General features: G+C 38.0%; 1 pseudogene; it reads right to left on the bottom strand.

The window, feature by feature from the left end:
• Positions 1-36,042: 36,042 nt before the first annotated feature.
• Positions 36,043-36,442, bottom strand: LOC123815203 (annotated as a pseudogene).
• Between the last annotated feature and the right edge of the window lie 35,647 nt (positions 36,443-72,089).

The following is a 72,089-nucleotide window of genomic DNA, read 5'->3' as shown; positions in this document are numbered from 1 at the left end:
CTTTCAATTTTGAAAGATAGTGATTTAGAATCTCAGCAGATCTCTGCAATGTTCGTGTTCACCCAAGCCTCTCTACCCTTGATTGCACAGAAGCAGTCCCACACCTTTAGATACTCCAGATCCCTGTACTCTTCCTCCACCCTAAAAGTAGGGCAGCTAATTATACCATAGAATAGGACCATCCCCTGTCTATATGCTAAAGGTTTCTGGATTAGCATTATGCAAGCAGAAAAAAACTCAGACTCAGAATTTAGTTCTACCATTCTACTGGTGAACAGCTTAAGAATTATATATAGCATCACTGTTTTAAAAAAGCTAGAAAATGACTTAAAATAATTTTTTCTTTAATCTCTAAGTCCACAAATGAAGAAGCTACACCACAAAAAGATGATAAGATAAGTAAAGGTCAAATGTCTAGGTTAGTGGTAAGTCAGGAACTAGAATCCACAGTTCTTTTTACTGTGGCATGGTGCTCTCTGTATCTTTACTGTATAACATTTAAAAAAACAAAACTGTAAGGAGTAGGGAAAAACGTAGACCATGAGAAAATAGGAACCTAGCTAGCTAGAGCCAGGAGATTACTAGGTTACTGAACAAACATCCTGCCTTCCCGCCTTATGCAAGAATGCTTGGTTTGATTCCCGCACTTGGTCTTTGTAAGCGAATTGCTAACTGCCACGTCTGCTTCTGTATAAGGCTTGCTTGCCCACCCCTATATAAGGACTTAGGTGTCAGTGCTTGGGGCGTCTCTCGTTTGCAGCCCCTTGTGGATTCCGTGTCTCTGGGCACTTTGAGAGTTCGCCCCTGCGCAGGTTAAACTTGGCCAATAAAGTAACATCCTTGATTCCCTGAAAGTCTCCGACATTTGTTCTCGCGTTTGCTGGATGCAACAAAAACATTGTTTTATTTAAGAAGCAGGAAGATTGGTTGAAAACTTCTTTACTATTTTTAGGCAGGTTCAAGTGGTAGCCATAATGCTTTTGGTTACTTTCTTCTGACAATGCAGTCTAAGCACTTAGGTGGCTCACTGATAAACTTCTCTAAGCCGAGATAGAAAGCAATAAACCTTTTCCCCCCTAATTTAATGCTTACAACTTTTTCCCCTACTAAAAATCCTGCTGCTATTAGAAAACACAAAAGTTAGACACCAGTGCCTAACTTTGAAAGTTTGATAAAATTGTAAAGGTTAATATTATATTCATCATTTATAGCTTCCTGCTGGTAGGAAATACATTCAGGAGATAAGAAATAAAAAAAGAATCTCAAAGGGAAAAAATAGTACAATTAATGTGATCTGAAACCAAAATAAGAAAATCTTGGATAAACAACATCACAAGATATAGAAATTATTTCTTTGGCTAAAGACACACTTTTTTTGCATCTGATTCCTCTACCAATAAAGTTTTCAAGTTGAAAAATGCAAAGGGTTAAGAGATAAAGCTTGCTTCTCAGAGCCTTATGTTTATGTATGTTTTAAGATATTTTTAGGAATCTCAAGGTAGACAAAGATTGTGAGGAACAAATTTAGATGTTTTGTTTCACACAAGGAATAAAGTGATTAGAACTGAAATAATTAGTATGGAGGTGGAAGAGGGGGTGTTTATCTAGCCATAGAAATTTCCCAATAGGTTTCACCATAATCTATTAGCTTTAGGAAAATGATGAATATGCAGGCAACACTGAGCTGACAAGATACAAAGACTAAAGTTAGAATTCACTAGGGTAAGACTGGTTCAAAGAAGTCTGCCTCAGACATGAAGAACAGACACCAAAAATGTTGTTAGAATAGTAACTGTGTTTTCACTGTACCTGAGAAAAAGATCTCTCTAAAAGGAATCACATGTACTGTCTCTCTAAATGTGTATATTCTCAGGGAGCTGTATGTATGCGAGTGAAGGGAATGCAAAATGTTGAACACTATGCAGTGGATTTAACCAAACTATTTTGTTTTGCCTCCACCCCTATCCCTTGCCAGCTTTCTTGGATAGTACCAGTTAAGATAAATGCCTTTTTCCTCTCTACATGTTACTGTATATATTATATCCATGGTTCCAAGGAATAAGTTTGACTCAGGGTTGTGACATCTTTTACAATACATGGCACCACACAGAGCCTTAGAGAAGTGAGTTCTTACTGTAAGTTCTGCCAAGTGAACACAAATCTGTGAATGGGTTCAAATTGTTATAGTTGGTTCAATTTATAAGGCAGGATTCTGTACCTTTTGCTAACTGCATATTATCACATCAGCAGAGTTCAAGGAAGACTGGCTTTATGCTATTTCATATTGGAGCAGATTTTTTTTTTATCAAAAGACCCTACTATAATTAAGAGATCAAAGGATGGCTAAATCACAAAACAAAAGAGTATTCTAGTTACAGGATCTTCTATGGATATTGTTAGATCTAGGCAGGCCTAGGAGGAATGAAAATCACCAGGCGAGAAAATGGCACCCTGGGAAGCTGCCTGCAGACACTACCCAGAAAGATTAGGGTCTGGGGTCAGCTTATCCAGCATAATACGATGCAGCTTTCACCCAGCAACCAGCTCTAGCCAATCAGACTGTAATACCCCAACCGCAGGTTTTTGCGTTTAAAAATACAGATCTAAGAACAAACAAGTGAGTCCCAACCTCCCTCTGTTGGCTCCACTTTCCCTCTTATTCCCCACTAATAAACCCTGCTCTCCTTACCTCGCTGCATCCATCCTGCTTCTTGAGCAACTGTGACCTAACAGATATGTTTTACAAAATAGTTAAAATAGAAAAATATTGCATAGCAGATGCTTCCAAAGCTCTGAATAGAACCACAGCATTGGTAGAACGTTGATTTTCAATTTTCTTTATCTCATGTAGATGTTTACATTTCATTATTGATCATTAGTTCTTATAAGTGAATTTGAAATAGACAAGTTTTGCAAGAAATGCACAATCAACACAAATACTCTGCCATCCTTAGGTGCTTCTTGGAATAATTTCAGTGCTCATTTCTGCCAATTAGTGTTTTTCTCCTCAAGGGTTAACTCCTCTCTTCTCAAGAACACGTTAGGCCCAACAAGAAAGTCCCAGCTGGTTTGGCTCAGTAGATTGAATGCAGGCCTGAGAACCAATTTGCAATACAATACTGGTTGTATTCCTGGTTAGGGCACATGACTGAGTTTTGGGCTAGGTCCCCAGTGGGAGCCATGCAAGAGGCAACCACACATTATTGTTTCTCTCCCACTCTTTCTCCCTCCCTTCCACTCTCTCTAAAAATAAATAAATAAAATATTTAAACATTAAAAAAAAAGAAACTTTCTGAGCTCTGAGGTCCTGCAGATTACCCTTCAGGAACTGATTGTTCAAAGGGTGGGCTTGTGGCTTTTTGCAATTTTGTCTTGCAGAACTATTTAACCTTCCTTATCTCCTTATCTCATCTTCCCAGCTAAAAACTAGGTCAAGTTCTCTACCAAAGAGGAGTAGTTAGTTCCCCCCATCTTTTAGCCATTTTTGACACACATGCTTAGTTAATTTATATATTTAAAAAACACACCAACAGAAAGCTATGCATGCAGAAAACTTTCCACACTGTTTAAGCTTGATCCTACCCACAGCTCAATGAGTCCACAAGGAGAAAAACACCCTAAATTGACATCATTCATGGGGTTCATACAGCAGGAAAATATATTCTTTATAGTTTTTTCAAAAGAACTTGCTGAAGGTAGGTGTTACATAAATCTTAGAGATTTCTGATATTGCAATGTGGCCTAATGTAATTCTTAACTGTTAAGTACCTTTATTGATTCCAAAGAATTCTTCAGAGAGAAATGGAATAATAAGGTACATTAACACCTTCACGATGCATAATCCTTTTAAGGAAGCCTTGATGCCCTAAAGGACCCAGAGCTGAAAAAAATAATTTGCTCTTCAGTCTCCTGTGACTCTTCTCTGAGCAGGAAGGCAATTTCTCTTAGTAAGGTTTGCATTTTACTGACTGCTTTTCATATCCAAGATGTTATTATTGTATTAATCTTCTTATTGCAAATGAATGTGTGATATTTACAAGGGTTTCATTTTGTTGTTGCTCTTTAAATAATGCATGCTGTTTCTTCACAAAGCCTGAGATTAAAAGGAACTGCTGAGTTCTAATGGGATAAATGATAAGTCATAAATTAATTCAATCCCCACCAGTTTTCCTAGCACTGGGTTTAACCAGTTGTTCTTTACCTGGAAGTTTGGATCATTGACATCAGTGGATACAAAAGAGGCTAAGTAGCTTGTTACTCACTGGGACAGGATAGAGTTCCTGAATTGAAAATTGAACAAGGAGGTTGTTTATTTACTTATTTGATCAGACAAATTATATTTATTGGTTGTCTACCATAAGCTAAATGTACCAGGCATACTGCCATAGCCATAGACATACAACTAAGAACACAGACCTGGTCCTTGCTTTTAGGATGGTACACCAAGGGAGAATGTGCCCTTGGCCATTCCTTCTCTCTAGGCCTTCCAATTTAAGCCTTAGACACTTTGATCTTCTAGGACATCATGGTGAAAATCACAATGAAAGTTAGGCAGGAACACGCTTAGAAAAAAACAATTTGATATTAATATCTATAGGGTTAGAGAGACACTGAGTCCCAAATGCCAGGTTTTTCATCCTACCTCTGACATCTTGGATAATTCAGTCACTACCTTGGGGACTTGAATTTGGTCTTCTGTATAATTAGGAAGTCTGGATAGGTAATTAGTGAGGTCCCTTCCAGAGCCCATATTCTGTGTTCCAAATCATAATGTTTGTGTTTTTAAATTTTATCCCTGCCTCTACCCTCCAAGCAAATGTAACAGCAGACAGACTTTGAACAAGCCTTTTGAAGCATCATTGTGACCACCAGTGACAAGTGCCAGGGACCATACCAAAGGGACCATACCAAAAAACAAACCATGGCTAAGATAGGAGACATAATGTTTATCCTTATCAAGCTTTAGGCTAACTGGGAAGACAGAGACACATAGAAAGGACACTTCAGTATAAAGTGGCACAAAATGTCATGATGGAGAAATGTTCAAGGTCCATGGAGTGCAGAAGAGGCATGCCAGCTCTCCCTCTGGGCTCCCATACCTCAACCAGGAGACCACCTGGAGCTGGGGCATCCACTAAGTCGCACCTTTATTTTGACACCACAAGAGTAGCAGAATGGCCAGATCCACACTATAGGATGAGAATATCCAGGATTGATGCCTGGTCTGCTCTCCAAGTGGCACCATTAACACTGGGCTGGAAACCCCTGGGTTTAGGTTGGTTAACATCCCACCCACATCCATGACCTCCTGCCCCACCCCCATCAAGTACATGTACTGGTTTCTCCTTTTAACTTCTTTCTTTTCACTATATTTCATCTCTCTTAGTCACCCAGACAGCTCCTTGGAGATATCCCAGACCTATCACTTTCCTTTGATCCTCCATCTCTTGCCATCTTCTATAGTCAGTTGCCAAGTTCCAGCCAGACTTTCTTCACAATCCCTCTTTTTATCACTTTTCTTAGATTCTTACTTCTCCCAGTCCTGCATATTGCAACAGCCTACCCTCTGCATGCTCTAGTTTTCTCCCTTTTCAATCCGTCATTTTTGATGCATGTAGCATTCCTTTTGGATTGTGGTAACTACAAACTAGTGCGTTACTAAAGGAAATCTCTGAATAAAAGATTGCCTGCATATCTTCCACAGCGCTGGGCCAGAAAGTGTCCATTAGGGGTTTGGAAGAGGCCCTAGAGAGTTTAGCTGTGCCATCAATATTCCTCCACCACATACCCTTCTCCTCAAAAAGAAAACTTGGGTGATTTCCCCAGAGTCTTATGTCATTCTGGGGTACTAAAATAAAAGCCTCATTGACTTTGTGACTTTAGACAAATGTTTCAACCTCATGAAGCCAAATCAATAAAATGAGGGTAATTCAATTAAAAGAGATAATGTTTAGAAGTGCTTTATATGGAAACTAATTTGTAGTCAGTATTAAGTAAATATCAGCCACTCTTTTTGGGTGGTCTGATATTATTTCAGATCCTTCCATGTCTTTTCCTACTTCTTGACTGTTGACTGATGTGGACCCCGGCTTGTGGGGTCCATGGTGTTATGGATGAGAAACAACAAATTCACAGGGACTACTGAGTCCTGTGGAGGAAAAGGGACAGCATGGCTTCTCTTTCAAGAGGAGAAAAAGCCTTGAAGCACCTTGGCCACTCTCTCAAGGGGAGAGCACCCCAACCCTTGCCTTGACAAGATTTTATTGCTTTTCTGGGCACATTACATGATAGTCCTCATTTACTATGCACAGGTTCCCTTTAGGTGGTTACCTTTTACAGAAAACAAAGGAGAGGATACCGCTAATCATATCACAGAAGGAGGATATTTGCAAATGCAAAGGGAAAAACTGGTCGAACTGGTTACACTCATCCTTGGAAGGTTTAGTATAGATTTTAGGAAGTTAATTTAAAGCTATGCAGTAAATGTTTGCTGCCTCAATTCAGGGTAAGGGAGTTTTAGCAAGTCTCATAGCAGTCTAGGTACAATGCAGGCCTGATTCCCCACAGGAGAAACTATCCGTGGGTGTGGGTCATGTGCATCTCCGAGTGGGAACTGGGCCCACACCATGCAGAATGGTTTCCTATACCTGACCTTTTCACAGGCCATTCCTTCTGCCTGGATGATATCCTCAACCTGGCTAACTCTCCTATTATTCCCCTTAAAGATTATTCTGCTGACCGATTTAACTTACGTCATACTATTCCATGCCATCACAGCTGGCCTCACATCCACTGCCTCTTCTTTTAATACAGAAACTTTATACTTATCTATGTATGTATGTGTCTAATGACAGACTCTCCAATGAAGGTGAAAGCTCCATGAAGGCAGGGACCATGGCCATGGAGCTAAACATGTCTTTCTAGAACTCAGTACAAAGCCCCTGCTCAATAAATACTTGGCAATAGAATAGATACTTGAGCTAAAAGGATCAATATTTTCATGTTAGCTCATTTTTCGTCTTCTAAACCTAACAGTATAAATTCAATGTAGTCACATATATTGGGTTGGCCAAAAAGTTGACTTGTTTTTTTTCTGTAAGATGACTCTAATAATACAGAGTTTTCTTCAGCTTGAAACAATTTTGTTAGATTGTTTCTAATAGCTGTCCTACAAGTGTGCATTAAAAAAAGTAATCAAAATTGGTTAATTTTTGTGTGGCCATTTTAATATTGAAGATGGAAGAACATTTTTGACATATTATACTTTATTATTTCAAGAAAGGTAAAAATGCAACTGAAACTCAAAAAAAGATTTGTGCAACATCTTTATGATCTACTCCCCTTGGATATGGGGATGAAAATTCCAGTTGTCCATTACAGTAGCATCTAAAACTATTGATGCATGAACTGAATCTATATCAATTCCCAGATGGACTCTGGTTTTTACTTTAAAAATAAAATTCTGGGTAGAATTAAAAAAAAGATTTGTGCAGGGTATGGAGAAGGTGCTATGACTGATGGAATATGTCAAAAGTGGTTGTGAAGTTTCATGCTGGAGATTTCTTGCTGGGTGATGCTCCATGGCTAGGTAGACCAGTTGCAGTTGACAGTGATCAAATCAAGACATTAATGGAGAACAGCCAACGTTATACCACGTGGAAGATAGCTGGCATACTCAAAATATCCAAGTTATTGATAGAAATGAAAAATGTGTATTTTATTTCATGGAAAAAACTAAATGGACTTTTTGACCAACCCATTATTTCCATTCTAAGCTGGAATGCTTTGTTTCAAAAAAGCCTTTCCCATTTGTTTCCACCCCCCAGCCCTGCCCATGGCTTACAGTGTTCAGTTGTCACTTGGAACAGTGCTTTTCATAGCACCTATCTCCCAGCCTTGACAAATTAGTCAATCAGGAAGCTCCTCTATGTTTTTGCCCAACTGCTTTCTAAAAGGTTAAACTCAACCTTTTTTTTAAAGATTTTATTTATTTATTTTTAGAGAGGGAAAGGAGGGAGATAGAGAGAGAGAGAGAAACATCAATGTACGGTTGCTGGGGGTCATGGCCTGCAACCCAGGCATGTGCCCAGACTGGGAATCGAACCTGCGACACTTTTGTTCGCAACCCGAGCTCAATCCACTGAGCTACACCAGCCAGGGCTTTGATGCTTTGGTTCGCAGCCTGAGCTCAATCCACTGAGCTATGCCAGCCAGGGCCTTACACTCAACCTTTTTAAAAGATGAGCTTTTGTTGGCAATTCATTTCTCTAATTGATAGAATTAAATAAAATAAGAGTAGCAAATTAGAGTCAAGTTTGATCTCAGGTACAGAGATCGACGTGAGTAATCCCTATAATGCAGGCCTAATTGCTACCTGCATGACTCTGTGATTAGAAATATTACATTATTTATTTAGCCTTTGATGCTAATCTTAGAACCAGAACCAACAACAACAAATAACTCTTTAAATTTCCACTCTTAGATACTGTCTGCTGCTTCTGTACATTTAGACTGTAGGCCCAGGGAACTGCCAATGGTATTTATGAAGACTAATAAAGGACACCATTTCTGCCTCCTAGTAGTCTGAGAAACAAGAGTCCTGGGTTCTGGAATGTACAAATCACCAGAATGGCAGTGAGGGTCCATGGGACTTTACACAGCTGCTCTGCAATGTCTTGGGAAAAAAACCAAAACAACAATGTCTGGCAATTCTGTAAAATGAAGAAACTTGAATGTAGGAACAGCCATAGATCACATTGTCAGGTGGGCTTATTTTGTCCCTGGCACCCTGCTCCTCCACTGGAGCCTAGATCTACTGTAGATTCCACCATCCATAGTGAGGAGATCCCTGGTTTGGTTGGTTCCTCACTTCTCATCAAAGTCATTCTCCAGAGCACTAGTTTCTGAGACTCTCCTGTTCTCGATTACTCTGATAACAGAGGCAGCATACATACTATGGGGAAAAGTGCAAGGGATTTGCTGTCCCAGGAACCTGGATTTAAATTCCAGCTGACAACTATAGGACCATTAGCAATGTCTTTTTATCCTCACCCAAAGATATGTTTATTGATTTTAGAAAGATAGGAAGGAATAGAGAGGCAGGGGTGGGGGGAGAGAGAGAGATTGATTTGAGAACCTGCAATCTTTTGGTGTATGGAATGATGCTCCAGTCAACTGAGCCACCAAGCCAGGGTGTCTTTAGCAATATTTAATTATCTTGCTGAACTACAGTTTCTTCATAAAATACATGGGGATAACAAGAGCTCCCTAATTGAGTTTTATATAGTGCAAACTAGGATCAATAAAATATTATTTCCTTTTATTTGTAATGATTAAAGGTTTCATTTGTTAATGTCCAGCTAAGATATTTGCATTTTGACAAGGGTTTTATCAGAAATAATATCTCAGCCCAAAGAAGTTACTATGTGTTGGTAAAATTATGGATGCTGGAAGTGTGTGTGTGTGTGTGTGTGTGTGTGTGTGTGTGTGTGTGTGTTGAGGAATGGGGTACTTTGGGCCCAATGTAGTGGATTGAGCTATTTGTATATGCTCTTTATTCCTCCAAAGTCAAATTGTCTATCTTGTCATACTCAGGGAATCATTAACTGGGCTGTTGGCTTTTTCATGAAACTAAATACCCTCAGTTCCATACCTATAACTTCATTAAAAAACCCTACCTCTTGGTTGCCCCAAGCTAGGGTCTATGCCTGGATTTCTACTGCCCAAGCTCACCTGCTGGGTCCACTTGATTATTTGCATATAGCCCCTACCACCATCAAATGGGATATACCTGGGTTCTTGAATCCCTAACATTGATGATCTGTTCCCCTCTACTCCTGACTTGAAGACATGTCGTTACAAATGGTCAGTTGTCCTCTTGTACAGACCTCTGATGGTGTGATCAGCATAGACATTTAATAGATGGACCACTCTGAGCACTATGGTGTACACACCTGTACTCCCTAAATGCAGCAGCATGCAATTGACACTCAGTGATTGTCTGTTGAATAAATAAATGAATTTGTGTGTAAAATAATCTCTTTCCAAGCATAAACTTCAGAATGTATTACCCTCTCTGCTTCCTCAGCTTTTCCCACTGCTTCAAAAGGAAACTTGTCAGAGCAAAAAAGCTCATACAAGGCCTTTTCCCCCCTCTGCTTCTTGTCTGTACCTGTTCACACTTCCTTTCTCTACTGCTGCCCTTGGTGGAGAAGGGAGGCAATGGGGAGACAAGGAGACTGCTGCTCCTTTACCTCTGAGCTGGTCCCCACACAGCTTTATGTTCTATCTGGACCTGAGCATTGACATAAAACTCTCCAGTTCTATATAAATAATGGTTGCAATTAATAATAAATGAACAGCCTTGGGAATTGCAAAACAGAATTTAGCAGCTGAAGATTTACACTGCTGCATTCAGTGCCAATAGAAGTCATGGATATGGAAAAAACCTGCAGAGCTATCATTTCAGATCCAGGACACTGCTAGCTAATAAGTGCCATGCAATGGGCAGTTCTCAGCCTTGAAGGAAATTGCAATTGTAACCACACATTTTTCTGGGTATAAAGAAGAGGAGGATATTTTCATCTTTTGGCCTCTCTTCCTCCAAATCAGGGTTAGAGCCCCCCAAAGTTCAGGCACTTTTTGTAGGCAAGGTAAAGGAAGGATTTGGATGTACTGAAGAAAAAAAGAAATGAGAATGCTATGTATTTGTAGAAGAACCAACAGTATGTATGCTTCCTGAAAAGACGATGAAGGCCTACTTTCTCAGAAAGAAAGCAAAAATGGACCACAGGATACCTGATCAGGGCCCAAAACACATGAGCCTCTTAGCTCAGATGTCTAACTCAGCACTCACTAAGTGCAGAGGGCAAACATTCTTTATACTTTCCAGTCCTTCCAGGCACACACTTCTACATTTTTAGTCTGATTCCTCTACTTTCTCCCAAATCTTGATTTCCTGAGATGGACATCAATAGCTTCGAACATTTTCAAGGTCACTTGGTTGATTAACTGCCAATAGGCACAAGGAGGCAGGAGATGGAATAATACAAGGTTGTTGACAACAGATGTGAAAGACTGAGCATAGTGGCTGACACGTAGTAAACAGTTAATGAATGAAAACCACCACTGTGATGTTCCTGGCTCGGGGCTGCCAGATAGCCATGCATTGTCCCATTTACTCTACATGAAGTAAACTTAATATTCAGGATACTGCTAAAAAAGAAGCTCATAGCATTGTAGAAAACTGCAGCTGGAATCACACATTTTTCTGGGTACAAAGGAGAATATCAATGTCCTTCAAATACCAGCACCCTTATTTTCTTCTTTTTAATTGAATTTATTGAGGTGACACTGGTTAACAAAATTATGCACATTTCAGGTGCAGAATTCTGCAATACATCATCTATACAATGCATTGTGTGTCTACCACCTAGGGCAAGCCTCCGTCCATTACCATTTATCCCCTCTATATCCTCCTCCACCTCCCCCCACCACTGTCTTTAATTTATAGAAGATTAACTGAGACTTTAACATGTTAACTAACTTGGCCAAAATAACAAAATGTAAATGACAAAATCATGATTTAAACACAGATGTGTCATTGCCAAACTGCATGTACACTTTACTCTCCTGGACCTCCGGGCTAACATCTGTGTGGGAAGAAAAGGGAGAGTGGTCACTAGAAATCATCAGGGGCTCACCAAGTCAAAACCTATCAGGTTAAACACAATTCTTTCTAGTAAATGATGGATGAGGTAGACACTGTGTACATATGGGGATAATATAAGACATTGAATAAGGGAATGCAATGACCATGTGGTCAAAAAAATATGAAGTAGATACTGGTGCCAATGACTGGGGCTTTGAGGAGGCTTCTGGCATGTGTCCTGAACAAGGAAAATTTTAAGTTTTTGTTCAAGCCATGCACAGTTACAGTTTGGGAAATGTGCACAGAACTGCAAAGGTATGAAAACAAATGTCAAAAAGTATGTGTTATCTTAGGTCAGATTCCCTGAAGTGAAGCCTGAGGGAAGGACTTGGGTGCATTTGATTTTTAAAGAACATTCTCTTAGGAAAATACTGCAAGGGAGTAAGAGAAGCAGCATAGAGAAAGAAATAAGCAAGGCTGTGGTCTCCAAGAAAATTCTGCCTTGGTGTGATTCACAGGGCCTTCTGGAGCATAAATTATATTGCAACATTGTCCTCAATGTGGCTGGACTTGAGGGAAAGGGGCTGGGCTTTTTACTCTGCAGAAATCAGTTATGTCTCTGAGTTTCCCCTCCTGGGGTGGAATGTCCCATCAGCAGAGGGCAATTCTTTGGAGAAGTGGGCAGCTCTGAACCATTAGCAGCCACCATTCATAGCAGCTGGAGAATGGTTGCATGATGGAGCACCAAAGGCATCCACTGCAGACATTTTTCCTGCAGGAAATGCCACGATAAGTGAGATAAGTTTCAGTAGATAGACTCAGCCAGACAATGCCACAGGGTTTCAGAAGAGGACAAAAGAGGAGGTATGATTTAAGAAGCTCATAAGGAAGCTGACTTGGAGTATGGGAATGGTGTGTGTGGTGGGTAGGATAATTGCTCTCAATTCTTTACTCCCTCTAGTTATAGAATTAAATATTTCTGGCATCACAGTGGCTTCATGGTGGGCTGAGGGCACTTTTTTACCCCTAGTTTTGGACCTAACTTGTTTGGACCAATGGGATATTGATGAACACCATTAATTTGAACAGAGACCCTAAACATGCTTAAGCAAATTGGCTTGCCTCTCACACTCCTGTGAACCTCCATGAGAAGTGTATAACTTCAGTGGTTTCTGGTCAAGGAGGAGGTACAGAGTAGACATCATCCCAACTGGTACCTTGACACATGTCTAGCTGAGAAACAGCTGATCCACTGACCAAAATCAAGAAGATAAATGTTGTAAACTTACTCTTTGGCATGAAGTAGGATCTAATAGTAATGAGGATGTTTAATTGACTAGAGGAAAATTTTAAATATTTTACTCTCAAATTATAAATGGAACCAGGATTTTACTAGGATTTAGCTATACTAAAAACATAAGCAGAGGCTTGAAAAGTAAAGTGCATATTAGGCCTCTTCTCTCTCAAAGTTCTTGGAAATCTGCCACCACTGTGTAAATGAGGCCTGGATAGTGTGCTGGCTGGTGACTAACATGCAGCCCAATCACACCTTCACCCCGTTCAAAAACCAGTCAGAGCTGCCTAGAGGACAACAAATTGACCACAGACCATGAGTAAGTTCAGACAGGACCAGCAGGACAGCATCACCTAGCCCATATTGTCAACTCACAAAAGCATGAGCTAAATAAACAGCTGTTATTTTAAGTTACTAAGACCTGGAATGGTATTTTATGCAAACCTACCTGGTATACCTGACACTATAAGGCATAGCAGAAGAAAGTATAAAACAAGGTCCCTTTCAATAGAGACCTACAATCCAGTGGGGAAAAAAAGAATGCAGAATAAAATATCCGGTTAATGAGGCAGCTTACTGTAAATTATAGAAAAGGTACTAATTAGGAGATATAAACAAGAAGTAAGAAAGAAGTAAAAGGTGTGAGCTGATATGTACCTTCAGAGAAGGAAAGGTTGGGCAGCTTGAATTAGTGCAATAGGGAGTTCTGTGGCAGGTGAGACATGGGAAAAAAATCAACATAGGAAGTGGGGTAGGTAAGTCAGGTGGAGGCACCAGAAGTTGGAGCTTTCTTGGCCAAAGAACTTAACATTAAAACAGAAGACAATCAGCAACTGTTTAGCAGTTCAGAAATAATTTAATACTCAGTAAATTAAATAATGTGTTTGCCTTAGATGCTGTATTGAGATGTTGATGAAGATGACAAAAATAAGTGCTATAGATATTTAGGGTGCCATCTGCCCTGCCAGCACCCTTCTCTTAGCAACCCCATGATCTCAATGGCAACTGTGGATCTTTGGCCCAATGCATCCTCAACAAGGGAGAAAAGGGGGGCATTCTGTACCTCTCTGTGAAGCTGAAAAATATAAAACTTGGGAGCTGCCACCATCCATGCTTTCCTCCTTATGTGAGAGAAAATGAAACCACCACAAAGAAACAGACATGAAACATAAGCACAGACCAAGCACCATTTGGGGCTGCTGAACCTTGTTACTTGTGAAGTGGGGGAAAAAGTTGTCCTGGACCCTCTTAGTGTGTCTTTCTGGGTCTGTAATTAAAGTAGCAAAGACAGATAAATAGGAGAAAAACATACAAGTTTATTTAATATAAATTTGGGGATCTGCCAAGTGCCTAGAACATGGTACTTGCACAATAAATGTCTGTTGACTAGGAACCTGCATCACTGATTTAGATCAAAGGGGGTCACTACCAGATTTTTAGGTATGCATGAAAGTTTTGCCACTCTACTGTTTTCTGAGAAATGTATTGTTCAGGAATAATAAATGAATAAATATTTCATTCCACAAACATACATAAAATTTCTCAAGTGATTCTAAACAAAGCAGAAATACTCTGGAGAAGAAAAACGGTATGCAAATATTTTGAAGAAAGCAATTTCTGTCCTCACTGAGCATGGGTTTAACCCTAAATTGCAATTTCCTTGAGGGCAGTGGGTGGTGATTTCTCTCTAACCTCAAGGAGTATGTTCTCCTAAATGTATGTTGAGGAACGTTATACCTTGTGGGGGGAAGAGTCTGTTTGTGAACCTATGAAAGTTCTTTTATTTGGATATTTCCCCCTCCTATAATGAACTGGTAAATAAAATACTTAGTAAGAAGATAGACTAATGAAATTTTACACATTTTCTATTAACCTTACTCCTGTGGAATTAATGCATTTTTGACACTGTATCCATTTGTAAATCAATCTAACTCTTGAATTACCATCCTTTGTAACCTCTAATAAAAGTACCCACTTGCAAACTGTAATCAGCATCTATGTCTATTCAGTACCTAAATATTACTCGACTATTGTAAAAATGATAATGATAAAAGTATCTGTGCTACCGCTCTGTGTAACCATTTGTACTTTTTTGACAGTGAACACTAAGACAACAAAGGTAGCATTTCTTGCATTGTTTAAGAGGTAATTGCTAGATTTCAGTCACTTTGCTACTCTCTAGTCAGTTTCTCAGCACTCACTAAAACAGAAGAAAATAAAATGATAAATACACAGCACCTGAATGAGGAAATAGTGAACAAACCAATTTACCCATTAGTTATAAAGCACTAAAAAGGAAGATAAAGATGTCAGCAAGGCCAAAGTGAGGCCTCTGGGGAAGCTGGGGAAGAGGGGCCCACACTGCCTCACTGCTGACTCAGGGGAACTGTTGGCATCGTTTCTTATGACATTTGGCATGAGGAATCTTGATTGAAGGAAAGTCTTACCCCTGATATTTCTTGTGGTTTTCTTCAGAGTTCAAGTCTCTTTTCACCTAAGAACTCTCCTTAGACAACATCCTAGTTTTTAGTACTGAGCACCTATTTCCTTCATCTGTTGAATTTTCATACTGCATCTTTAGACCTCATTCAACAGTATTGCCTGGTATTATACTACCACTATTATGCCATGACCACTTCTTGTATTTATGACTGGACATCCCAAATTAACCATTTGCATATTACTCTATCCCATACCTATAGCAATGGGGTCTTCAGTTACAAGGTATAGAGAGGTACTTTGGCCAAGTTAAACAAAGAAGCAATTTTAGCAAAAGAATAACAGGAACTCCCAGAATCAGAGGAAAGACTGGAGAACCAGGGTCAAGTAGCAGAAAAGTTCAGGAAAGGCTGGATGGTGGGGAACCTAGGAGCAGGCTGGTTAAGGTGCCACCCATCACCACTGGATCTGAACTTCTTCCAAACTTGGTAGCCACACATTAGTTCTAGACAAGATTCAAAATGTGGGGAGCATCCAATTGGCTAAATCTACTTCAGGTGGCCCAGATCCTAGCATTCCGACGATAAGCCATGCACTGTCTGCTTTTTCTTTGCTCTTTCTACTTCCTTCTCCAGCAAGGACACCCACTGTAGCAAATGCTATTGGTGCCCTTACCATTTCTGTGTACCCAGCAGATAGCACTATCAGCCTCTGATACTCTGGCGGTGAAGCAGGATGAAAGTGGGAAACAATGGCTGATGACAATATGTGTACAGATACCCCGGCTCCCTCACCCTTCAATTGACATGGCTTTGAGATATATGTTTTATAAGAGGGGTAGGGTCCCAGTTACTCACGGAGATGACTTGTCAGAGCACTGTTCTCAGTGCCTGTTTCTCGAATGACTCAAACTAAGATGTTCACTCAGACTGTCTTCCCCCATTAAAATTCTCATTCTTTAAGGTCAGGAGTAAAAATCACCACCAAAGTGTCACACCAAGCTAACAGGTTCATTTCTTTGGCCACCACAATGTTTAACATTTTTAATTTTGAATAATCCTAGGAAGGGCATGAACACTTCAGCTTGGCAAAGTCTGTACCATGTCCCCTTGCCTTTCTGCTGGCAATACATTTAAGTTCCTGGCTTGTGAAGTCTACTGGGTTTGCTCAGTAGAAGTCTACTGATCTTTGCTCAGGCTTAGCTCAATTAAAAACTGTTAGTGAAAGTTTCCCTGACCACTGAGGCTGAATAAATCCCTGCCTCTTCTGGGTCCTGATAACAATATATAAGATATGTGCAAGATTCCAGTAGAATCCAACTCCCACTGCATTAGAATGAAGACACACCTCTCTTGCCCCTCCACAGCCTCTCTTCTCCATGTCTTATCTTTTTTAAAATTGAGATAAAACTTATATAACATTAAAATTAGTCATTTTAAAGTGAACAATTCAGTAGCATTTAGTGCATTCACAAGGTTGTGCAATCATCTAGTTCCAGAACATTTCATTACCCCAAAGAAAACCCATTAGGCAGATACTTGATTTTTGCCCTCCCCTGAAATCCTAATACCACCAATCTGATTTTTGTCTCTTTATTCTTAGTACTAGGCATATAGTCAGCATTCAATACATTCTTTTTAGATAAATGAATGATAATTTACTGTGATAAGAGGCAAAAACCCTGACTGGTGTGGCTCAGTGGATTGATTCCTAGTCAGAGCACATATCTGGGTTGTGGGCCAGGTCTCCAATAGGGGGTGCACAAGAGGCAACCACACATTGATGTTTCTCTCTCTCTCCTTCTCCCTTCCTTTCCCTCTCTAAAACTTAAAAAAAAAAAAAAGAGGCAAAGAGAGGAGCTTCAAGATCTTTGGATCAAAGCACACTATGGAAACAGACTGCCTAACTTTTTGTGCATAGGTATCCTTGTCCATAAATGAGAACAATAATAGAATATACCTTGAGAAGTTGTTCTGACAATTAAATGAGCATATGTATAAAACAATGGTACCTGGCATGTGGAAAGCCAGATTAATGTGTGTTAAATAACAATGGACACCATACACCATTGATGTTGGAGTAATAGCCTCTGAGTTCATCTTCTGAGAGAAAACAAAAATCTAGGCCTAGAAATCTGCCATGCTGAGATGGTTCATGCTGCTTTTGCCCTTAAGTAATGGTCCACCTCCTCATGTCACTCACACTGCCTTCACCAGGGCAGCCCCACTCTACCACCCTCCCTCACTCCAACACCCAGACTCCTGCTCTATCTAGTCTCATTTTTGTACTTGAATGAAACCAGCAGGCAAGTTCCAGGAGGGTAGGGAGCATGTTCTGGCGAAAGAAAAGACAGAACAGTGAACTGAGAGGAACTCTGGACCCAGAGTGAGGAGGTGAGGGCTTCCTTTTCAGTTCTGCTACCAAGAAGATAATTGAAGAAGGTACTGCACCTGTTTGGACTTGTAATTGGTAAATTGGGTTGGCCAGATTCAGAATTAGCTTCAGGAAGTAGACCTCTTTGAATTCCCTCCTCGCTCCAATATCCAATAGCCTCTGCCTTTTCCTTTCACCAGGGTTTGTGTGCTTGCCAACAATTTGTTCATCTGAGAATCACTGAATACCTGTAGAAGTCACTATTTTCCATGGTTGTATTGGGAGCAAAAGAAAGTTAAGGAACTCAAGAGATTGGGACAAAGCTAGACAATTCTGCAAACTCCCTTCTATTTAAGCATTGATTTTATAGTCTGATGCACTGATTATAACACCTCAAAACCAAGGATTTGAGCTGTGTAGAGGGGCTGTACCTGGCACTCAGGAAGGTGTTCTGTTCCTTTAGTTACCTTAATTCTGACTAAGAGTGGTAAACCTAGGCTGGGAGACATAACACCAATAGTTCTTACCATTTATTGAGCACTTACTATGTTCCAGAAACTCTGCCAAGCTCCTTACATATATTAACTAATTAATCATCATGAAACTCTCTGTAATGCGTAGTATTATAATCCTAATTTATAATGAGGAAATTAAGAATCAGGAAGGTGAAGTGACTTGCCAAACCACATATCTATTAAGTGGCACAGCACAGATTTGAACAGTTTTTAAACTCCAAACCTCATACTGTTAACTAATACCTTATAGAGTTGCCCTAAGTAGAAGAGAACAGAAGAGCTAAATTTAATGGTCATCCTTCTAAGACTCTTGATGCCTTCAGACTTGAAACCTGACATTAAGTTACAAGGTCATCCTTTTCAGCCCTTGACCTGTTGCTCTGATCTGGTCCCTGAAGGGAGATTCCTAGGACAGTGCCAATAGCTGCTACCTTTAGCTGGACTTCCTATCCATTCATCGCCTTCTAGTGGTTTTAGAGTTGGTGGGAATTCTTAAGGAGGTGCTTCATCTTTCATTCCACTTCAATGACGCTTGATTGGCACCAGCTTTTCATAAATGGCACCATTTTTAAAGTTCAAGGCCCTTTGTTAATTAATTTGGAGATGTCCTCTCTCTAAATTAAAATCTTCCTGTCTAGCCTGGAATTATTTTTATCCTCACTGTAATAAACTGGCAGCTTCTTTAACTCTTTTCTGTAACACTTCATCTAAAAGATTATTCACAATAAATTTGCACAATTAAAAAATTCATAAGCTTTTAGACATAATGTGAGTTTTATAGCACCTCCTCTGTGAATATAATGATGTGATTATTTTTAAGAGAAAATAACATGGATTACTTTTAAAGGAAATTCACAATTTCTAGCCAGATCAGGATTTGGAATATCAAGTTCTTGAAGATAGGAGCTCAGGGAGCTGTGTTTGTTGTTAAATATCAAACCCTATTCCACAAACAACACATACATTTCTGTAAAATGCAGGCAGTAGTACCCAACTTCTAAGAATATAGTAAGAATTAAAGGAGATGGTACCTGTAAAACATTTATTTAATACAATCTCTAGAACATTGTAGGTGATATACCTTACCTTCCATTCAGTAGTTCAGGAATTTCTTCAAAGGAATGCAAGATACAACTATAAGAGGTATCTAATGAACAAAATAAAGTAACAAACAAAATAGAACCCCAGGCATGGAAACATGTAACAGACTGGCAGTACTCAGAGGGGAGAAGAAGGGGGGATAATGGTGGAAAGAAGGGGAAGGGACTAGTTAAAGATCATGTATGAATGACCCATGGTCATGGACAAGTGTGTGAATTGAATAGGAGTGGGGTGTGAGATGGACAAAGGAGGGTAAAAGGGGAAAATTTGGACAACTGTAATAAAATAACAATAAAAAATCTTAAAAAAACTAATTGTTTGTAATTCTGTTCAACGGAGAGAGCACATAGCTAGATTATAAGGCCCTATACCATGTGTAATAGCTAAAGACCTAGAAAAGCTATAAGCCTTTTTTTTTAAATCCCAAATAAAATCACCAGGCACTCCTCCAAATACCTCTCTCAAGATTCCAAATGAAGTATTTCCAAACTGCCATTAAATGTTTATATTTAGTTCTGATTTTAAGACTTCTCTCCTGTCATTCTCAGTTCTGAATCTATACCAACATTGCCAATTCTTACAGATGTAATCACCTTTACAGCTGCAGCATCAAAATTGTTAATTGGCCAAATGCAGGCAAAATTTGCCTGTTCTAGAAGCCTGAATGCAGGGGTTTTCTCTAAGTAGGGAAGGGTTGTAATCACCTTCATGTCACCTGATAGCAGTGATTTATTGTTGCTCTACATCTGTACAGGTTGACCAAACGATGAATCATTACACTACTGCAGAGTCAAACAGCCTGTACTTTTTCATTTAATTATATCAGATTCTTTCTAAACCAGTATTTTAATACTGCATAGAAAAAAACCCTGTTTCCATTTAGAGTCACTGGAGTTCATTTCAGTAAAGTCTCCATGTTCCATTTAGGTCAGAGAAGGAGAGAAAAGAAAGGTAGGTTTGGTACCCAGATACCCACCTTTTCCTGGGGAGCACAACTTGGAAACATCTTTAGAGTAGATGTGGTAATGCAGGCAGAGGCCTCATCTCACCCTTCTTTCTTGGCACTTCTCTTTTTACCTCTTGTGTTATGCATCCATTTGGATAAATATTCATTCCTTAAAACATCTTAACATTCTGCTTCCAATTAGTTTCTCCTCTGTTCATTTGACCCTATCGCCAATACCTGCAGAGGTGGCTAGTACCATCTACAAGGTTGATTTTGCATAGCATGGCAGAAGGTTAAGCCTGTGTGTGCATGGTAAAGTTGTTTGGAAACTGATCTGAGAAAAAATACCCTGGGAAGTGATTAATAATTTAAACACTGACCTAAGCTAAAAACAAATGTGTGATGATAGAGAAAGATGAGCCTCGCATAGTATTGTGCTGGGAGAGTGGCAGGATGTGAGTGTCCAGCGAATGGGCTATGTGGCTCATGGCCAGAAGCTCTCAGTGTGGTCTAGCCTGTCACTCTAAGTCAGGTTCTCTCCACAGCACATCTGAAGAGGGGAATTCAAGGATGCTGAGGACAAGACCTTGGATTTAGACTAAATCATTAAAACCTAAAGCCAAAATAAAGAGGTTCCTCTGGCTGTTTGTCTTTCATAGATTTCAACCCAGTCAGTTTGTAATTTGGCACCTGCAATTTCAATTTCCTTTTATCAGTGATTCTTTTATTTTTTGTGACGTGATCCCTTTGGCAGTCTGAGAAAGTCAATGAGCCCTTTCTCAGAATAATATTTTTTTAAAATACACAGCATTTCAAAGGAATATTTATATTTTGGGATACCTTTATCAAAATATTACAAAAACAAATTGTGAGAGTAATAAATGTGGTTCTTTATTTTTGCTTCAGTTCCTGAGTGCAATCATTTTTAACTTTTTTGAAATAACTTTAGATTTACAGAAATGTTGCAAAAACAGCATAGAGAAGTCTGGGACACACTTCACCTGAATTCCTACAATGTTCACATCTTAGATAACAATGGCACATTTATCAGAACTAAGAAATGAACATTGGTACAGTCTTCTAAACTAAATTGGACACTTATGTAGACTTCACCAGTTTTTCTGTCAATACCCTTTTACTCTTCCAGGATACAATTCAGGGTCCCACCTTGTATGTAGCTGTTGTGTGTCCTTAGTCTTTCATGACCATGACACTTCAGAATAATACTGGTCAGTTTTTTATATGTATATTTTATTGATTGTGCTATTACAGTTGTCCCATTTTTTCTCCTGCATCCGCCTCCCACCAGTAATTTAGTTCATGTTCATGGGTCATACATATACGTTCTTTGGATTCTCCATTTCCTATACTATTATTAACATCCCCCTGTCTATTTTGTACCTACCATTTATGCTTCTTATTCCTTACACCTTTCCCCCTTTCTCTCCCTCTCTCTCCCCACTGGTAACACTCCATGTGATCTCCACTTCTGTGATTCTGTTCCTGTTCTACTTGTTTGCTTAGTTCATTTTTGTCTTGTTTTTTTAGGTTCAGTTGTTGATAGTTGTGAGTTTCTTGTCATTTTACTGGTCATATTATTTATCTTCTTTTTCTTAGATTAAGTCCCTTTAATATTTCATATAATAAGGGCTTGGTGACAATGAACTCCTTTAACTTGGCCTCATCTGGGAAGCAATTTATCTGTCCTTTCATTCTAAATGACAGTTTTGTTTGGTAGAGTAGTCTTGGATATATGAGCTTGCCTTTCATGACTTTTAATACTTCTTTTCAGAAAAGCCCCTTCTTGCCTGTAAAGTTTCTTTTGAGAAATCAGCTGATAGTCTTATGGGAGCTCCTTTGTAGGTAACTGTCTCCTTTCCTCTTGCTGCTGTTAAGATCATCTCCTTATCGTTAATCTTGGCTAATGTAATTATGATGTGCCTTGATGTGTGCTTCTTTGGTTCCAAATTCTTTGGGACTCTCTGGGTTTCCTGGACTTTCTGAAGGTCTATTTCCTTTGCCAGATTAGAGAGTTCTTCTTCATTATTTGTTCAAATAAGTTTTCAATCTCTTGCTCTTAATCCTCTCCTTCTAGCACCCTTATGAATTGGATGTTGCAATATTTAAAGTTGTCCTAAGGTTCCTAAGCCTCTCCTCATATTTTTTAATTCTTGTTTCTTCATTCTGTGCTAGTTGAATGTTTATTTCTTTCTTCTGCTCCAAAGCATTGATCTGAGTCTCAGTTTCCTTCCCTTCACTGCCAGTTCCCTGTACATTTTCCCTTATTTCACTGTTCATAGTCTTCACTTTTTTTCTCTATTTTGTGACCACACTCAACTATTTCTGTGAGCATCCTGATTGCCAGTGTTTTGAACTATGCATCTAATAGGTTGGCTATCTCTTCATCACTTAGTTCTATTTTTGTAACTATGATCTGTTCTTTGATATTTTTTGTCTTGGCATGCCTGTTACATAATAAGGGTCAGAGCCTTTGGTATTTGCCAGGGCCATGCAACCCATGTTGCTGTGTTGTGGCACTGTATGTGGGGGAGGGGTCTGAGAGGGAACAATGTTGCTTGCTCTGCTCTCAACTGGCTTTCAGTAACTTCCCCCACTACCCACAAGCAGATTGGGCCTTTCTAGTGCTGATTGCCAGGTGGGCGGGTTTGTGTACATTCTAGAACCCTGTGCGTCACCTGATGAACCCTCCTGTGAGGCTAGGAGTTTTTCCTGCCACTGCAGTCCCAGAGGTCTTTTCAGTCAGAGGTTTTGAGGCTTTATTTCCCTATGCTGGAACACTGGGTTGCTTGGTCTGACTCACTTGCTAGTTGTTCCTCCCAGTTTATCTGCTCTCAAATATGGGATCGCCTGGTCTGCCAGCGGCTGCCTTGACCACCCTGGTCCTCCAGCCACTGCTTTGCCAGTAGTGAGTCCTCTCCATCCAGGCTTCCAGTCTCCATCCCTCCTACCAGTCTGGATGAATATTTCTTCAACTTCTTGGTTGTTGGACTTCCATACAGTTTTAAATTCTGGCAGTTCTGGTTTTTGTTGTTGTTTTTTTTTATTTTAATTTGTTGTTGTCCTTCTTTTGACTGTTTAAGGAGGCAAAGTGTATCTATCTACACCTCCATCTTGGCTGGAAGTCCACGGTCAGTTATTTTTAGAATGTCCCTTAATTTGGGTTCACCTCACATTTCTTGTGATTAGATTGTGGTTATGTATTACTTTCAAGAATGTGTGTTTTCTTATGAATGCACTTAATAACTGGTTACCCTAATAAATTCAGTAAATAGTTATTTAATGCATTTAATAAAGAACTATGTTAATATATAACTATCTTAATTTTAAAGTGGTGATGGGTATAAATGATATTTTATGAACTGCAGCAACTGAAATGTGGTATGAAAATATCTGTGACTTTGTTGGTGACAAAATCACAAGTACTGCTAATAGTGCTGTGGATTGTTTCCAAGCTTTAGATTGGAAGGAAATGCTAAATATCATCAGGAAAATAAAGGCTTTTTTCAATTCAACTTTAGAGACCTTCCTGCTTTCTGTCTTAGAATGATATAAGGATCTGGGGACCTCTAGTGAAGGACCCCTCTGTAGAGATACTGAAAACTAAAAATGATTGAGATGAATCAACCACATGCTACAAGTTGTTATCACAATTGATCTCTTCATTTTTCTCTAAAGACTTTGGGAAATGACCATGGCTGGACAGGTGACCTTTCAAGGGATGCTTCCAAATTCTTCATGTATAAATCTGCAACTAAACAGGGTGACTACAAGATGCCTCAGTGGCTCTAATATACAAAACTTTCTGGTCCTGGGAATGTAAGTCAACTCTTGGTAAAAATAAAAGGGGACTCATGTGGGAATGAAATTAGTAAGTGACTTGACATTTTACTACTTTTATGAAATGATTCTTTTGTCTGTATATTTTTTCTTCATATTACAACTCACATATACAAATATAGCTTCTACATACTTCCGTTCTTTTGACTTTATTATCTGTTGGACAGGAAGCTATTAATACAATGGTTTCCTGAACCAGGTTTTGAGACAGCCAATATCCAGTGTCAGACAGGTGTAGGTACCAATTCCTGCAGTTAGTATGTTCTAGAAGGCTGTGGTTGCAGCAGCAAGACCTTCATTATATTCTTCTGGGCTGAAGTGGATACCACCATAGTTAATGAAGTCTTCTTGAATGGCTCTATCATCACTGAGAAAAAGTGGCATATGCATCATCACCCCCACAACCAGAGAAGGTAAGCACCTCATTTTACAGAAGAGGAGAGAGACTGCAGCACAAAGAATAGAGTATTGTACTCAATTTTACAGAAAATATCTTAGGCAAAATTAAATTTTAAGTCTGACTGCAAAGCTCTCATTTGTAACTGCTACACTATTCTCTGATGGGTAGGCTTTTTCTAGCCCTATCTGGGGCTTCAATTCTGACAACCTAACTGGCAGCATGACCTCATTAGGCAACATTTCATGTTTTTATGAAATATAATCATGAACTTTGTTAAAGGGAAGGGCCATGGAGTGATGACAGAAGAATAAACAAGGACACCAGGGTCAGGCATCCTAATAGCCAAATATTCCAGCTATCTGGCTTAAGCAAAAGAGTCAGACCTATATGCAAGGTCTAAACAAGAAAGAGTGTCTGGAAGTCATGAGCACATCTTGGATTATGAAGAGCAACACACACCAAAAAAAGACTAAATTTCAGTGCACAATTTAATTCTATATCATTTTGTATGTTTCCTGCTGTTCAGGGATCTCATTGACTCATACTGGCTCCCAGGTATGTGTCTAGGGCTCAAAGAGATTTCAAAGAGCTGAAGGTGCAACTTGCTTGTCATTGAGATTGAGGCAGAAGGGCCCACACTAGGGAGGGGGACCCCTTCTTTACTGACCATGGGAAACATGGAGAATTTTCTAAATAAGAGCTCCCTACCAAGTCAACTTGTTGACTATAGTTGATAACACTGTGTTTTATAAATGAAATTTGCTAATATTGCAGGAATAGCATAGGAAGAGCTCTGAGACTACACTGTTGTTGCTGGCCAGTGGATAGTATCCTGGTTGCCAGGCAACATCTTTTAACACTTAAGTAGCAGCTATGAATGGGCAGCCAGAGGGAAATAAAGGCAGGGCCCTCACTATTACAATCTAACAAAGAACTTAATGCAGGAGGCTAAAAGCAAAGTCTCACGCATTGACCCAATAGTCCTGAGCCTGGTTAGATAAAGCTGCCAGGCATTCCAAACAACACAGGTAAACTAAGTGCTGGGGGGAGCCTTTGAAAGTCTGTATGTATCATTTCTACTAGCTGGGAAAAAGAAAACCTTGAGACTGTGTATTTATTTCAAGGCCATGAAACAACTTTGCTTAGCTGCTTGCCCCCTGTCATGTACACAAAATGAACAAATAGAGTCTGGAGCAAGATAGGAATTCAGGCAAACACATCCCCATACATATCTACATTTGGATAGTCCCCTCCCCCAGGAAAGCTGACACAACCCTTACCTGTCAATCAAAATGTCACTTCTTCACCCCCCACCCCACCAACTATATAAGTCCTCAGAACAAAAGACTTGTTCTCTTCTCTTGGCTCTTTCTGCACATGGCAGCCGAGGTGAGGGGGACCTTGGCCACCCAGCTCCCAGCCACTCTGCTTTTTGCCACCCTTGCTCTTGCCACCCATGCTTTTGCTATCTCACTAGAATTTGACACTAATAAACTTTGTGTGCATACAAATAGGCTTGCTCATCTGTAATTCTTTACTACATCAGCAAACAGAACCAGGGTTTCTCTGGTAAAAGTTAAAGAGCAGAAGTTAAATGCTATCACATACACAAATATGGTGATAGATTTGTAAGGTGATAGATATGTTAGTTAACTGAATGGAAAGAATTGCTTCACATTGTATACGTATATTAAATCATGATGTACAGTCCTGGCTGGTGTAGCTCAGTGGATTGAGCTCGGGCTGTGAACCAAAGTGTTGCAGGTTCAATTCCCAGTCAGGGCACATGCCTGGGTTGCAGGCCATAACCCCCAGCAACTGCACATTGACCTCTCTCACTCTCTCTGTCTCTCTCTCTCTCCCTCTCTCCCTTCCCTCTCTAAAAATAAATAAATAAAATCTAAATAAAAATCATGATGTACAATTTAAATATCTTGTAATTTTATTTGTAAAGTATACTTCAATGAAGCTAAAAGAAACAGGACTGGTTTAGACCATATGTGCATGCATGCATAAGAAAAAAGGCATATGGGTTTTCTATTGCTGTAAAACAAATTAGCAAAAACTTAGTGGCTTAAAACAAAGTCAAGTTATTACCTCAAAGTTGCTGTGGGTCAAGAGTTTTGGCACAGCTTAGCTGAATTTTTTGCTTAGGTCTTAAAGATTACAACGGAGGTATCAGCTAGGACTGTGGTTTCATCTGATGTTTGGAGTCCCCTTCCAAGATCACTCAGATTGTTGACCAAATTCAGCTCCTTGCAGCTGCAGAATTCATGGCAAATTTCCTCTACTTTGAAGCTAGGCAAAGCAGGCTTCTCTGACTACATTTGTCTCTGACCTCTAACCTCACTTTTAAAACATCACTTGATTAGATCACATTCACCCTTGATAATACCCTGTCGTTAACACAGAGTGAACTGATTAGTGACCTTAATTATGTCTTTAAAATCTCATACCTTTACCATATAATGCAACTTATTCACAGGGGTGATATTTCATTATATTTACATGCTCTGCCCACACTCAAGGGGAGGGCATTACATAGGGCATTTAAACCAGGGACAGGAATCTTGGAAACCATCTTACAATTCTGCTTCTTTCAACAGGACAAAAACTTAAACAAGAAAAGAATACAAAATTTTAAACTTCCTAATAAAGGGAGTTGCTGAGTTTCAAGAAGTATATTTAAATACAATAACATGTAGAGCACAGAATTGTCACCTGACAATGTGTTATCTGCTACAGGGAATAGCATAAAACATGAAATTAGTCACTCCCTAGCAAGGGAATGTTCAAATGTACACAGATGAAGACAATAATGAGCATTACTTTTTTTTCTTTTCTTGTTTCAGATTGACATAATCATGGAGAAGGGGAAGATGGAGGTAGAATTTTATTTGCAGCTTTGGTAAATGTGTAAGGAGCATCCTACTTGTAAGTTTTATATACAACTGAGAGGAATTTGTTAAGACAATGAAATAATCCTTCTGGTGAGACTAAAAGAATACCCACAACTCCTGTGTTATAGATGAGATGAGACATGTTTGGATATTAAGTACCTCTTTCAACATTGTTGACCATCAAAGTAGTGGCTTCCTAATAACTGGCTACAACACTTTTAGATCTGACTCTAATATATTTTATTCAGGTTACTCTTTATCAGTACTTCAGATTTTCCCACATATTGTACATTCTTAATCTGTAGGAGACAAATTGTCCCAGTTTACAAAATAATTAGTAACTAACTTTCAAAAGTTGCTTCACTTGCTTTGGAACATCATAGTAAACTTAAGAGCCTTATTATTTCTCATAAGGCTCAAAAGGTATTATGTTGAATTTCATGATGAAGTTCAACACATCACCTTCAACTGGAGTGAAAATGGAAAGAAAATTTGACTATATTTCAAGAGACACTATATTTCTTTAATTGGGGACATGTGTACAAATTCATAAAGAGAAGAGAAATTTTGCAAATGTTAGTGAAAAAAATCTCTTGGTGGGGCTTATACAACTTTTAGTTAGTCATTTTACCTTATAGATGTGTATAGAAAGAAGCCTCCAGAATGATTTGGAATATTGTCACTTAATTTTGAAAATGCTTTTTTTTTAAAAAAATTGAATTATAGTAAAGAGCTCCAAGCCAGAGCACACTCTTAGTAAATTGCTTCTCCAGCATAAAGGTTATCCATGCCTAATCATTTCCTAACTGGCACCTCAGTGCAAAGTTCTACTGTGTTAAAAGTTCCTGATTCTGTGGGCTTTACTGAAACCAAGGAATTATTTTTTTGGAGGGGGAGGAACAAATTATTACATCTCGCCTTTTGTATTTATAGTCATACTAACAATCACAGACTGATTAAGGCCCATTTATGAATGGAAAAGAAAGGGTATTGGGAAAGACCATTTTGCCCCTAATTATGCTATCTCTTTTGCTCAGAATTCCAGCAGATACTTAAAGAGAACCTTCTCCTCCATAACACAACGGTAAATAGTCCCATGTGATTTGGTTGGAACCTTGGGTATTATGAGTGTGTCAGGGAGGTCCGCCTCTTGTCAGATCCAGGCCTTGAGGATTCTTTGTTCTGACTTTGACATCAGTGTGTACTACATGTTCCTCTTGGAATCCTTGTTTAGGGCACAGTCACCTTTCAAATGGTACCCCTCCACCCAGCAGCCCTCCATGCTGCTACCAGCTCACATTTTTCTTCCTCCTGATCAAGCATGCCTTCTTGTTAACTTCCAGGTTAGACATTGGTTTCCATAGAATTAGTGATAATATGTACAGAAAAGTTTGGTTTTTGACTTATAATAATGCTTTGTTCTTAACACCATCTATTCCTGCAAAGCCAGGGAAATTTAGATTCACTACCTAAGAAAATCTACCAACAAGTCAACAGAGAGTATCTCTGAGTAATGAGTTAATGGTGATTTCTTGAACTTGTTTGCATGTTTTTCAATTTTTATATGATGAGGATTTATTGCATTTGTAATTAGAAAAAAATTATAGTTGTCAGTCACATAAAAAGCATCAAACATAAGGTGCTGATTCTCCAGTTTCTTCAGGATATGTACATTCAACTCAAGGTGGGGCATGGACAAAGCAAATGGGATTCTTTTGCCACTCTATTTTCTGTACCATGTGCCCTTCAGGACAGAGTAGATCATACTCTTTAATGTAAGCATTAGTAATTTATGTGTAGCTGTTATTTTTTCAAAAACATGTGTTTGAGATTTTATCTTTAGTTAACACTCTAGGTCTCTGGGAAAATATTTTTAGAAGGTCTTTCCCTTGTTTTGTTAATTTTAAAATAAATTAATCTTCACAGGAGAAAAATATCCCTCCTTTCATAAAAAGTCAGGAAAGTGGCTTTAAACCCTTAGAAATGATCCAGTCTAATGTACCTTCCATAACCACTGTTAGGCTGACTCAGACTAGTATACTAGAAACTATCACAAATAATGTTAAATTTTAAATCATAATTATATGGCAATGCCATTGATGCATACTAACCTGAATAAATTGTTTTTTTGACAAATGGTAAAAAGTGTAGAGTAGCTTCAGAGATACTGTTTTTATGAAAATGGTGCAACATGTTGGAATTTTGCTTGTGAGTATGGAGGAGGGTCTTTCATGAACATAAAGTCTGACCCAAAAAAAGGCTTGAGGGAGAGTAAGAAAATAATGTATAAACTGCCTACAGTTTTTAGAACTTTAGGGGATATTATTATGCCACAGTGGTGATTATACTTCAATATTACTGATGTGTTAAAGTTGTTCCTAGTCTTTTCATGTCTTTTGGTGGGGGGACACCAAAAATTCTAGTTGTCAAAGTTTAATACAAATACACAATTACACATGCACACATATACACAGAGAGGCACACACAGATCTTAATAAGCATTGTACTATGAAAATCCCTTTTCAGCCTCCCAAGAAAGTATTTATCCAGCCTGTGCTTAACTTTGTCCACAGATTAGAAGCTCACTATCTTACATGGAACCCCTCTCTACTTAAAAAAAAAGTTAAGTTTTGCATGTATGTATGTATGTATTATTAAGTTGATGTGAAGTCCACTTCCTGGCATTATACATCATTTGTCCTAGCTCTGACCTCAGCAATAAGAGTAGGTAAGTGTAATACCTCTTCTAGGCAGACTCAACTCTTTGAAGATCAGCATTATATTCTCCCCAAGCATTCTCTTTATTCACTAAAACAGGAATACTTGCATTAGAAAATAAGACTGTTTAAAATATTTTATCTAACAATCATTTAGAGGAAGTCATTTTACTTTATCAAAGGATCCATAATGGCTCCAGATTATAACTATTTGTTGTTTGATTCGATCAAATCTATCTACATATAGAAATATAACCAGTGTACCCAATGTGAGTTTGTACTATGCTTCTACTGATGCTGGTGTATCTATCTGAGGGTGCTGGAAATCATTCTTCCCATACTGAATATCCCTGACCATAGTATTATATTAATATATTAATACCTTTTTAAAAACTCATCTTTAGTACTTGATTTGCTGAATTTATCTTCAAGTAAGGATTTTGCTCCTTTCTATATATGTATGTATGTGTGTTCCGAAAAACACTTTTTTATACAGTAACCAGATATAATAAAAGAGAAATTACCTTAAAATCAAGTGAAGTTTCTACCCTTGAATAAAGTGAAAATGATATTCAGAAGTTTTGATTGTGCTCATCTCCTCCTACTCAGCAGAAAATGACTTGCATTTTCTTTTTCCAAAAACATTTTATTTACTTGTTTTTAGATATAGGGGAAGGGAGGGAGAAAGAGAGGGTAAGAAACATCAATGCGAGGGAGAAATATCAATCAGTTGCCTCTCACACATGCTCTAAGTAGGGACCAAACCCACAACCCAGGAAAATGTCCTGACTGAGAATTGAACTGGTGACTTTTTGTTTTGCCAGATGACACCCAACCAACTGAGCCACATCAGTCAGGGAGACTGATATTTTCTTAAAAAGCAATGGACAAAGTTCTGGTAATTGTTGAAGTTGAATAATGAGATCCTACTAAAAATCAGAGATGTAGACCAAAGTTTATTCTAAATTTGTTACTATCTCCAGTGCCTTGGATAGTGCCTGAAGCATAGTAGGAACTCAATAAACAGATGCTGAAGTAATGAATAAATAGGAGATGCGCATCTCCATGTTATTTATAGTACTATAATATCAGATTCCGTAAAATCTCCACTAGTCAACAAAAGTTAAGTACATGATGATACAATCAAACAATGGGCTATTATGCATATATCAATATTAAGCATAATATTAAGCTTTAACATTGTCAATATTATGAAAAAGTCTGGAATAGGAAAATTTTTATTGTAATATTAAGTAAAAAAATCAAAAGTCAAATCACATGTATGTTAGGGCACCACTAATGTTAAAATAAAAAAATGCTGGCTCTCATTTCCTTATTCCAATCCCTTAGTCAGGGGGAAAAAAGCAAAAAAAAAAAAAGTTTTTTTAAGCAGCAAAAGTAATCAAGTGAAAAGTCCTCCCTTCATAGTAACCCAAGCCATTTCATAAAACCCACATGAACCACCAGTTTGATCAATACTGTACTATTGAATTACTGAAGCAAGTACTGTTTTAAATGTTTTACATCTTTTAATTCTTACAATCATCACTACAACTGTAACTATTCCCATTTTATTACCAAGAAAACTAAAAGCCTGGGCTTCTTATACAACCAGGATTTGAACCCAGACAGTCAAAATTGGGAAGCCACACTTTGAAACATCACTAGTGCACACTTTTTGTACTAATCTGCCTCTTGCATCTGTGGGGATCAAAAAAATTTGTCTTACTTAGAACCCAAATCCATTACCCTTGTTATCCTTGTTTTTCTACTGAGCAAGCCCTCTCAAATTTCTCCTTCCCCCAGGTGAGACTTTCTAGAACACACATGGCTTTGCCTATAATTACTGCTTACTTGAAATGCATGTGGGATTTTTCATTGTATTATCATTGTCTAGAGAAATATATAATTGGGGCAAAAGGAGTTGTACCTGCTTGGTTTTATCTTACCTGGACCCTTGTTTCATTTAGCTCAACTCAAAAATGAGTTCTTGGATCACTCCTTTCTTATCTCAAAATGTAAGTGTTGTGCAGCCTTTGCCACCTTATCTGTTTCTGCCAATTTGTCCCTTTATTAACTCATACCATTTCTGGTACCATTATACATACAACATTTCCAAACACTTCTAAACCCAATTTAATCTACCAATTATACTTTATATTTATGTTCTTAGCCAAATATCCTTCTCTTATACAATAGATTTTTTATCTCATCATTACTTCCAAATTCTGTGGAAAATAAAATCTTAGCACTTTTATCTCTGGTGGGTCCATGAGTAATTTTTACTCAAAAAATTTTTTTAAAACCTAGTGAATAGCATTTTAAATAATATAAATAATCATTTAGTTTAAAATTGGAGATTACCTTTTATTTATATAACAATGAGCTCATAAGTGGTAGTAAAAAGAGCCAATAAGTAAGTAGTATATTTTACAGCCTGAAGCAGGTTTGTCTCTTTTTTTATGAAGTTTTCTACTACTAATCTGTATAAGAGTTCTTGCTTATGGGTCATAAAACTATCCAATAATATGCAGTTCACATAATCCAATGTTAATGCAATGGACAAATCTACAAAGTGAAAATGATTTATAAGAAATAATTTACAAATTTTATTTGGCCCCAAACTTCTGCAGCAATACCAAAGCGGTTGCCTTGTAAGTACAATGGCTTTCTTAGATAATAAAATTTCAAACCCATGTAAAAAATGCATAGTTTTAAATAGGCACAAATTATTTTCTTGCATACAAAGCAAGATGTTTTTCTTTAGAAAATAATTGGTGTATTAAAATTACAGGTCTAAGTTGCTTTGATTGATTATGCATGAAATGAATGCAAGTGGACACGTCTGGTTTCATTAAGGGAATGCATATTACAGGAACTCTAGAGAGCATATTCTTTTTTTCTATGACTAGTTGCCTTGAATAAACGCTTTTCTTTATATAGAAAAAGTATTCATAAGGTGTTGAAAATACCTCAACAACTAAATACCACACATGATGGTCAATGATGGAGCCAATAAACTGGACAATGAAGTCTAAATATGCTGGATAGTTCATAGATCAAGTGACATAGTATATAAAGACGTGAGGTGGCCATGAGATAATGAGCCAGTGAGACACCAAGGAGTGTTGCTTGTGATTTCCATCTGGTACCTTAAAGAAAGCCAGGAACATTCACCCTGCACAACAGAAGGGCAAGAGAGGGATTGGCTCTGCTTTGCTTTCCATCTAAATTTAATCCCAGTTGTGTCAGTAGTCTCTCCTTTTCCCAGCTTTTACATATCGCACGAGTCGCCTTTAATTGCGAGCAATGACAAAAATGTTATAAACCCTCAACTGTGCAGACTCATCTGACTATTTCCCTTTCTTCTTACTTTCACAGCCAACTTTCCAAGAGGAACATTCCTATTTGATGGTCAGATTAGTTTATTGCATTTTCATGCTGCATTAAGTCAGCCCAATCAAAATGCAAAATCACTGCTTATTACAAGTAAAGCATATCATTGATGAACCTTAATGTTACTACATCCCAGTCTCTTACTCTAATTTTAATTCTAAACCCAAGTTCAGACCTTTATCATATTCATTTCTGCATTGCTTAAGTGATTTATATGTTTGAGAGATTTTATGATTAAAAAATAAAGATCTACTATGAAGCTGAGAATAAGAGCTCATACTGTGAGCTAACTCCCCCAACACCCTCATAGTTTAAAGACACCAGACCAAATGAGGTTGGTATAGCCAGGAAGCCTCTAAAAAGAATATGATGCACACTCTGAAAATTTTAAGTGAAAAATGAAGTACATTCTACTAATATTAGGCAACCAGAAGTAACATCATTATGACAGCAACACAGGTTGTTCCAGACTTAGTCGTCCCCATAAGACCAGCTAGCAAGTCTCCATAGACAAGATACAACTGAGAGAATCCCAGGACTTGAGGTTGAAGCTTTGACCCCCTGGACTAGAGACTGAGAAGGACTACACTAGAAGAGTAAGAGGAGCAGCTACCCTCTAACTGCATTGCTCATCCTGCAGGCCAACACAGTGGTGCACAGACAGCACACCCTGGGACTATGGTTCCTAGGAAAAAAGAGCCCCAGGTGCACACCCACTCCCCCAGCATTGTGGGACACTTCCCAGGAGTCTCACTCATGTCTTACCTCACAGGAACCACTAGGGGAAATACTGGACTAGACCAGTGAGGATCAGATAGAGATGGAAAAGCAGGGAGGGGGATTAGAGCCACTAGGACTCAGACCTTGGTGGACCACATTTCTGCTTGCAGTGATACCTAAGCAGCCAGTGGATCTGCCCATCTACAGAGATGAGCCAGTGGCCTCAATCAGGCAGGGTGTTTGGATGGTACTGCTGCCTGATTTGGGTCCCCATGGCATGGAGCCCATTCTATGTCCCTGCCTGTGCAAGGGAGCAAATTTATAGTCCTATCCAACTGCTGAGCATAGCCTCCAGTCCTGCCCATTTGGGAAGCCTATCCACAGATGCCTGGCAGCTATGAAGCACATCCTAAGGTTTTCTCAGATAAGGGAGCAAATTCTTAGTCCTGCCTAACTGTTGAGCATATAGCTCCTGGCCCCACATACCCAGGCACCTGAAGAGTGGCTCTGATTAGACTCAGAGTCCAGCCTATGGTACTGCCCAGCTGCAGAGCTCAACTTAAACCACCCCACTTAGCAGTGTTGCCTAGCAAATAACCCTGCCAGTTTGCTAAACACAGCCTGCAGCCTTACCTGAGCAGGGGTATGACACCAAATTACTAGCAACAAAAACAAAAATCAGCTAATGGAACTACATCAAATTTAAAAGCTTCTGCACAGCAAAGGCAATGATCAACAAAATGAAAATATCAATCTATGGGATGGAAGAAGTTATTTACAAGTAATATATCTGATCAGAAGTTAATATAAAAATATATAAAAACATTTACAACTCAATAGCAAAATAACCCTAAATAATCCAATTATAAAATGGACAATAGATCTAAATAGATGTTTTTTCCCCAAAGATACACAAATGGCTAATAGGTACATGCAAAGGATTTTGACATCAGAGAAATGCAAATCAAAATCACAATGAGATATCACCTCATACCCAATAGGATGGCTACTACCAAAAAGACAAAAATAATAAGTGCTGGTGAGGATGAAGAGAAAAGAGAATACTTGTGCACTCTTAGTAGGAATGTAAATTGATATAGCCACTGTAGAAAATGGTATGGAGATTACTCAGAAATTAAAAATGGAATTACCATATGATCCAGCAATTTTACTTCTACGTATTTATCCAAAAGAAATGAAATCACTATCTTTAATATATATATGCACCCCTCTATTCATTGCAGCATTATTCATAATAGCAAAGAAGTGGAAAACCTAACTGTTCATTGTTAGGTGAATAAGCAAAAAAATGTAAAAATATAAAAAATATACATATATACACATACAAATGCATACATGCACATATATGAGATATATCTAGAAATTGTCCAGCCATGAAATATGATAGAAACATTCATTGAAAAAGATACAAGAAAAATTGTACATAGGACAATGATGCCTCAGCCTCCTTCAAAGTAGTCACCTTTGAACCTTACACAGTTTTCTCCATGTCTCTTCCACTGTTTAAAACACTCTGCAAAATCCTTTGTTGGAATGGCCATCAGCTGCCTTGTCATATTTTCCTGAATCTCATCCACAGTCTGAAATCTATTCCCTTTCAAAGGTAATTTTAGTTTTGGGAAAAGCCAGAAGTTACAGGGCACCAAATCTGGGCTGTAGGGGGGCCGAGTCACCTGAACATTTATTTTTTAAATGACTGAAACAAAAAAGACCTAAAAACACAGCTTCTGGAAGAACCATTTGTTCTTGCTGTTCTTGTACCTCTCTTTGAACTTGACCTTGGCTTCCTGTCAGGCCTTGCGTTTCATACCAGGGTTTCTGAAGATGTCCTTGTTGATGACACTTTTGTCCAAAGAGCATATCCACAAAGTATCTTGTGGGCATGAGGTGATTGTAGCTATAAACTTTCACAAAAGACTTGATCTTAGACCTCTTGATGATTTTCTTCTTGCCTATGGCAACTGTCACTTTGCGTGGATGGCGGTTAATTCCAGCCCCCAGAGCATGGTTGTAGGAGTGGTCTGAAGTGCCATCATCAATGTTCTTCACGATGACCGCTTTGCATCTGGAGTAGCATCCAGCCAGGATCAGCACCACCTTCCCTGGTTTCATAAACAGATGTTTTGCCAAAACACTCTGCACAAGACGTCAGTACCTGAGTCAGGGTGCTGCCGTAATGAACCTGAAAATCACCAGTTGCCCATAGCTGCAGCCTTAGGAATCATCCAAATAGTTTCTGCAGAGGACTGTTCTAGGTTAAAACAAAATTTGGAGCAGATTTGTGGCTCTGCTCACTCAGTCATTTTGAATGTGACAGCCACGCAGTACACATGCTCAGTCAACAGTATCTACTGCCCCCACTGACTAGTACAGTGAAGTCATCATTGTTCATGAATGCACATTCCAGTCCACTCTCTTTGATTGCCAGGTTACACTGATGCCACACAAATTGATCTGGTTATATTAACAATGGCTGAACTTTCTCTGGATAGACCTTGTATAATGGAATATTATTCAGCCATGGAAAAGGAAATCTTGCCATTTCCAAAAACATGAATGATCCTTGAGGGCATTATATTAAGTGAAATAAGCTGGAGAAAGACAAATACTCCCTGATTTTACCTTTACATGGAATTAAAAAAAAAAAAACTAAACTCAGATATAGAGAGTAGAATGGTGGTTGCCAGGGGTTCAGGGATGGGGAAATGGATGAAGGTGGTCAAGAGGTACAACTTTCCAGCTCTATGATGAGTAAAGCCTGGGAATCTAATGTTATAGTTAACAAAACTATGTTATATATTTGAAAGTTGCTAAAGAATAGCTATTAAAAATTATAACTACACACTATGCTAACTGTGAGATAACGAGCATGCTAATGAATCTTACTGTGGTGGTCATTTTGCAATATATATGTATATCAGATCATCATGTTATACAGCTTAAACTTACACAGTGCCATATGTCAATTACATATCTTAATAAAGCTGGAAAAATAATTAGCAGCTGAATTTATTAGCTGAAATGAAAGGAAGATGCCTGTTGTAATTTTAGAAAAGATGTAGACCATTTAAGATTCTAGTGAATACTCAGGGAATGACAGACATGTCACTTGAAGGCCATTCCTGAGACTGGCAAATGTGGCAAACACATGACTCTATATCATATGCTTTCTAGTGGCTAATCCTAATCCCTCTTGAACTTTATCCCAATCTCTGTGCTGAATCTGTAGCATCCACAACTCTGAGACAATACAGCCTAGCCCTAATACAAGTCTGGGAGATGTTGATTAGGAAAAATAAAAACCTAAAGATGGTGGAGAGTGTATTTAGCCTATTACTTTGCAGGGTAGGGTATTTCAAAATATTAATTGTTGTTCCATTTCTTCACCTACATGGTATAGCTGAAGATTTTTTCTTGCCTGTTAGAAAAGGTCAAGGGATAACTGAAATGGTAATATATAGGCAATGCACAGAAACTATATTGACTAGCTTTAAGTTTAATGACTCAGCATTTTCCTATCTTAGGTTGTATAAATTTGCATGGTGATGTGAAATCCTAACCCTATGCACCTACTTAATACCCAGTCCTACAAAAGGACCCAGGGCTGGAGAAGCTCCTGTCTCTAGCTCTAGGCATTTGAGTCAGAGGGAGGCAAAAGCCTAGCAACTGCTAAGTGAGGGTGGGTCTTCCAGTGCTGTAGAGTGTGTGTGTGTGTGTGTGTGTGTGTACTACATACAAGTTTCATAGTATGTTAGTATAGCTGTATTATTTTTTCTGGTAAGAGACTCAAAATAATGCTAACCTTTGGGGAGATGGCAGCAGGGCATGGTAGTTGCATTCGCTCTTCATTTTAATAATTTCTTTATATCCAATCAGTCAGTAGCTTATAGCACGAGCCTTAAAGCCAGTAAAGTTCATGGGTCTCAGATTTCTTATCCATAAAACAAGAGTAATTTTTATTTCATAACATTGTTTTGAAAATGAAATGAGTTAATATATGTAAAGTGCCCAGAATAGTGCCTGGCACATAATAAGAATTTATTGTTTTCTTCCTCTCTCCCTTCCTCCCTCCCATCCTTCCTCCCTCCCTTCTTTCCTTCCTTCCTTTCTTCCTTATTATTTTTTAATCCTCACTGAGGTTATGTTTATTGATTTTAGAGAGAGAGGAAGTAGATAGAAAAACATCGATGTGTGAGAGAAACATCAATCAGCTGCCTCCTGTACCCACCCTGACTGGGAATCAAACTCGAAACCTAGGTATGTGCCCTGACTGAGGATCAAGCCTACAACCTTTTGGTGCTCAGGATGATGCCCCAACCAAACCACCTGGCCAGGGCATAAGTATTATGTTTATTAGTATTTTAAATATACATGTATGCCTCAGCCCGCGAGGCAGTCAACGGGGTCCGCCGATATACCTGTAACAGATGAAAAGGGATGGGACAGGAGGCGCGAAAGAACGACAGCAAGACAAAGGATTCTGATCAAGCTGCCAGTTTTATTTTAAAATGGAGGGAGTTATATAGAGGAGGGTAGAGGAAGGCAGATAGGGGAAGTAGCTCTGGTTGGTAGCTTTGGGGCGTGCTCTTAACTGGGATAGGCTAGGGGGCGCATGATAGGCGCGTGATCAAGGCACTGATTGGTGTGCCGCCCGTGTGCTCAGGCTAGGCACCTACAATGTTTCTAATCGCAGATATCCTGTTGTGCAGGAAACTTCTGACCACAGATGTCCTGTAATGTACGCGCAATTTCCATCTCTGGCTGCATCAGCCTGCTTTAGGCTTATCCCTGCCCCCAACACATGTATTTTTAAATCCACAGGAGTTATCTAGGTACAGAGCTCTGAGACCATAATATTTATGCTTTTCAGTATTTACACAAACAAATAATACATATTATTCAAAAGAGAAAAATGCATTGCATTCTTATTCACATACTGGCATAGATTATTTTTCTTATAAACTTATTATTACCCATTAGAACACTGAAAGCCTGTCTAAAACCTCACAGCATGTAGCAGAAACATGTTTCAGTTGAGGGATGGGGAAAGCAGAGGAGTTTCTTGGAGCTTTGGTCCAAGTGTCAGCAAATCTGACTTGAACTCTCTGTTCTGCTCCCTACTAGCTGTGTGGCTCAAGATTAACTATTACCCTTCCCTGGTCCGCAGTTTACTTGTGAAAGTTGAAGCAAATGCTCTCTCAGGTGCTGTGCAGCTCTAAAAGTCTATCCTGTTCAATGGGAAAACAGGGACACTCTCTGAGGGCCAATGTTCAGGGGAATCTGAGAAGAGTGGTAGAAGTGACACCAACCTAACAATTTGGGCTGGACTCTTCCTTGAACAGAAATTTTTTCTAAAAATAATCAGTGAAATATGTGGAGTTGTTTCATTTACCAAAGATGGGCATCAAAACACCAAGAGGAGAAAAAAGTACTTCCTAATGCCAACCTGGATAAGATTCCATCCCAGTGTTCACAGGGGGTGCAGAAATTAGCATGCTTTTGTAACTAAGTCTAGAAAGGCAAAAGGGAGTTTCTGCCACTTCTCTCCAATCTGTTACTTGTCTTCAGGTTGTGGGACAAGTTTAGCACCTCAAGAGAAATTTGGAATGTACAAGGCAGATCTGCTCATTTATTTCCAGGTTTTTTTAAAGTTTTGTGATATTTATTTATTTATTTATGTTGTTGTTGTTGTTGTTGTTGTTGTTGTTGTTAAGGACGGTTGTCTTCATTTTCCCTCCACCACTTTCCCTCACCACCCCCACCTCCCACCCTCAATCCTACCCCCCTTTGGCTTGGATCTGGGTCCTTTGTACATGTTCCTTGATGATGCTTCCCATTCTTTCCCCTGTTATCTCCTCCCCCACGCCCCTCTGGTCAGTGTCAGTTTGTTTTTTATTTCAGTGTCTCTGGTTATATTTTGCTTGCTGGTTTGTTTTATTGATTATGTTCCATTTATAGGTGAGATCATATGGTATTTGTCTTTCATGGCATGGCTTATTTCACTTAGCATAATGCTCTCCAGTTCTAGCCATGCTGTCGGGAAGGGTAGGGGCTCCTTTCTTTTTGCTGCGTAGTATTCCATTGTGTAAAGTAGCTATATCTCACTCAAGGCTTACTTATCCAGCCCTCTCTAGCTCTTTTAGCCCCTCCTTCTTTCTGCTTGGGTTATGTTAGGCGCAGCAGACACAGCATACAACCTGCTGTGTGCTAATGGAAGTGGATTTATTTGGCTTGAAAATCTGCTACTTTATTTTTGGAACATTTAAATTTCATGCTTAGATATTAAAACTGTAAGTTATAAATTATAAAAAGCAAACATAATACTCATGGAATTCAACCACTGGACAACATATATATGGTTAAGATTGATTCCCTCTATCCTCTTAAAATAACCCTACTTTCTGCTTTTCAATATTTGTTTTCATTTACCACTACAGATGATCACCTCTCTTGTATAATTTTTTCTTTCTATAGCCAAATTTAAATTACCCGTGGGGTGGCAGAAGCACTAACTTAAATTCAATGATAGAATAAATAAATGGTACAGAAACCTCATTTTGAGTTTTTCAACTTTCCTTTGCACCAGACTTTGGGTAGCTCTGCTTAAGAAAGCCCTCAGTCCCAATGCCTTCTCATTCTTCTGCCTCCTAACAGCTCCTCTGCCTTGTAACAACCATGGTGGAGACCCCAGCAAGAGAAACATGGATGGAAAAACAATGAAGGCCCGAAGAAATTCAAAAGATGAGGGAAAGCTGAGTGTGATCATAGTTGTGCTGCCCATTTCTAATGAGTTTACTGCTGGTTTATTTTGGGTGACCTAGAGTTACAATTTGGGGTTACAGAATTTTTTATAAAGGTGTCCAGTCTCTCCATTTCTCAAGGCAGGTGGCAAGAGGGATCACTGGCCATGACACTAGGTAGATGTATTTTCAAAGGCAGCCAGAGCATTACAAAAGTACAGGAAAGAACATTGGTTTTACTTACTCTGTTCTAATACCATGTTTTCTTCATGTTGTTTAACTTTTGCCTAACATCCTCTAAGCCAACCAAAATAGATGGATAAGTAGTTCTTTAAGGGCTATTCCAGATGACTACATCTTGCTTCTATTTCTTAACATTGCTCAAACCTAACTCATACTCTATGGGATCAAAACCCATGTTTATTTCTACACAAGCTCCATGCATCAGGGTTTCTTAGTGCTAACACAGTCAATACCATTTATAACACCAAATTTTCTACTTCATGGAGCTATTGTGAGGATTGTAGGAACCAGTTAAGTAGAGGTCCTACTATGAGCTTGGCATGGGGATCAAAACTGGGAAACAGGGTTCTTGTCCCCAAAGATCAAATGGTTTGATTGAGAAGATCTATGTAAATATAGATGACTATAATTTTAATGAGAGAGGGACACTGCTTTGTAGCCCACAAAGCAAAATATAAATCTTATAATGAATGGTTTCATGTCTAGTTTCTAAATTTCATACTTATTTTTATCTTCACCAATGTTGTTCATAATCTTTGGCATTTAATATTTGATGCAATACACACTTGCTGAATTTCTTTCTTAGAAGTCATAGCCTTGGTACTGTACAGCAGTGTAATTATGTAGTTATTAATTCTTTAAACATGAAAGCTAACATCTCTCTCTCTCCCTGCTCTTCCTATTCTGATCTTCTTTCTTAATATTTTTGCCTTTCTTATATATGGTTTCCTTGTCTTTATGAAACTCATTTTTGTGGCTACCCCATTTTCCTTGATATTGGTACAATACTGTGTATGTATGTAACTAGCAAAGGGGAATTATGTTGAAAATGGAAAGTTGGAGAAGTTTACTTAACTGGGATCAGAGATTCTAAACTATGGGATTAAAGAAACCCAGAAAGTGAGCATATCCCCTAATGACTTAACTCTTGCTCTAGTCATAGCTTAGATAAAGGTGGGCTGGGATAGGTCGATGTGGAAAACTAAGGCAGAAGGGACAGAGACATAAGGATGAAAAAACCTATGTAGGAGTCAAGTTCCAAGTCTGGGAAAGAAGCATGCATGAGTAGAGGAAACTTGAGAACTGCCACAGAGTTGAGGATATCTCATTAAGGACCTGGGGGCTAAAACTTGGGTCCTGAGGGACTGGATGGTGGAGTCTGTACTATGGCACTCATTAAATGGTCAACAGGGTCAAGATACAGGAGGCCTAAACAATGGGGTTCAGATCTGGCCATGAAACAATTCACACCAGATGTCCAACCTCTTTACCCCTAGCCAGGACACCAGGCAGGTGTAGTATATTTCCAGGAGCATTACAAAAGAAAAATCCAAAGTTCTTATATCAGAGGTTACAAAATGCCTCATGGATCAAAACCAACCTACATGCTTAATAATAGTAGCCAACACTTGTATAATACCTACTGTGTGATGAACATGCCTCTAAGTGATTTATATATTATTACATATTAATGAATATCATATTCACCACAACTTTGAGGGTGGAGATTATTACTCTTCCCATTTTACAAATGAGGGAATGAATCTCAGAGGTTAAACCACTTGGCCATGATCACTCAGTGGAGAAATGGAGGACTCTGGAATCAAAACCTGAGAGTCTTAAAGACTGGAATTCTAAGCTCTATGCTACACTTTATGTGTCTTATTTGGATCAAGCACTAATTTGTAATAATTTGAAATGAGCTGTCAACATGTAAAAATTGGAAAATATTACATAAAATTCACAATACTAGTTTCTCTTGAGTAATTGAAATATCTGTCAACCTGGGTCCACATTCTTCCATAGCAACAAATTACTGGCATTGGTAGTCATGGCCTATTAGATGACACATGAGCTTTCATTCATGTGTCACCTTAATGTTTACACCCAACTCCTCTCACTCATTTGTAAACTTATATGACACCAATGGGAGAGCAAGTTTGTAAGCTTCTGGATTAGAAAATCAAAGTGAGAAGAGCACATAAATATGAGAAGAATGCAGGGTCCAAGAGCTAGACAAAATGGCAGCCACTGGAGATAAATTGCACAAGGTCCAAGACTATTGTCATTGGATACTCATCTTATTTTTATGGATCCTTGGGATGGAGAGATTTTTGAACTGTGTCAAAGGTTCAAGGTCATTGTAGCAGGATATACAGATTTTGAAAGCAAGTTCTGATTACATTGACCCCAGATCTTTTTTATATGCACTCTCTGCTCATGAATTAAATTAGGGCCACAGTAGATTTGACAAAGTTATTAGGGACAAGCTAGCAGAAATGCTGATCCAGAGAAGAAAAGGTGACTAAGGTGACTGAGAAAACTGTTGTTCTCATGAGTCAACGGTTTTAGTTTGAAGCATTTGGGAACAATAAATATGTCTCCTTTTGGGTGAGCAACAGGAGGGAGCAGATATGAGACTGAAGTATCAATCTTTCTTTACCTGTGCTGTCCAACATTATAGCCACTTTTTAAATTTAAATATTTTTAGTTTATTTTTTAAAAAACTTTATTTATTTTTAGAGGGAGTGGAAGGGAAGGAAAAAGAGAGGGAGAGAAATATCAATGTGTGATTGCTTCTCATGCACTCTTTACTGAGGACACGGCCTGAAACCCAGGCATGTGCCCTGACTGGGAATTGAACTGGTGACCCTTTGGTTCACAGGCCAGCACTCAATCTACTGAGTCACTTCAGTCAGGGCTAAATTTAAATAATTTTAAATTAAATTAAAAGTTCTGTTTTTTGTCTCACTGACCACATTCCAAGTATGCAATAGCCACAAGTAGCTACTGGTTACTGAACTGGACAGTGAAGCTTAGGAATATTTATTCCCTGGTCAGTGCACTGAGTTGACTGGAGCATCATCCCATACACCAAAGTGTTGCTAGTTTGATTCCCAGTCAGGGCACATACTTAGCCTGGAGGTTTGATGCCCAATCAGCAGGTATGGGATGAACTCATTGATGTTTCTCTCTCTCTCTCTCCCTGCCTCCCTTCCTCTGTCTCTAAAAACATCAATAAACATATATTTGGGTGAGGATTTAAAAAAACTGTTTTTTTTAAAAAAGAGCATTTCCATTATTATAGAAAGTTCTATTGGCTTAGAGAGAAGACCATCATTTTCATTAGCTTTTGCATCATGTTCCATACACTTGAAAAAGGCAATATCCACAGAGTGTCCTTGTACTTGGCAATGTGGAATTATTTCTTAAAATAATGAATATGAACAAGCACTACCCCAAATAAATGTAATTTTTTTGCCCACTGAGGTCTCTGTCTCTTTGTCTTAGAATCCTAAAAATGTTCAGCTCAAACTCTCCTTCAATATTCCATGGAAGTTTTTTTTTAAACAATCTAAATTTATTTTTTTTATAGTTCTGAAGACTGAGAGTCCAATGTCAAGGTACCATCAGAGTCAGTGTGTGATGAGGACTCTCTCAGTGGGTTGCAGATGACCACCTTCTCGCTGCTTCCTCACATGCCTTTTCTCTGTACTCCCATGGAGAGAGATCTCTGTTGTCTTCTCTTCTTAAGAGAGCAGTAATCCCATTATGAGGGCCAACCCTCATGACTTCATCAAAACCTAATGACCCCCAAAGGCCCCATTTCCAAATACAATCACATTGTGGATTTGAGTTTCAAAATATGGATTTTGGAAGCATACAGTTCAGTCCATAGCAACCACGTACTATGTGTTGGTGCTGGGAATAAAGGGTAAACAAGAAGTACAAAGCCCCTGCCCTTGTGTAGTATATACCCTAGAGGAAAGTGGGGAAGAAAATAAGAGAAAAGTTAAAAATATATGATATATAATAAGTAGTAAGGAGAGAACAAAAAGAGGCTGTTACAGAGACAGAGTTGAACAAACTTCAGGAAGTTAATCAGGAAAGGCCCCTTAAGTGGTGAGAAGAAGACACTTCATGAAAGTTTTAAGTCTTGCCCATGATTTCTGGAGATATTCATGGCACCTTAGTTCTCATGGAGACCTTTGTCTCCTGACTCCTGCTTCCTTATCATATCAACTGACCTAGCCACTCAGCCAGCCCCTCGACTGTTCTCCACACACAAAATATCATGTCCACAGAAAATATTACAAGTAGGATAAGGGAAGAGAAGAAGCATTTCCAATGCAGTAACACAAAAGTTTACAATTTAATATCAGGTGCCTTGGAATTTTGTCCAGCTACCTAATTACAGAACATTCTTCAATAGTCCCTTCCTCAAGACTAGCTCCAACATCCTTCATGAATCCTTTCTCCTCAACCCTTCTCTACTTCTTTCTCTCTCTTGTGTTCTCCATTCTCTCGGGCATACCACACATTTCTCCTCTGGTTTCATGCCAAAGCTCTTTGCTAGTACTTTACAGCACTGCCTATTTCAGACTCCTCTTGCCCCCCTCGGGATCTCAACTACTCAAAGAAAAACTATTTTGGGTAATTTCCCCAAATAAGGAACAATCTCTAGATGAGTAGCTATTAATAAAATGGACATTTCATCTCCACCTATGAGCACAATTCTTACTTTTTTGAACCCCTTAGAGCCTGTATTATTACATAGATTCTTTTTTGTGATGTGGAATGCTAATGAAACAGACCAAATGTGTTATATGGTAAGGAGAGGCTATGCTCTGAGTCACAGAAATACTTACAATGGATGGGAACCTACAGTTCTGCTAAACACAACACTTGGAATATGAGAGTATGGCAGTTTCAGGTTAGGAGGACTTGGAAATCGCTTGGAGTTAAAAGAATTAATGTAAACTTTTTAGGTTATGATTTTTTCCTTAAAATCACTTCTTAAGTGAAAGTGGTTATTATTTCTACATTAAAATAAGCATCTGAGCCTTTATTCTTTAAGGTACAACCTTTCCCTATTATGCTAACATTAGTTTCCTGGGTAACTAAAACAAAGGCAGAGAACCATTTTGGGGACTTGGTCCTGGTCCTATCATTCAAACTTTCTTTAACATAATGCTTATCCAACATTAGTTTACATAAGAATGCTCTAGAGTCCTCATTAAAGCACAACTATGGTACATTTACACAATGGAATACTATGCAGCAGAAAGAAAGAAAGAAGGAGGGTGGATCTGGACAGCATTATGCTAAGTGAAATAAGCCAAATGGTGAAAGACAAATACCATATGATCTCACCTATAAGTGGAACCTAATCAACAAAACAAACAAGGAAGCAAAATATAACCAGAGACACTGAAATAAAGAACAATCTGACAGTAACCAGAGGGGAGGTGGGAGTGGTTAATGAGAGGTAAAGGGGGAAGGGTCATCAAGGAACATGTATAAAGGACACATGGACAAAGCCAAAGGTAGGTAGGGTCAAGGGTGTGAGGTGGGGATGGATAGGGTAGGGGGAAAATGGAAACAACTGTACTTGAACAACAATAAAAAAGAGAAAAAAATAAATAAAATAAAACATAGATTGCTGGGCCCCACTCTGGAGCTTCTGATTTAGTAGTCTGTGGTGAGAATTTTAGTTTCTAAATGCAAATATAGAGAATTTAAAATTAAAAGATTGAACTGTGTGTGTGAGCTACTGCATGTGTGCCCCACACACAGTACCCCTACATATCTCCTATATATGTGGACTTCTTTTTCAGTTTTCTCATCATGACTGAGGCTGCTTCCAGGTCCCTTGGCAGATTGGGAAGAACTGGAGATCACGGAAGATGATAGTACACCAGATTACTTCCACCCCTTTATCTGAGGGCTAGCATTTAATCCAATCCAGAAACATAGAACCCCTACCTAACTGGCTTTAGATCATCCCAGAAGACAAGATTCCTATGTTAAATAATGTTTTCAAAGCTTTCTAGGCAAAAGAAAAAAAACCACCCCAGACCCATGATGGTTAGGTCACCAAGCTGGTACTGTATCTTTAACCTTCAAGTATTCGTTGGTGCAGGAATAAAGTAAATTTATGGGACATGGAGAATACAAGGGCCTACAAATCAGTTTCTGTGTATATCTATCTTCATAAGGACAACTGTTCTCCCAAAATCCTCCTAAGATCCTGAGAATTCCTCATCTTGAGTTCTCTTTGTGACCTTGATGACCATCAACTCACCCTGATGACTGGTATTTGCTAGTCTTGGCCAATCTCTCAAAAACAACCACTTTTCCCACTGGCTGCTCTGTGTCTCATCTTAGTGCTGCTTTCTCCTAAAACCAAAAACCCCTTTTATATACAGTATGGCTCCATTGTAACTGATTATTTGATATAGGGTTATGAATATTTTGTGTTTAATTATACAGGTCCACCAGACAGCATGTCTCTCAGATGAAGATTCCCTGTAACCCAATACCTTTAAAAATAATTTAAGCTTTTTTTCTTGTCAGTTGGTTCTTTTGTCTAAAAATTGAATGACACAAATATAGCAGTTATTGAGTCAGCCTGACATTTACCAGCTAGTTAGGTTTTACAATGAAGAACTTTTTTATTAAGGGCTTTGTAACATCAACAACAAAAAATAAAGCTCAAACAAATCTCACCTTAAATCATAAGAAATTGGATTATCTTGTAGCCTAGAGGCAATGCTTTACTGAGCATGCATTGCCGGATTCTACCAGCCAAAATTGTCCTGTAAGTGTATGGCTATCTCTCCACTAATTGAAGGAGAGGATGGTAAGAAAGGAAGCCCTTAATGAAGCTGTGAATTCACAAACAATTGTCTTTGTTCCTGGCCTCCTCCTTCATCTTTTACCCTTATGTAATTGGGTATATGGGTGTGTGCTTGCAACTTTTCTCTAAGATTCAAATCATTAGAAAATAAAAAAGTTAAATGTACTATGACTTAGGTTATTATTAGATGGAAGATAGGTCCTGACTGTAACACAGACCTCTCTTTACTTTTTAAACTTTCTTCATCTCACCTCTATTCCTCCAAAACTATTGCTATTCTTGGTCATGTTTCAGGGAAGGAAAAAAAAGAGTTTTTCTGGTATATAATTTCTGTTTATTTCATTAGAAGACAAATGTATAAGAAATAATGAATTCAAAGTTCTCCACTGCTATACCTACAAATCCTAACAGTTAAGAGCATTGAGTACTATAATATGATGATTACTTTGCAAGATCTCCTACACATGTTATTCCACGGAATTCCTGCAAAATCTCCAGAGGTAATCTCCAGTGAAGAAATGTAGGCAGGAAGGATTAAATAAATTGCCCAATGTCACACAGTCACCGATGACAGCCCAATGGGATCACAAAACTCATACTGTCTTCTAAAAATGGGAATATATTCTTGCTTCTCAGTGGAAGGGAAAACCTGACACACTAGCAGGAAAAGGACAGCTTCCATAATAAACCTTGCTGGCTATAAAGTAGACCATTTTACAGGGTGATATAAAAAGCAGGCAGAAAGATGATATTAATGATACTTGAGACTCCTCCTAGTATCTTTGCATTTACATATGTGGAGTGGGAAAATCTCTCTGTCCCTAGTTACTTTTAACAATCTCAAAAATAAAGGCAGGTCAAAGTTATAGTCAGAATATTCAGTCAAAATATTCAGGCTGCAGCTGAATTTATTACAAAAGGGCAGAAAAGAATTTGATTTTGGGTAAATACAACTCAGTAATTGCTAAAAGAAAATTGGCAGAGGCAAAGCTGAAAATATAAATAATTGGGGGAACACTAATTATTATTATGGAGATGTGAGGTACATTACCACAGAACCAGATAAATACCTAAATCAGAGCTTAAATAATAGTTTCTAAATTTATCTGTTCTCTGCAAAGCTAAAGCAATGTTCTAAACAACCTGCAGAGGAATGATGGAACTGAATAATGAAAATAATGAAACAAAACAGTGTCTTTGCAACCTGGATGGCCCTTTAAGTTTATTCTTCAAAAGACTTCATCATTTCTCACTGTAAGACACAGAAGCTGTTTGGAAACAAGTTCCACTTTTGTTCTTTGAACCTGCCATATCCACATGGGTCCATGTGTTTCCTCCTGTCATTACCTATGACTGGCATGCTTTGGACACTGTTCTTTGCCTTCCTGGGTCCAGCCATTCTCCATGTCCAGCTCAGTTTTGCTTCCCCAGGTCTTCTTCCCTGACCACCCCACATGTCATGAATGGTCCATTTAACAGACAGTTATTGCACAGAGTCTTGTAGCCATGCTCAAATCATTGTTTTTAATGACAATTTAAATCTTGACTCATAATTTAACTTTTATTGTATAGCAGTCTTGTCTGTATCCAAGTCCTTAAGGCAAGTTTTGTGTTCAGTGTGATTAGGTGGAGAGTAGAGCTGTTAAGTCTGGGAGAAAAGACAATGGCACTATTGGACAGCAGTGGAAGGTAGGGGGAAGGGGAGATAGACTGAAGATGCTGGGGTGGATGGGAAGTACTACCAACAACTTATAAGGTGTAGATCTCATGGGAGAAATCTGACAGATCTACATAAAGAAATTGGCAAAATGTGTAAGAAAAAGAAAAAAGGTTTGGGGATAGATAATAGTACTAGAAGTTTGGAAGCAAAGTTACAGATAAAAAGTAGCTATTGACTCAAAGCTGAAAAAGATAAAGATGAACTGGGAAAATGAGGCAGAATGAAGTAAAAGAAAGAATAGGCTTAGGAGTCTGATGCTACACTAGGACTCTGTTTTCACCACTTCCTATTTGAGTCAGATGAATCCAGTTCCCAGCTCATTGAGGTATTTTTCTTTGTAGAAAACATAAAAGGTCTTACCTGAAAGCACCGCTGGAAGGATAAAATGAGGTAATGTACATAAAATGCCCATCAAGATGTCTAACACCCTGCAGCTGTTAGTACATATTCCTTTTTTCTAGGGGAACTGTGAAGTGAATATTGGAATTACAGGATTGAAAGTGAGTTTGTTGGGAACCACCCTGCCTCGTTTCAGAAGCTGTACCCACCCCCCACCCCCCCACCCCCATGGCTAAGGCTGAGTGAGGGACCTTCAGACCAGAAGCCACTAAGGAGACAAAACTTATCTCCCTGGCAGGTGTGCCGCTTCTGCTTCTTTTTCTTCACCCTGCCTGGTCCCCAATGCTTGATTGGTTAGCCACTGATGGGCAAGATTACCCAAGTGGGGAACAACCTAAGACAGGTACAATCACATGGAGACTCTAGGGAAGGACTTGGGGGGCTATAGCAAAAGTGGGTGATGGACCCTCGCCCCTTGGCTTTGACAAAGCCGGAGTCCTCATTCTGTCTGCAAGAAGTTTCCTAATCTCTTGGCTGCCTTACTTCCCCTGCCTGACTTAAGCCTGAAACAATGACAGAGGGAGGTGCAGCCCTGTGCTGAAAAGGGCGGGTTCCCCGGGTAATCAGGCCTAAGAAAGAATATGTAAAATCCTGTGAAATCTGCTTTGTTTAGAATGCTCTCAATTAAATGATAAGGGTCCAAGCAAGAAGTGAGTTTGTTTCTCAAAGTTTTATGGCTCTTTAGCTATCTGACCCTGACTCAAAATAGACCCTCAGAGTTCTTTGTATGTTATCTATTATTTGATCCTTACTGCCTGGCAATGATTAATGAGCTTTACCTGTATTCCTGTGCAAATGAACCCAATAAAAGCCCATTGAGGAAAAGGCTCTCGGCTCTTCTCCTTTGAGAGATTGGCCCCTTTTCCTCTCCAAGCAGATCATGTCTTGGGAGACTTATTCTCATCCCTGGCAGCAGGAGGGTCCCTGGGGGCAGAACCCCCCCACATGAGTTCACTTAGAAAATATAAGAGATATTTTCAAATCCAAGGGCCAACCTAACATACATAAAATAGATCTCTGTAACAATGAAAACAAGGAAATTACAAGGAAAAATAAAGACCAATTGCACATCTACTATGTCTCAAGCACTCTGATGGACTTTGGGGAGCCAAGGATGGGAAATAAGGTATGGTCTTTGAGGCCTTAATCCCAAATAACCAAAAGTATTTTATGGTAGGTTAAATACCAAAGGTTTGGAAAATTTAAAAAAACATTTAAAGCTAGCATATAAACTAAAATAACAAGTTACGTGCTAGTCAGCTAAGTAGCATTTGTGGAAAAATACAAGGAACAGTTTGTGAAAGAAACAACTTGACAAGCATAATGTAATTTGATTAGGAACATGAACGGGTTGGCTTCCTTTGAAGTCATTTACTGCCATGGTATCTGATTTTAGACCAACATTGCTCCTAATAACTATATTGGATTTGGAACACTAACCATATGATAGCTAATATCTTAAGTTTTTTTTAAATGTAGAAATAGAACAAAGAATAAAGAGGATGGAATCCAATTGCAAGAAATCTAAATGTTGATGTAAAAAGACAGTATGGAAAAATATATAGTTCAAATCTGAGAAAATCCCAGATAAAATGTATACTGTTAAATTTCTACAGCGTTTGCATGTGGAATGTGTATTTCATCTTTTCAAGTATACTGTATGGAAACCAAAATATTTATTGCAAAAACATTTTAGTTGGTTGACAATATGAAGCAATATTAAGCAACTTGATACACTCTAGAAGGACTGCAGTCATTCTTGTGATGTCTATCTGGGAATTAAGAAATGACAATGCTCAAAAAAAGACTGAACAAAAGAGTAAAACAATAAGTGCATCTATAAATTAAAGCATCATTTAGTGAAGATGGCTAAGATGAGATATCTAGGACTAGATAGAACTTTAGTGATGAACTTTTTCCCACACCTTAGATAATTCATGGCACAATCACTCCCTTTGAATTTCTTTTGGTCCTCATCAAGAGCTCTGGTTGACAACATTCTGTCTACAAGTCAAATGGTAAGTGGTGGCTGATCATGACTTCTATTCAGCCTGAGAGTCAGATGGGGCAGGAAGGATGTTCAGTTCTCTCTCCAAGTACTCTCTAAAGGTTTCAAGTAGAATGTGGTGGGAGCATAGCCAACAATCTAGGTCAGCCTCATGTCAAATTCATTCCACTGCAGGTGTGGAACTGTCCTCTCACAATGGATCAGGCCCCTGAAGCCTTACATACTGTCATTTGGATGTCTGATTCCAGCCCAACCCAGAGCAGCAAATTCAGATGAATATTTAGCTTCATTTTCAATGGTGACTCTTTACCTTACTCTAGCAATAACCTGCTGCGTGACTGTAGTCAGATCATATCATTTATATTTGTCTTGTGGAGACAATCACAGCCACCTGAAAGTACTATAGAACTATAAAGTGCCATCCTTTAAACTCTAAATTCAAAGATCTCCCTAAAATGCCTACTGAATTGAAATTGTAATGTCCACATCATCTATTTCACCAGGTTATATGTGTGTTGAAATAAGCTAATTCATATCAAAAGTTGTTGAAAAAGTTGAAATTACAATATCAAAATAAGACATTAAAAAATAAGACTTTTTTAAATACTACCACTTTCTATGCAATCAATTTTTTCAAGCTTCCTGGAGGTGATAGTGTTACACATAATCTCTAAAAATTTAATTCTGTTGCAAATGAGAACTTAATAAATCAAACCTCCTATTTGCTCATGTTTAACTACAAAGTTAAAAACTAAATGCTGAGATGAAAATTAATGACATGAAGGCATTTGATATTTAATTCCTTGATAACTAGTACTATGTTTTATTCATCTCTGTCTTTGTAAGATCTGGCAAAATGTTAATCCCATAATAGAAAGTTTATAGATAATCTTGAATTAATTAAGAAACATTCTCATCACAGCTCATCAAAATAGTACAGATCCTCTACCTTTTGTTTCTCTGTGAAGAATGAGAATGCACGATCAATTTTTTTTCACATAAATGTTTGTAAAATGTCAAGCATTGTTTTACAGAATTCAGTGAATTATCTCCTGTTGCCTTCCTATTTCTAATAGTGAGCATTCCCCAATTCCCTCAAATACACATGAAAGCCTTTGATTTCTCTTCTGATGGTCATAGCGTTGGTGGATTTCCTATCATAATGATGGAAATAATGAGGGCTCTAGTGCCAACTTCATGTGCACAACTGCTGCATTGAATATCTGGATTGCATACAATTTTGTGCTAGTAAAAATGAAAGGAAGAAGAAAAATACAATTTGGAAACGAATTTGATAGAAAAAGCTCCTTATGGCTGATGAAATGACTGAGAAACTGTGTGACATTTTACCATCCTCAGGAATAATCTTCAACTTGGTAAGAAGTCAAAATACTCACTTTAAAATTAGTAGGATAAGTGGTTGCCTGCATATGGGACATTGGGAGAGATGAATTGCAAAGGGACTCGAGGAAACAATTGCAATGTTTGATATCTTAATTGTATTGGTAGTTTTATGAATATGTGAAGGGACCCCCCCCACCCAAATCAGGAAGTATCTTCTGGAGGATGGTCTTCCCCTGCTAGGTGAGCGTTCTAGGAACCCATCTGTATTAGTGTACCAGCTGGCAGTGTTGTGAGATACTGTGTTCAGATCGAGTGAATTTTTTTTTAAGGCTCTTTCAATGTGTTTCTCCCTTTCATGATAGGTGATTTAGGAGTGTACCTGCCCATACCAACCTGAGTTTTCGGCAGTTTTGGGCCAAAAAATGGCATGATCTCAGGCTCCACCCTCCTTATTCACCTGATCTTGCCCAGGGCAACTTTGTTCTGTTTCCCCAAATGAAAAAAGTCCTCAAAGAGAAATATTTTGCTGATGTGGAAGAGGTGAAACAAAAAATACCAAAAGCACTAAAAAGCATCAAAATTGACAAGTTCAAAAACTGTCTTGAGCCCTGGCTGGTATGGCTCAGTGGTTGAGTGCCAGCCTGTGAACCGAAGGGTTGCCAGTTCGATTCCCAGTCAGGGCACATACCTGGGTTGTGGGCCAGGTCCCCAGTAGGGGACATGTGAGAGGCAACCTCACATTGATGCTTCTCTCTCTTTCTACCTCCTTTTCCCTCTGTCTAAAAATAAATTTAAAAAATACATAAAAACAAAGCAACAAAAAACCCAAAACTGTTTTGAGCAGTGGAAAAATGTCTCAATAGGTGAATTGCATTAAAGGGACAGTATTTTGAAGGAGACTGGTTTAAACATGTAGGAATAAATGCACAATATTTTATAAATAAGTTCCAGTTTTGGGGGTTGCCCCTCATATATTTCTGTCAAGACTCATCCATTATACCCATGAGGTATATGCAATTGATTATAGATAAATTGTACAAGAATAGAGTTGTCAACAAAAGTGAGAGGGCAGAGCAAATTAATACACCAAGAATGAGCAGCTGAGGACCAGGAAAGGAAAGAATCTTGGCTTTATTCCTAGTAGGGCTGTTAAAAATCATCCAATGCTGTGTTTCCTAAAGTAGGCTTTATTTAACAATAGTCTTGCAAGAGGAGAGGAACTTGTGCTCCAAGGTCAAATAAATATTGGAAATGAATAAATGTTCTATCAGTGCATGTTAGCATAATAAATAGGCTTTAAGAAGTCCCATAAACAAAATTTGTTTACTTTATTTCACCTGGCATTTCCCAAACTTATTTCAAGTGAAACCTATTAAAAATGTCCTATCTGAATGCTTCCTCTCATGTGGACATAAGAAAATTGTGTGGTTATTTAGGAGACAGTATTAGTTAAGAGCACAAGCTTTGACAGAACAGGTATACCTATCAAGAAACTCTTGGACAAATCAAAGCAACTTTCTAAACCTCAGTTTTCCCCTCTGTAAAAATGGGATAATAGAACCTAAATCTTAAGGTTGCTCTGAGGAATAAACAAACAGTTCATATAAATGCTAAGGGCAGCATACAGCCTCCAATAAATACTATACTTATGTGTGGGTAGGACAGTTGTGACTACAGTTCACATTTCAGATGTCCCATAACCCATCAGCAAGAAAACATCCTCTGTATTGGTCAGGATTTCCTGTAGACATTCATTGCCCATTCTTAGTATTCCACAGCTGAACTCCTCCCTCCCTGTCATTCATACCATCTCACAAGTAGCTCAGAGAGAAAGAAAATGACGCAGAAGAACTGACTCAGAGTGAAAGAGAAGTTCATCCTCCCAGGGCTGACTGAAGTTCATCAAATGGATCAAAATTTTTCATGACATATTTGCTATTCCTTCAAATAAAGATAGAGTGAACCTCCTTGATATGGAGGCTTAGACTGAAGAGAAACATAAAAGTAGAAAACTCAGAGAAGTCTCTCTAAAACAAAAAGCAGATACCAGTGCTCCATTTGGGTTATGTTTAATGAACCTGAACCAAATACCCACACACTTAAGGTTACTGAGAAATGCTGTTGCTTGTTAACATTCAGATGTGCTTTTATTTAATTATCCTGCGCTACCCACAAGTCCTCATCTCAAAATTGGTGACATGAGTGATCTGTACTCCATCAGAAGTGGAACCCACCTCACGGCACATGCTGTGCACATGTGCTTTCAGAGCACATGCTGGGGAGGGATGGGGTTGCCATAGCAACACCATCCAGCACTACCTAATCCTTCCCTTAGCACCCTCCTTTCTAGGACCTCATCTTTCCTGGAAGATTGCTTTTACAGAAGGGCAAGTAATGCTGCACTATGCTAAGCCCTGGATTTTCAGGTAGATAAAACACCAAGGATCAACATGATAACTATATTATTTCCAAGTCAGGATGCACATGAGAATCATCCATAACTTGGAGCCCTGGTGCCTGGGCTCCAGACCTATGGAATCAGGCTTTCTAGGAATTTGGCATAGGAATTCAGACTTATTTAATAAGCTCCACAAATTTGAAGAACCAGTGATTTACTGTAATTTTTTTATTTTATGCCTAAACAAAATAAGATCCTAAGGCCCCAAGAACTGAATGAATAAAACTTCCTGATACCCTTGCAACTTATTTATATTGACAGGAAAACTGAGTTCAATTTAATGTCCTCAAGTTCCAAGAGAATTATCTGCATATGCTTGCTATGTGCCTTGTCTTATGGCAACATATGCTTTTCCCAAATTACCTGCCTCTAATTTGCTTGATTGATTACCTGCTTTGTCTCTAAGGGTAGCTGATTATAAAGAATCTCTGGAAATCCTAGGAGAAGTCTTCTAGCTCACATGTGTTAATGTTAGCTTCTGTATAAATTTTCTATCAAATATGTAAATCTACAAATTTTATTTCTGGGCTAGATATGGCTAAAAATTCCCTCCTCCACTTTGTGAATATTTTATGACCCTTTGAAGGTGGATTCAGAAAAAACAAGCAGACAATGGGTTCTGATTATTTGTAAATTAAGAAAAATTTATTTTCTAATCTTTAGAAATAAATGACAAACAACTTTTTTTTTATTCCTCAGAGTTCATGAGAGATACACTAAACACAGGACCTGCTTATAGGGACAAGTTAATGATAGGTTATTTTGTACTTATTTTTGAACTACCAGCTCCTAAAAATTGATCAAATTTCAGTGAATTTTCACCAAGCCAGATCCTGAGTGGTAAGCAATCTAAGAACCAAAGTGTAGACTGTTAGACTGTGAAATTTTCAGGATAAATGATTCCTTTGGGTAACAACTTCATACCTCTACTTAACCCAGACTCTTTTAGTGAGGTGGGGATACGAAGAACAACCCTATGAAGTATACTACTATTTGCCTAACTCCTTTCAGCTAAAGCAGAGTTTTTCAACTTTAGCACTACTGCCTTTTTGGGTGGGATAATTTTTGCTGTGAGGGCTCTTACATCCATTGCATCTATTCACTAGGTACCAGTAGCATTGTTCTTTGTTGAAACAACCAAAAATTTCTCCATCATCACCAGATATCTGCTGAGAAGCAAAATCACCCTTGGTTCAGAACCACTACTCTAGAGCTTATTGACCTGGAATACCCCATCTGTGATTCTTTCTCACAGCTACTTTTTTTTTAAAGACTTCATTTTTTTTAAGATTTTATTTATTTATTTTTAGAGTGGGAAGGGAGGGAGATAGAGAGAGAGAGAAACATCAATGTGCGGTTGCTGGGGGTTATAGCCTGCAACCCAGGCGTGTACTCTGGCTGGGAATCAAACCTGCGACACTTTGGTTCACAGCCTGTGCTCAATCCACTGAGCTACGCCAGCCAGGGCTTCACAGCTACTTTTAAAACAACATTTCCCTCCATAGCTTCAAATAAACTACCCACTTAATTCTTTTCATTTTTAACATCTTTACTGAAATATTATTCACATACACAAAATTCACCCACTTAAAGGGCACAGTTCAATGGTTTTAGTACATTCACAGAGTTAGGCAGTCATAATCACAATTTGAGAACATTTTCATCACCTCAAAAATAAACTCTCTGTCCACTAGCAGTCTCTCCACTTCACCCTCCCTCCAGCTCTAGGTATCATCTATTCACTAATCTACTTTATCTCTCTATGGATTTTCATATATATAGAATCATACAAGTCTTTTGTGATTTTCATAATGCTTTCAAGGCTAATCTACTCTGTGGCATGTATCAGTAATTAGTTATTTTTTATTACTGACTAACAGTCCACTATGTGGACATGCCATATTTTATTTATCAAGTTTTCAATTCATGGACACTTGGGTCATTTTTATTTTTTGGCTATTATAATGTTATTATGAAAATTGATATACATTTGTACATGTGTGTGTGTTTCCCCTTCTCTTGGGTATATCCCTAAAAGTGGATTTGATGGTCATATAGTAACTCTGTATTTAACTTTTTGAAGAACTACCAATTATTTAAAACCAAACTCTGGTTTGGGAAACTACTTCATCTTTACCAACTGTCATTTAAGCTGTCTATATTTAAGATCCCTGTGGAAAAAAAAAAGTTGCTTTTTAAATATATAATGTGCAGTTAGTGACTTCCAGAAGAAGTTGACCTTTCAAAATTAGACCTTCTATTCATGCAATTGTTGAGCTTTCTTTTATTGTTTATATGTCCAAAGTTGGACATTTGATTACACAAACTATAGCATTTCCCTGAAACCATGCATTGGAAAGAATAGTGGTTAAACCAACAAAAGATTATTGTCTGGAGAAAGTTGTAGACTACTAATAAATGCTGCTTCTGATTACTTTTAAGGGGAGATGCAGAAGACATTCATTAAAAAACGTGTTTTTCCTTCCCAGCTTTTAAACAATGCAAGTCCTACCCCCAGGCTCTTGAGTCATTTGAACAATGGTTTCATATTTCATTGACACCACAGAATAGTGGCACCTCAGGTAACAACACACAGACAACTTGTACATTAGGCATTTGCTACCTATAAGCAACTAGGCTTGCTTTTTTCAAAAAACATTCTCATTTAACTATCACAACATCCTCATAAAGTATATATTATTTTCCCCATTTACAGGTAAGAAAACAGGTATCTTAAGTAATTTTCCCCATCTCCCATTTAGGAAATGGTAGAGTTAGGATTTTACCTTGGCTGACCCTGTGCTTACATCCACTCTATTATTGACTCCTTGGTTGATACTTTTTGGGATATATAATTTGGAACATTTAGAAGCTCAGTATCTTCAAAATGTGTGGCAGAAAGAAAAGGGTCTAATTAGAAATGCATGAGAGGTAGAAAATCCTTTCATTTCCCTAGACACTTGAGGATATCCCTGGATTAAACTGGACTTGTAAATAACCTTAGCAACATCCTTTTCTTCCACCCTCAGACTGCTTGTTTTTACTGTGCTATGTCATGATACCTTGACCCTGTGCTGAAGGATGCTGTCAGAAGAATTCCAATGGCACTGTTTTTGCTTTTTACTGTGGAAAGGCAATGGTTAAGATCATGGACAAAATGTTATGTTGTGTCTGTCACCTGTATCTGGGTAAACTTGGGCAGTTTTTAAACCTCTCTTTGCCTTAGTTTCCTCATCTATAAAATGGGCATGTTGGTTATATGTACTTCATGTGATTATTCTGGTAATTTAAAGCAGTTAACATGCCAAGTACCCAGGACAGTGCCTGGCACAAGAACAGGGAAAAATGTGTACCCTATAAGAACATTTGCATCAAATAGGGATTTTTGATTCCAAGCAAGAAAAATCTACTTTGCTTAAATTAAGCAGGAAAGGGAATTCAATGGAAGGAACTTCATAGGATGTAAGAGTCAGGGGAGGAACAGCAACCCCAGGGAGCTGTTAAGAGTCCAGACAGCAGAAAGAAATAGACAACCTTTTGCAAGGTCTGTTTTGAGGATCCATGAAATAAAATGTTGTTAAATTTTAAAATTATACATAATTGTTCTTCTTCTGAACAGTTGGTCATTTTTTACCTTTTGGATAATGTATCTTTTAACTCACTATTTTTTCATTGTGATGATTACTAGGAAGTCTAGACCATCTAAGCAGCCCATCTGTGACAAATGGATAAACAATATGGCATAAATATTGTGTACTAACCCGATCTCATTATTTTAAATTACCACTTACTTCACTTCAATTATTTATCATAATGTGTTTTATCTCAGGTTGTATAGTAACTACTATTTATTTAGTGGTTCCTATGTGCCAGGCTCTGTGCTGAGCGCCATATATACATCAAATACATCAATTTCATTTTTTATTGTTTTTTAAATCCTCACTTGATCATATATTTGTTGATTTGAGAGAGAATGTAAAGAGAGAAAGAGAAAAATCGATGTCAGAGAGAAATACCAAGTGGTTGCCTCCCATACGTATCTCAACCAGGGATAAAATCCACAACATAGATAGGTATGTGCCCTGAATGAGGATCAAACCTGCAAACTTTTGGTGTATGGGACAATGCTACAATCAACTGAATCACCTAGGCAAGGGCTATATACATGATTTTTCTTTTTCTTTTTTTAAGATTTTATTTATTTATTTTTAGAGAGAGGGGAAGGGAAAGAAAAAGGAGTGGGATAGAAACATCATGTGGTTGCCTCTCAAATGGATCCCAATATGGACCTAATCCACAACCCAGGTGTGTGCCCTGACTAGGAATCAAACCAGCAACCCTTTGGTTCACAGGCTGGCACTAAGCCACACCAGCCAAGGCTATACATGATTTTTCTTTATCCACCCTCCTGAAGAAGCCTAGAATGAGGCTATTGCTCTTATGTTTTATAGGTAAGACATTAAGATTCAGAGAGACTAGGTGACTTTCACAAGTTTACATAGCTATAAAGGAGTTGAGTTTCAACAATTGAGTTTCAAGCATTTAAAAGTGACAAAAACTTCTAGAATCATACTTAACTTCTCAGCTAACTTTACACACACCTTTAATTATACTTTCAAATAATAACAGTGATGATCTAATAGCTATTTTAGTATTAATTGACTATATACTGTATATGAGCACTGTGATAAATGAGTTGCATTTATTATCTTGTAGAATTTTGCAACAGATATAAACTGAATTGTGCCTACCAAAATTTATAGGTTGAACATCTAACCCCTAATGCGACTGCATTTGGAGCTATGGACTTCAGGAGGTAATTATAGTTAAATGAGACCTTAATGTTTTGACCCTAATCTGATAGAACTGGTGCCCTATTGAATAAGATGGCATCCACATTAACAAAAAAAGCCATGTGAGGACACAGTGAGGTGTCATCTGTAAGCCAAGGGCAGAGGTTGCAGAACTCAATCCTCCTGACACCTTGATCTTGGATTTCCAGCCTCCAAAACTCTGACAAAGTACATTACTTTTGTTTAAGCCATTTGGTCTATGGTATGGCAGCCCTAGCAGACTAATATAAACAGATATTGTTATTATCTCCTTTTTAAAGAGAGAAAAACTTTGTGACAATTATTGAAAATTATTTGGCAATAATATTTTGAATATGATTCCAAAAGCAGAGGAAACAAAAGAAAAATATCGGACTTCATAAAAATTAAAAACTTCTCTGCATCAAAGGACACAATCAATAGGGTCAAAAGGCAAATCACAGATTGGGAGAAAATATTTATAAATCATGTATCCAATAAGAGGTTAATATCCAGAATTTTTAAGACACTTCTACAACTCCACAACAATACAACAAGATGGCCCCATTAGTGCTAAATAAAATAAGCCATTCACAAAAGAACAAATACCATGTGATTCCACTTATATGAGGTATGTAGAGTTGTCAAAATCAAAGAGACAGAAAGTAGAGTGGTGGTGAAAATGTGCAGAAATAAGGGAATGAGGAATTATTATTTAATTGATACATAGCTACAGTTTTGTAAGTAAAAAAGAATGTAATGTGAATGTACAAAGGTCTGTCTGGAAGTTACCCAGCCATGTAATATGAAAAATAGAGACATGTATTAAAGAAGATACAAGATACAAGAATCATTTAACATAGGACATTGATGCTTTAGTCCCCTTCAAAGGAGGCACCTTGGGACCTCACACAGTTCACCCAATTGCCATCAGCTGCCCTGTCTTATTTTCCTGAATCTCACTGATGATCTGAAATCTCTTCCCTTTCAAAGGTTATTTTAGTTGTAGGAAAAGACAACAGTCTCAGGGCAACAAATCTGGGCTATAGCGGGGCTGAGTCACTGGGTGATTTGATGTTTCACACACACAGATAAAACCTCTTCATGAGTCCTTTGGTCGGCCTCCCTCCCCAAAAACATATTTGTCTTATTTCCTCCCCAAGGAGAAGCCAGAAACTCTAAGTTTTCTCCTCATTGTGCCACACTGAGTTGAACGAAGGAGGGGGATTATGGTCTCAAAACACAAGCCAGATGGGTGATATAGATGGACTAAAGATGAAGTGAAGCAATCTGATGCCCATCTCTGCAGAATTCCAGAGCCTGTGTTCCCATAAGGATACTCTGCTGTCTCAAACCTGTGGAAACTCCCCTTTCAGAGCACTATTTTCCTCCTGGCTGGGTGTCTACAGAATTGCTTTACAGCTGGCAAAGCTGAGGTTCCAGAATTACAGAAAAAGAAACAAAAAGACTCACCTAAACTGGGGAGATAAAGAAAGGACCCACAATTGAAAGGAAGAAGACTCCCCAGTAAAAGAACTAAATGAAATGGAGGCAAGCAAACTATCAGATACAGAAATTAAAAGAATGATGATGAGGATACTCAAGGAACACACAGACAATTACAAGGAGCTGAGAGGGAACTACAACAGTATGAAAAGAAGAAATAGAAACAATGAAAAAGAACCAGAAAGGAATGAAAAGTACAATTTCTCAAATAAAAAATACACTTGAAGGAATTACAAGCAGGCTGGATGAAACAGAGGTCTGAATTAGTCACTTGGAAGACAAGGTAGAAAGAAATATGCAGGTAGAGGAGCAGCATGGAAAAAACACTAAAAAATATGAAGATAGCTTAATAAAACTGTAAGGAAACATGAAATGCAACAATATTCAAATCATAGGAATACCAGAAGGAGAAGAAAAGGAGCAAGGGATAGAAAACCTGTTTGAAAAAATAATGACAGGAAACTTTCCTAACCTGGAAAGGGGGAAAGCCACACAAGTTCAGGAAGCACAGTGGGTCCCAATCAAGAACAACCCAAAGAGGCCTACTCCAAGACACATCATAATTAAAATGCCAAATTTCAAAGACAAAGAGAGAGTCTTAAAGACAGCAAGGGACAAACAGGAGGTAACAAACAGGGGAGCTCTGATAAAGCTAGCAGTTGATTTAACAACAAAAACACTTTTAGTCACAGGGAATGGCAAGGAATATTCCAAATAAAGAAAATCAAAAGCCTGCAACCAAGAGTACTCTACCCAGCAAGGCTCTCAATTAAAATTAAAGGTGAAATAAGGAGTTTCCCATACACATGAATGCTAAAAGAATATACTTCCACAAAACCATCATTGCAACACCTGCTAGAGGGACTACTTTTAAGTAAAGGGAGAAAAAGAGGAAGACAGGTGATGCAGACTCTGGCTCATGGGGTCCATGTCATTATGGGTGAAAATGAGACATTCACAAGGACTACTGAGTCTCATGAAGGAAAAGGGACAGCATGGCTTTTCCCTCAAGGGGAGCAAAAGCCTCAGCCCTTGCTCCAATCAGCTTTTATTGTCTTACTGGGCACATTACAAGAAGGTCCTCATTAACTATGCACAGGCTCACTTTAGGTGGTTACCTTTTACAGAAAACAAAGGACCCAATGCTACTAATCACATCACAAAGGAGGGATATTTGCAAACGAAAAGGCAAAAGTAGTTGGACCAGTTTACATTCAACATTGGAAGGTTTAGCATGCATTTTAGGGAGTTGCTTTGCAGTAAATGTCCTCAATTCAGGGTGAGGGAGTTTTAGCAAAAAGCAAGACTCAGCAGCCTAGGTACATTGCAGGCCTGATTCCCCACAGGAGAACCTATCCGTGAGTGTGGGTCCTGTGCATCTCCAAGTGGGAGCTGGGCCCATGCCACAGAGAACAGTCTACTACAGACAGGTACAAAGGGGGAAAATGGCAATGAATAAGTACCTATCAGTAATAACCTTAAATATAAATGGATTGAATGCTCCAATCAAAAGACATACAGTAGCTGAATGGATAAGGAGATATGACCTGAACATATGCTGCCTATAACAGACCTACCTCAAAACAGAAGACCCACACAGACTGACAATGAAAAGTTGAAAAAATATTCCAAGCAAATGAAAAAAAAAGCTGGGGTAGTAAATGTTATATCAGACAAAATAGATTTCAAAACAAAGGCCATGAAAAGAGACCCAGAAAGACACTTCAGAATACTGAAAGGAAGAATCCATCAAGAAGACACAAACATTGTAAATATATATGCATCCAACATAGGAGCACCCAAACAAATAAGAAAAATCTTGGAGGACTTCAAGAAAGAGAGACAGCAACACAATTATAGTAGGAGATTTTAACACCCCCCACTATCAAAAATGGATAAATCTTCCAAACAAAATATCAATAAAGATATTGTAGCACTGAACAATACCTTAGATCAAATTGACTTAATGATATAAGTAGAACTTTTCATTCCAAAAAAGCAAAATACACATTCTTTTGAAATGCACGTGGAACATTTTAAAAGATAGACCAGAAGATAAGACATAAAACAAGCCTCAATATATTCAAGAAAATTGAAATCATATCAAGCATTTTCTTGGACCACAAGATCCTGAAACTAGAAAGCAACTTCAAGGAAAAAAACACAAAAATATTCAAATTCATGGACACTGAATAGCATGCTATTAAACAATGAATGCATTCATAATGAGATCAAGGAAGAAATCCAAAAGTTTCCAGAAACAAATGAGAATGAACAGACAGCAGTGCAAAACCTATGGCACACAGTGAAGGTAGTCTTAAGAGGGAAGTTTATAGAAATACAAGCCTACCTAAAAAATATCAAAACATTTCAAATAAACGACCTAATCCTACATCTACAAGAACTAGAGGAACAAAAGCAAGCAAAGCCCAGAGTAACCAGATGGAAGGAAATAAACAAGATCAGAGCAGAATTAAATGACATAGAGACTAAAAGCACAATTCTAAGGATCAATAAATCCAGGAGCTGGTTCATTGAAAAGATAAACAAAATCAACAAGTCTTTACCCAGACTCATCAGGAAAAAAATGGATAGGATCCAAATAAACACAATCAGAAATTTAAAAAGAGAGATTACAACTGACACCACAGAATACAGAAGATTGTAAGAGGTTACTATGAACAAACATATGCCAAGGAATTTGAAACTCTGGTTGAAATGGACAAATTTCTAGAAAAATATAATCTCCCAAAACTCAATGAAGAAGAAACAGAAACTCTGAACAGACCAATAACAATCAGTGAAATTGAAGGAATAACCAGAAAACTCCTGACATACAAAAGCCCGGGACTGGACAGTGTCACAGGAGAATTTTACAAAGCATTTAAGGAAGAGCTAACCACTATCCTTCTCAGACTATTCCAAAAAAATCTAAGAAGAAGGAAGACTCCCAAACTCTTTTTATGAGGCCAGCATCATCCTATTCCCAAAACCAGATAAGGACACAACAAAGAAAGAAAACTACAGACCAATATCACTTATGAACATAGCTGCTAAAATCCTCCTCAAAATATTGGCAAACTGCATCGAGCAATACATTTAAAAGATCATGCACCATTGTGAAGTGGGATTCATCCCAGGGGTGCAATGTTGGTACAATATTCACAAATCAATAAATGTAATACATCACATAAACAAAGGAAAAGACAAACGTCCTATGATACAATAGATGAGGAAAAAGTTTTTGATAAGGTACAGCACCCATTTATGATAAAAACACTCAGCAAAGTGGGAATAGAGGAAGCATTCCTCAACAAAATAAAGGCTATATAATAGAGACCTACAGCCAACATCATATTCAATGGGCAAAAACTAAAAACTTTCCCACTAAGATCAGGAACAACACAACATTATGCACTTTCACCACTTCTATTCAACATAGTATTGGAAGTCCTAGCCACAGAGATCAGACAAGAAAAAGAAATAAAAGGCATCCAAATTGGAAAGGAGGAAGCAAAATTGTCACTATTTGCAGATGACATGATAGTGTACTTAGAAAATCTCATAGACTCCACCAAAAAACTACTCAACCTAATAAACGAATGTGACAAAACAGTGGGATACAAAGTCAATATTCAGACATCAAAGGCATTTTTGTGCACCAACAATGAAATACCAAAAACAGAAATCAGGAAAAAAATCCCATTTGATAGAGCAAGAAAAATAAAGTACCTAGGAATAAACCTAGCCAAGGAAGTGAAAGACCTGTACTCAGAAAACTATACACCACTGAAGAAAGGAATTAAGGAAGACACAAACAAATAGAAACACGTGCCATGTTCATGGATTGGAGGAATTAACATCATCAAAATGTCCATACTACCCAAAGCAATTATAGATTCAATGCAATGCTTATTAAAATACCAATGGCATATTCCACAGATATAGAACAAACACTTCAAAAATTTATATGTAACCATAAACAACCCCAAATAGCTGTAGCACATTTGAGAAAGAAGGGCAAAGTAGGAGGGATCACAATACCTGATATCAAACTGTATTTTAAGGCCACTGTATCAAAACAGTCAGATATTGGCATGAGAACAGACACATGGACCATTGGAACAGAATAGAGAGCCCAGAAAGAAACCCATGTCTCTATGTTCAATGAATATTCCACAAAGAGGGCAGCAGCATAAAATGAGCAAAAATAGCCTCTTCAACAAATGGTGTTGGGAGAGCTGCACAGCTACATGCAAAAAAGTGAAACTCGACCAACAGCTTTATTTTGTGACTTAAATACACAAAAATAAAGTCAAGATGGATATAAGACTTAAATGTAAGTTACAATACCATAAAAGTCCTAGAGGAGAGCATAAGCAGGAATGTTTTAGATATTCCACACAGCCATATTTTCATTGATATGTCCCCTAGAGCAAGGGGCTTAAAGGGAATATTAACCAAATGGAACTACATCAAATTAGAAACCTCCTGCCCAGCTAAAGAAACATCAGGAAAATGAAAAGAGAATCAACTGTATGGGAAAATATGTTTCTCAATATTACCTCAGACAATGTTTTTATCTCCAAAACATATAAAGAATTCACAGAACTCCATACCACAAAGACAAACAGTCTAATTAAAAAATGGACAAAACACCTGAACAGGCACTTCTCCAAGGAGGACAAAGAAAGGGCCCAGAGGCATATGAAAAGATGCTCAGCATCACTAGCCTTCAGAGAGATGTAAATTCAAACCACAATGAGATACCACTTCACACTGGTCAGAATAGCTATCACAAACAAATCAACAAACAAATGGTGGTAAGGCTGTGGAGAAAAGAGAACACTAGTGCACTGTTGGTGGGATTGTAGACTGGTGCAGCCACTATGGAAAATAGTATGGAATTTCCTCAAAAAACTAAAAACAGAACTGTCTTTTGACTCAACAATTCTACTGCTGGGATTAAACTCTAAGATTCTTGAAACACCAATTCAAAGGAACCTATGTACCCCTATGTTCATAGCATGGCAATTTACAATAGCCAAGTGCTGGAAAGAACCTAAGTGCCCATCAGTAAATGAGTGGATCAAAACACTATGGTACATTTATATGATGGAATACTATGCAGCATTAAGGAAGAAGGAACTCCTACCCTTCATGACCGCATGGATGGAACTGGAAAGCATTATGCTAAGAGAAATAAGCCAGGCAGTGAAAACAAATACCATATAATTTCACCTATAAGCGGAACCTGATCAACAGAGCAAACAAGCGAGCAAAATATAACCAGAAACATTGAAACAAAGAACAAACTGACAGTAACCAGAGGGGAGACTAGAGGGGTATGGTGGGGCAAAGAGGGTGAGGGTCATCAAGAAACATATATAAAAGAACCATGGACAAAGATAATGGGGCAGGAGGAGGATTGAATGTGGGATGTGGGGTGGGTGTGTGGGGGAGAGATTTGGGGGAATTGGAACAACTGTAATTGCACAACAATGAAGAAATTTTAAAAGTATTTAAAAAAATACTCTGTACAAGATATGATGCCTGAGCAGGAGTGTTTGTCTTGATGATGCTGCCAATCATCAGTTGCCCATAGCTGCAACCTTCTGAATCATCTAAATAGTTTCTGCAGAGGAATGTTTAAGCTTACTGCAAAATTTGATGCAGATTCGTTGCTTGACTCTCTCAGTCATTTTGAATGCAAAGGTCACACAGTACACATGCTCACTCAACGGCGTCTACCACCCCCACTGACTAGTAGAGTGAAGTCATCATTGTTCACACATGCACATTCCAGTCCACTGTCCTTGGCTGCCAGGTTACATCAGTGTCTCACAAACCATTCTCACTGTATTAACAATCGCTGAACTTTTTCCAGACAGACTGTATATTACTTCCACTGATCTACATACATAAAAATTGTTAAGATGATAAAATTTTATGTGTATTTTACTACAGTTAAAAAAATTTTAAGCCACGTAAGACTCCTCATATATTTGTAAATTTTAATAATTTTCAAATTAATCAAATGCACAGGAAGAAATTACAATAAATTCTTTAAAATCTTGGAACTGAATAAAAATACTCTTTTTCATATCAGATGAGATATAGATAATGTCAATGTTCTAAGTCCTTAAATCTATAGGAGAAAAAAAGTGAATAGTCTTTCAACTTCAAAACAGGAAATGATTTTTTTTTCCAGAACAAAGAGTGCAAACCTTAAAAGGAAGCACGGATTTATACCAGAACCTATAATTTCTGTTCTTTGATAACCCCATTAAAAAGTGAAAGGGCAAACCTTGGTCAGGAAGAATATATCTGCAACTCACATAACAAAAAAAGAACTGCTATCCAGAAAATGTAAATAATTTCCACAAATCAGTAAGATAAACCACTCTAAAGAAAAATGGACAAAACATATGGAAGAAAAGTTACAAATGACAGAGCACAGAACAACAAATATATGAAAAGGCACTCAATATCACTACTTATCAGAGAGATGGAAATTCAAACAATCCAAATGTTGGAAAACCTGCAGAGCAAAGAAACTCTCATTCCCTGCTGCTTGGAGAGTGAACTGATACAACTGTTGGGGAAAAAAATACTGACATTTAATAAAGCTGAAGATATATATGTTCAATGACCTAGAAATTCCATTCGTAGGCGTATATCTAGAAAAGCTCTTCCACATGTGTTCAAGAAGATACATACAATATGACATAAGAGAATGTTATAATAGCAAACATTTGGCAATAATGTATCAATGGAAACATCTGTGAATCAACTGTGGCACATTTATACCATAAAATATAATCCAGAGATGAAAATATACAAAGCAAAGCTGTGTATAACAATAGGGATAAATCTTACAACTATAATATTGAAGAAAAAAAAAAACAAGTTGAAGCAGAACATATAATGTTGCTATTTTATTTTTAGAATAGACATTTTTAAAACATGTAAAATTGTATGTGCCTAAGAATGAAATTGCTGAGTCCTAGGTTGTGTTAATCTTTAGTTTTATGAGAAAACACCAAATATTTCTTAGGGATTACTTTGCATTGTTTCATCAGATGGTCAGTCAGGTGTGGCCACAAGGAAAAGACACAAAAGAAGGGCACAGAAACAAAGTGTATTATACTCAGGCCCTAGAGAGACTGAGTCACCCCACATCATGAGAGAATACCTGGGAGGAGTATCAAGGGGTGGGTTCAACCAAGCAAGTAGGGAGAGAGGAAGGGGAGGAAAAGGGAGAGAGAAAGAAAGAACTGGTGGGCAAGTGCCTTTATAGGGGATTAAGGTGGCATGCATTTGGCTATCACTTGGTCAGAACAAATTAATTCTTTGGGCATTTTAAATCTGCCTTCTCTCCAATCCTTTATTTCAGTAAAGCCTGCCCCACTTATACAGAAATTACGTGTGACATAAGCTCCTGCCAAATTTAGAGAAATATTTAAAGAGATCATTGGATCCCAAAGCCCAAAACCAAGGGCAGTGAGGCCAAATCAATTTCATCTGCATAGCAAAATCTAAGGCTCTAGACCTCAAGCAACATTTGTGGAAGCCTGGATAGTTATAGGGACCATGAAACTCAGTGTCAGAGGGAAGCTGGATATAGCTCTCACGGCGCTTCTAGGAAGATTGGAAATCTGTGGAGCATTAGTTTCCCATGCGAACCTCATTGTCATTTAGGGTTTATGTTCACAGCACAACTGTGAATTAAGGAAATGACACTAGAGTTGTAATTTACTTAACCATTAAAGAATTGGGTTTTCCCTGCAGGCTGCAAAATGTTGGGTATCAACTCTTGCCTTTAAAACAGCACACACTTGCTCACACAGCCGTCTTAACATGGATCAACAAGCATTTCAAACTTCAGGCTGCCCCTTCCTACCACCAACCCAGAGTGAGACCCTCTCTCTCTTTCCAAGTAAGAGGCAACAGTAACTCCCCTCATTTAGTGATGTATAGAGAACAACAAGAGCTGCCTTGACTACATGCAATACCCAGCTTTTGAGAATCAAGGTTCATTTTCACAATGGCAACAAATAGTGATTTTTGTCTCTTGTTGGCTGTTCAGTTATAGGAACACAAGTTGTGACTTAATTACCTGTAGGCTAATGTTTTCTGGTTTCATTTTTAAAGGTTTACATCATCTATAATGTATCTGGAATAAGGAAGGAAATAAAGATCCACATTTGCATTTTTACAAAGAGATTCAAGATCATTTGATCTCAAACAACCTGTTACATAATTCTGCCTTCCCCCACTTACGTTCAATGCCATCTTTAAATATAAGGAATTCCCACGTGTATTTGGGTCCATTTTTTAATTCCCTATATTATTTTGTTAAATGGACTCTTTCCTTCTTAATATGCTATTTTTACATAGCTTAGATTCATATAATGGTTTGATATCTCATAAAGGTATCAGAATTCCCTTGGCTATTGTCATAGGCTTGTTTCTGCAGCTACGTCTAGTATCATTATGTCAGGTTCCAAAATAGTGCTGGTAATACTCTCATTGGGATGACATTGAAAGTGTAGATAATGACAGTAAACTTAATATTTTCATATTATTGGCTCCTTTCTATGTGTCTTTCTAACCCAAGTGCTCCCTTAAGTATGTCATTACCTGTCCAAACCATTTTTGTGGAAAATTTTGAAGACATAGAAAAGTTAAAACAATAGTAAAATTATAATCCATATATTAATCACTTAGATCCAAATATTACTGATATTTGTCATATTTTTATGCCTATGAGTGTTTATTTTATTTATATTTTGTTGAGTTATTTGCAAATTATAGGCATCATTATACTTTATTCCTAAATATATTAACAAATAAATTCCCCTACTAACCACAATATCATTATCATACCTACATAATTTCCTTAATATCATCTAATATCCAAGCTATATTCAAATATTCTCAATTGTTTTGAAAATGCCATTTATATCTAGATTTTTGCTGCTCTTTGCAACTTTGCTACATTTATTTATTTATTTTCTTTTTTTAACATATTTTAAAAGCCACTCATTTAAAGTATATAATTTAGTGGGTTTTAGTAACTCCAAAACACACTTTGTACCATTAACAATCACTCTTCATATATAACTCTCCATTTCTCATCCCCAGCCCATGGAAACCACTAACCTACTTTCTGTCTGTGAGGATTTGCCTACTCTAAATATTTCATACAAAGGGAATCATACAATATGTAGCTTTTGGTGGCTGGCTTTTTAAAATTGTGTACAATTTTCAAGGTTTTTCCATGTTATACTATGAATCAGTCCTTCATATCTTTTTAATATTAAATAATATTTCACTGTATGAATAAATGCCATGTTTTATTTATCCATTCATCAATTGATGAACATTTGAATTATTTTTTAAAATCAGAATCCATCAATTTTTGCCCATTTTATTCTTCTATGTCACTTCAGTCTTTTTAATACAGAACAGTCCTCACACTATCTTTCTGGTTTTTTTTCCTTGTCTCTGTTGACTTTTTGGAGATACTAGATTAATTGTTCTGTAGAATATTCCACATTCTGTAATTATATGATTGTTTCCTCAAGGGTTTGTTACATTTGCTCTTCAATATTTCTATATTTCCTGTAAACTTGAAGTAAAGTCAAAAAGCTTGACTAGCTAGTGAGAGTGCTTCACAGAAGGTGCTATCTTCACACTGCATCACACCAGGACTTTGACAGTGTCCAGCTGTTGCAATGCTAGTGATACTGTTTCATCACTTGGTCCAGATGATCTTGCCACTGTAAAGGATTATGTCTCCCTTCCCTGCCAGTAAGTGCTCCACAGGGTGGTACTTTACACCATGACAATATCTTGTTTCCTAACAACTTTTCACGATCTTTTCT

This window comes from Phyllostomus hastatus, unplaced genomic scaffold, assembly GCF_019186645.2.
Source record: "Phyllostomus hastatus isolate PE091 unplaced genomic scaffold, TTU_PhHast_1.1 phas_contig_17, whole genome shotgun sequence".
NCBI lineage: Eukaryota > Metazoa > Chordata > Mammalia > Chiroptera > Phyllostomidae > Phyllostomus > Phyllostomus hastatus.
This window is presented reverse-complemented; position numbering and strand designations above follow the sequence as displayed.